The 71,787-nt window shown below is 48.8% G+C and overlaps 3 protein-coding genes across 3 annotated transcripts; 1 reads left to right on the forward strand and 2 right to left on the reverse strand.

Annotated features, from left to right (window-relative positions):
• Positions 1-20,768: 20,768 nt before the first annotated feature.
• LOC109733254 (F-box/kelch-repeat protein At1g57790) lies at positions 20,769-22,684 on the forward strand. The gene is made up of 2 exons (XM_020292449.4): positions 20,769-21,171; positions 21,262-22,684. The coding sequence occupies exons 1-2, from the start codon at positions 20,892-20,894 to the stop codon at positions 22,542-22,544; spliced, it is 1,563 nt and encodes a 520-aa protein (XP_020148038.1). The 5' UTR covers positions 20,769-20,891; the 3' UTR covers positions 22,545-22,684.
• Positions 22,588-24,283, reverse strand: LOC109733255 (uncharacterized). Its single transcript, XM_020292450.4, has one exon. The coding sequence runs from the start codon at positions 23,878-23,880 to the stop codon at positions 22,747-22,749; it is 1,134 nt and encodes a 377-aa protein (XP_020148039.2). The 5' UTR covers positions 23,881-24,283; the 3' UTR covers positions 22,588-22,746.
• A 1,313-nt stretch (positions 24,284-25,596) lies between these two features.
• On the reverse strand, positions 25,597-31,379 carry LOC109733256 (casein kinase 1-like protein HD16). The gene is made up of 16 exons (XM_020292451.4): positions 30,966-31,379; positions 30,495-30,617; positions 30,288-30,361; positions 30,134-30,203; positions 29,987-30,042; positions 29,437-29,508; positions 29,256-29,350; positions 28,977-29,043; positions 28,760-28,889; positions 28,401-28,619; positions 28,184-28,311; positions 27,234-27,408; positions 27,067-27,157; positions 26,496-26,653; positions 26,085-26,273; positions 25,597-25,966 (listed from the first exon to the last, which is right to left on the reverse strand). The coding sequence occupies exons 1-16, from the start codon at positions 31,050-31,052 to the stop codon at positions 25,907-25,909; spliced, it is 1,794 nt and encodes a 597-aa protein (XP_020148040.1). The 5' UTR covers positions 31,053-31,379; the 3' UTR covers positions 25,597-25,906.
• Between the last annotated feature and the right edge of the window lie 40,408 nt (positions 31,380-71,787).

Here is a 71,787-nt window from a genome sequence, read left to right on the forward strand (position 1 = left end):
CAAATATGTGCCACGAACTGCTGTTAAATTTCAGGCTCTGGTGGACTTCATCAACGATTGGACAGAGTCACAAGTGCCCGAGCAGAAGCCGGATAATACGTACTGGACTATTCATTTTGACGGGTCCAGGCAGTTGGAAGGCTCGGGGGCTGGCATTGTGTTGGCTTCCCCTAGGGGTGACAAGTTCCAGTATGTGTTACAATTGATGTTTCCTTGCACTAACAATGCGGCTGAATACGAGGCTTTACTCCACGGTCTTCGGGTGGCCAAGGAGATGAGCTTAAGCCGGGTAAGGTGCTTTGGGGACTCAGATTTGGTGGCTCAACAAGTATCAGGCACCTGGGATTCTAAGGATCCTCTCATGGCGGCTTATCGCCGCGAGGTTGATGCCATTGCTGGGCACTTTCAGGGATATCAAGTGGAGCACATTGATCGCAGGAAGAATGAGGCGGCTGATGCTTTAAGCCGGCTAGGCTCTCAGCGCAAGCCGGTGCCGCCGAACACTTTCCTGGATGTCCTGTATAACCCTTCGGTTAAGTTGCCTACAGAGGAGGACTTGGCTATCCCTGACCCGGAGGCACGGCTAGTGGCGGCTCTTCACGTCATACCAGACTGGACAATGCCATATCTGGCTTATATAACCCGGGGAGAGTTGCCTGAAGATGAAACTTTGGCCAGGCAGATAACCCGGCAGGCCAAGTCAATGATTGTTATCAATGGCGAGTTGCATCATCGCAGTGTTTCAGGGGCATTTCAGCGTTGTATCTCCCATGAGGAAGGTCAAGAGATCTTGCGCGAGATCCATGAAGGGGATTGTGGCCATCATGCCGGTTCAAAATCTCTTGTGGCCAAGGCTTTCCGTCATGGTTTTTATTGGCTGACGGCTCACGCTGATGCAGAGGACTTGGTCAGTAAATGTGATGGCTGCCAAAGGTTCTCACGACGGGCTCATGTGCCGGCTCAGGAGTTGAGGATGATCCCAATCACTTGGCCCTTTGCGGTCTGGGGGCTTGATATGGTTGGGCCCTTTAAACGGTCCAAGGATAAGAAGACCCACCTTTTGGTGGCGGTTGACAAATTCACAAAGTGGGTGGAGGCCGAGCCAGTTAGCAAGTGCGATGCAGCCACGGCGGTTCAATTCATGAAAAAGGTGATTTTTCGTTTCGGCTTTCCACACAGCATCATAACTGACAATGGCACCAATCTATCCAAGGGCGCTATGGAAGAGTTTTGTCAACGAGAGCATATCCGACTTGATGTTTCCTCAGTGGCTCATCCCCAATCCAATGGTCAAGCTGAGAGAGCTAACCAGGAGATTCTGAAGGGCATTAAACCCCGGCTTTTGGTCCCTTTGCAACGGACGCCGGGTTGTTGGGTGGAGGAGTTGCCCTCCGTCTTATGGAGCATCAACACTACTCCTAACAGGTCTACAGGCTTCACACCTTTCTTCATGGTTTATGGAGCAGAAGCAGTTCTCCCCAGCGACATCCGTCACGATTCACCTCGTGTGGCGGCTTATGTTGAGACGGATAATGAACAGGCGCGCCAAGATGCTCTGGACTTGTTGGACGAACAGCGTGATGTGGCAGCAGCCCGTTCAGCGATTTACCAACAGGACCTGCGCCGTTATCATAGCCGCCGGGTCAAGTCTCGGGTGTTCCAAGAAGGCGACCTTGTGCTTCGGCTCATCCAGGATCAAACAGATGCACACAAGTTATCCCCACCTTGGGAAGGGCCCTTTGTGGTCAGTAAGAACTTGCACAACGGGTCGTATTACCTCATTGACATTCGGGAGCATAAAGATTCACGTAAGTCTGAGGAAGAGACCCGTCGGCCGTGGAACATAGCCCAGCTTCGGCCTTACTACACTTGAGCTACCGGCTCTTGTGGTGTACACACTTATCTAAGTCATGTATATTATGATAAGCAATAAAGCAGGACCTCTGTCCTTTTTTCTCCTCCAATTATGTGTGTCATTTTTTTGATGCTAAATTGAAAGGAGGATCCGGCTTATGATCGTATTCGAGTCTAGCTGTCAGCAGTAAGGTCACTTGGGGGCTTCCTGTTCAAACATGGGTCGTATTCGAACCAAAGAGAACATAGCTGTCGATACCCATTTGATTGGCAAAGTGCCGAGCTCATTGGGAGGTAGCCTTTGGTCATATTTGAATCATAGTGTATCCCCTCTGAGAACCGACGTGGATCGCATTCGAATCAGCGTCGTTAAACAATTTTCAGAATCACTTGGGGGCTTCCTGTTCAAACATGGTTCGTATTCGAACCAAAGAGAACACAGCTGTCGATACCCTCTTGATTGGCATCGCCACACCCACTGGGGGCTATATGATCGCATCCGGATCTTAGCTTAACCCCTTTGGACTGAGTTTTTGGTCGTATTCGAACCGGAGGCCCCTGAGTTTTTATATTTTATCATAAGTCTACTCTGATCATGTCAAAGTATGTGCTGCCGGCTCTCACTTGTCGGCTTAATTTTGGTTTATCTTGTTAGTTGAACATCAGGGATGTTATCAAGACAGGTAAATTCGAGTTAAGGTACCAACCAAGATATCCGGGTTATTTAAACCGGAAAGATGTTACAGGCTGTTAAATGTGTTATCACGGCTATGTTCAGAGTATAGTTAACAACCAGTCTTTTTTGGGTTCGTTTGCCGGGTTATACATTTTAAACACCTGATTCTCAGGACGGTAAGCCGCCTCGAGACTTGTGATTTATCTTTCTATGTAGACCTTGGAAGATACTTTTTACAGTGGAGAGGGACAAAGGGATAATTATAACCCGGAGGAACACCAAAAGAATAACTTCAAGAGGTTTCAGCATTCATTATGTGCACGATGGCACGGCAGAGATAAATTGTTGCACCTATTCTATTACAAAATGTTTTATGAAGTTTCAAGGGTGGAGCATTGCTCGGTGAACCGCCAGCTACTTTATGACGCCTGCTGAGTTGAAGTCCCCGGCTCGTCTTCTGCTCCGCCTGATCCCAAGACTTCGAAGGTGGACGACTTCCAGTCGATGCCGCTGAGAGCTTCGAACTGGGCTTCTTCGTCGATTAACCCGGCCGGGTCAATCTCCGGGGCGAAGGTGTGCTGGCGAGCCGGAGGGATCAGGTTGAGGGCTTCATAGCGTGGGGTTGGAATCCTTCGATTCTCCGCGTCAAACCCCGGCTGATACTTGGTCAAGTCGGTGTCGTTCCCGATGAGGGTAGCCACCGGGCGTACAGCCTTCACACATGCTGCGAAGTCCTTTTGGTCGAAGGCTGAGCCGTCTTCTTTCAGGCTGGGGTAACCCAGGGCGATATCTGCCGGGTCTAGCTCTGGCAAGAATGCCTTAGCCCGGCTCAGCGCGGCGATGGCTCCGGCTCTCGCGGATGCCCGTCGTAGCTCCTGGATCCGCTGTGGCAGAACTGCGAGCCGGCGCAGGACTTCGGCCAGGTGTGTTGGCACCTCATTCGACAAGGCCACCACCGCTAGAGCCCGCTGTGACCCGGTGTAGAGCTGCTCTACCAGGGTGTACACAGCCTTTAGTTTGGTGACCACGCTCTGGTTCATGTTGGCGCTTCTGGAGCCTGTTTAATAAAGATTAGGTAAGTCGGCGATAAGGATGAATCATAACATATACAGACTTGATGAAAGCCAGCGAGGCGACTTACCGAAGATGGCAGCCACCATTTGGGAAACCTGGCGCTTTAGGCCGGAGAGTTCAGCGGTCTTCTCGGTGAGGGCCTTCTCCGCTTGTTCGGCCCGGGTCACCAGTGCGTTTTTCTCCTCCACCCAGGACTTCCGCTCAGCATCGAATTCCGTCTTCAGCTTTTCTTGAGCAGCGATGCTGGAGACAAACTTGGCGTTTGCCTTCCGGGTCTCCATTTCTTGTGTCTTCAGTCGGCTTTTGAGATCCGCCAGGTCCGACTCTAATTTTTTGCCCACAGCCTGCATATATTTCCGGGTTGTTAACAGGCATTCTATAAGTCCCAAGCGCTTTCCAAGCAAAGACACTTGGCACTTGGGGGCTAATGCATATTGAACGTATCTATCTACGTACTGCCGGTTCAGTTAAGTAAACCGGAATCTAAGTCTACAGCATATTCAAGTATAAAGTGCAGACTTGGGGGCTGGCATGACAAGGATCATTATGCAGAAAATAAGAGGACAGCAGAAGGTTACCTCGGATTTTTGTTGGATCTGGTTGACCATGGCGATTTCGGCGTCCCGGCTCTTGTGAACTTGGCTGATGTAGCCAGAGACGAGCTCTCCAATGCTCAAGTTGGTGTAGTTGGAGAGATCCAGATTCACCCGGTGGGGCTGCAGCAGCTCCCCCTTCGCAGAGCATTTGGCCAGCGCGGTCGGTCTCCCCGGCTCAACATACTCCGTCCGGGTAATTACCACGTCCGGGTCATCAGTGGAAGGGGCGGAGCCGGAGGCCTCCGGGTTAACCGACGCTTCGGTTGTGGTCTTGGCAGTTGAGGCAGGTGCTTCAGGTGCCGTGTCCATAAGACTGGTAGCTTCGGGGGCGGCGGCAGCTGCCGGCTCTTGAGCCGTCGTTTCCGGCTCAGGCAAGTCGGGCACTCCGGCTGACCTGGTCTTTTTTGCTCTTTTGGTGAGCTTTGCCTGGGCACTGAAAAGACAGAAGGGTTAGGCATACAAAGAGTAAAGTACAGCCGGATAATGTAAGGAGATTGTTATTACCCGGGTGCAGTTTTGAAGGCCGGCAGACTTGACTGCATGGAGTCACCCGAAGAGGGGGAGGTCTCCTGGTAATTAGAGTCAGAAGAGTTGAGTGGCTGACGGATGACACCCGCCAACGGATGGAAAGGGTACAGGTGAGAAAAAACCTCAGTACGACGCTTCCTTGTTGCGTCAGGTAACCCGGCGGAGAGATCGGTGTCCTTGCGGGCCCGGGTGTGACGCCGGCTTTCGTGAACCTGCTGCTTCAAAAGAAATTGAGGGTCTTGATGAGCTAACGGATGAGAAAAGCTTACTTTCCGGGTTACTCTTCGGACTTTCAGCTGTGGCAAAGGCTCCAAGTCGGAGGAAAGTGATGTTACCTCTTCAATCACCGGGTTACTAGCGCGGTGTCATCCTGTGAATAAGCAAAATGTTGATAAGGTGGACAGCAGCAAGCTAAAAATATGGCAAGAGTTTAAAGGTTTAAAGGTTACCTCTGACTCGGAACTGTCGCTTAATTGCAGCAGCTCCGAAGCGGTGGGTCTGCTTCCCTTTCTGCGTGGGGCGGATTTCTTGGCGGCTTTCTTCGCCTTCCTGGCCTTCTTGGCCGCCTTATGGTCATATTTGACCCGCCAGAATTTGTCATCAGCCTTAGAAGTACAGTAATGAATTCTTAAGGCGGTCCAGATCAAGGTGACATGCAAAAGAGGTTGAAAGATTAAGGTCAGCGGCTTACCGCTGGGGCTGGATTGGTCTTGCAGAACGGGGCCAGCCCGGTTCTTCCACAATCTGCCAGGCTCTCGTTTAACAGAGCCTTGGTCTCCCCTTCAGCAACGTCTTCTGGAAGATCGTTGCGACTGTGCCTCTGCGGGTCATCCTTTCGCCCGGTGTACTCGCACATTAAGCCGGGGCGGCAGCTCAATGGGATCACCCGCCATGAGATCCAGACCCGGACTAGATCAATCCCGTTCAGACCGTTGCCTAGCAGAGCCTTGATCTTGTTGATAGTTGGAAGCAGAGGCTGGCGTTCCGCGGCAGTGAGTTTGTCGGATAACGGGTGCGTGGATTCCAGGCGTGTTGGGCGAAAGCCGGGCAGTGGATTCTCGTCACCCGGGGACGTGTCTTGGCAGTAGAACCAAGTCATATTCCAGGCTTTAGGATGGCTCGGCGGCTCTGCATAAGGGAACAGGCAGTCCCTACGTCGCTGGATAGATATGCCGCCTAATTCTAGACTTGGCCCGTTGGCACACTCATTTTGGCGGTTCAGATAGAACAGCTCTCTGAAGAGTAGCAGGCTCGGCTCTTCTCCAAGATACACTTCACAGAAGACTTGGAAGTTGCAGATGTTGGATATGGAATTGGGTCCTATATCCTGAGGCCGAAGGTCAAAAAAGTTGAGCACGTCCCGGAAGAATTTTGAGCCGGGCGGTGCGAAGCCCCGGCTCATATGATCCGCAAAGATTACTACCTCCCCGTCTCTCGGCTGTGGTCTTTCTTCTGACGGATCAGGGGCACGGTAGGACATCACTTCTTTCTCGGGCAGATACCCGGACTTAACAAAGTTGGCTAGGGTCTCTTCAGTGACATTGGATCTCGTCCAGTTGCAAGTGATGGGGGCCTTGGGAGGCATGGTGAAGGTTGGTGGTCTATAATAAAGAGAAAGGTATCCGGGTCAATTATAAGCCGGAGATCTATTATTCAAGTTAAAGTGGCGGCTTATGAAGGGGACTAATGATATATACTCATGAACGGTGAGTTATCTGAGCCGTAGGAACATTCAGAATAAGTGGGTCATCTACGGTTTACTACAGTTAAGCCGGAGGAATCTACAGAGCATGGTTCTCTTTAAACCAGAAAGTTCTACAGCGCGTGTTTTCTTTAAGTCGGAAATATAAGCCGTCAAGATTCAAGGGTTGCAATTTTTGCTAAGTGTGGTAAAACAGATTTCACACATTGCAGTAACTTTTTCGGATCAAAGTGGTCGGGCGAGATGAAATTTTTCTAGACCTAAAAACAGAAGCAGGGGAAGTTCTTGAGATGGAACCCCGTCCTTATGCAGTGAAAAGAGGTGTTCTTGCAGAAGAAATGAGTTTCAAATATCTACCGTGGTGGTTCTACACGAGCCTAAGGATCAACTAACTACGGTGACTACAAGAGCTACTGAAGTTTGTGGCTACGGTGACGAACAGGAAGAACACAGACGAGCTTTGTCCTAGATTCATGCTAGTAAGGCAGAGGGGACTCACCGGAGCTGGAGAAGAGCGGAGGTCGCCGACGTTATCTGGTCCGAGTCAGGTTGATGCAGCGGCTGGGTTGATGAAGGACGAGGGAGCGACGGCGGCGGTAGTGACGGAGCTCGGGCAGAAGAGCGACGGCGCGAGGAGGAGGAAGGAAAGCGTAAGATGTGAAGTGTTGGGCCGGCCTATTTATAAGGCAGGGTCATAAGTGGGCACGAGATTCAAGGAGACCACGGCATGGTTATCTCCCCCTCACGGCGCCTCGATTTTCGGAAAGACAGTAAAAGCGAAGATCCGTTGCGGATCTGGCGGAGTAAAAAACGGACTTAATGGAGGATGACGTCACGGCGGATTATCCGGAGTCCAGAGGATGATGTCACTCCGGGTTATGGCCTCCACATGAAAGGTGAGCCGGAGATTTTCTCGGTCGGCAGAGTTGAAGAGTGACATGAGCCGGCTCAAGTCAATCTGGGGCCTAATGTTGAGGATATAGACCTTAGAGTCACCCGCCAGGAGGGGCCGGGTTACTCGTAGGGTCGACGCCAGAAGCCCGGAGCCAAGTTTCAGATGATGGGCCAGAGATGGGCTGAGACCCGGATATAGCTTAAAGCCTGTAGTTACAATCATTGTTATAGTAGACTTGTAGTGTAAGGCAAGTATTGTTTAGAGTCCGAGCCGGACGCTCTTATGAGCCGGCCGGGACTCTAAGGGCTGCTGGGCGTCAGCCTCCCTATATAAAGGGAGGACCCGGCAGCGGTTTAAAGACGACAACAAGCTAATCGAGAGCCGGGCAAAGCTGTTAGCTCCCTGGCGATCGTAACCCTAGACAATAACATCTCAAACTGGACGTAGGCTTTTACCTTCACCGTAAGGGGCCGAACCAGTATAAACCCTCGTGTTCCTTGTCCCACATAACCCCTTCAAGCTTCCTAGCTGCGATGGCTCCACGACTAAGTCCTAGCTCGAGGACATCTGCCGTGACAATTCCACGACACCCTTGCTGGATCAAGAAGGAGGAGACGTCGCTGCACCGTACGTGTGTTGAACGCGGAGGTGCCGTCCGTTCGGCACTCGGTCATCGGTGATTTGCATCACGGCGAGTACGACTCCGTCATCCACGTTCATTGGAACGCTTCCGCTCGCGATCTACAAGGGTATGTAGATGCACTCCCTTCCCCTCGTTGCTAGTAGACTCCATAGATGCATCTTGGTGAGCGTAGGAAAATTTTAAAATTATGCTACGATTCCCAACAGTGGCATCATGAGCCAGGCCTATGCGTAGTTACTATGCACGAGTAGAACACAAAGCAGTTGTGGGCGTTGAGTTTGCCAATTCTTTTTGCCTCTACTAGTCGTTTCTTGTTTCGGCGGCATTGTAGGATGAAGCGGCCCGGACCGACCTTACACGTACGCTTACGTGAGACAGGTTCCCCCGACTGACATGCACTAGTTGCATAAGGTGGCTAGCGGGTGTCTGTCTCTCCTACTTTAGTCGGAACAGATTCGATGAAAAGGGTCCTTATGAAGGGTAAATAGAAATTGGCAAATCACGTTGTGGTCATACGTAGGTAAGAAACGTTCTTGCTAGAAACCTACAAACCACGTAAAAACTTGCAACAACAATTAGAGGACGTCTAACTTGTTTTTGCAGCAAGTGTTATGTGATGTGATATGGCCAGAAGATGTGATGAATGATATATGTGATGTATGAGATTGATCATATTCTTGTAATAGGAATCACGACTTGCATGTCGATGATTATGACAACCGGCAGGAGCCATAGGAGTTGTCTTTATTATTTTGTATGACCTGCGTGTCATTGAATAACGCCATGTAAATTACTTTACTTTATTGCTAAACGCGTTAGCCATAGAAGTAGAAGTAATCGTTGGCGTGACGACTTCATGAAGACACAATGATGGAGATCATGATGATGGAGATCATGGTGTCATGCCGGTGACAAAGATGATCATGGTGCCCCGAAGATGGAGATCAAAGGAGCATAATGATATTGGCCATATCATGTCACTATTTGATTGCATGTGATGTTTATCATGTTTATGCATCTTATTTGCTTAGAATGACGGTAGCAAGTAGGATGATCCCTTATAATAATTTCAAGAAAGTGTTCACCCTAACTGTGCACCGTTGCGAAGGTTCGTCGTTTCGAAGCACCACGTGATGATCGGGTGTGATAGATTCTTACGTTCGAATACAACGGGTGTTGACGAGCCTAGCATGTACAGACATGGCCTCGGAACACACGCAATACACTTGGGTTGACTTGACGAGCCTAGCATGTACAGACATGGCCTCGGAACACGAAGGACCGAAAGGTCGAGCATGAGTCGTATAGAAGATACGATCAACATGGAGATGTTCACCGATCTTGACTAGTCCGTCTCACGTGATGATCGGACACGGCCTAGTTAAACTCGGATCATGTTTCACTTAGATGACAAGAGGGATGTCTATCTGAGTGGGAGTTCATTAAATAATTTGATTAGATGAACTCAATTATCATGAACTTAGTCTAAAATCTTTACACTATGTATTGTAGATCAAATGGCCCACGTTGTCCTCAATTTCAACGCGTTCCTAGAGAAAACGAAGCTGAAAGATGATGGCAGCAACTATACGGACTGGATCCGGAACCTGAGGATCATCCTCATATCAGCCAAGAAAGATTATGTCTTAGAAGCACCGCTAGGTGAAGCACCAATCCCTGAGAACCAAGACGTTATGAACGCTTGGCAGCAGCGTGCTGATGATTACTCCCTCGTTCAGTGCGGCATGCTTTACAGCTTAGAACCGGGTCTCCAAAAGCGTTTTGAGAAACATGGAGCATATGAGATGTTCGAGGAGCTGAAACTGGTTTTTCAAGCTCATGCCCGGGTCGAGAGATATGATGTCTCCAACAAGTTCTTCAGCTGTAAAATGGAGGAGAACAGTTCTGTTAGTGAGCACATACTCAGAATGTCTGGGTTGCACAACCGCTTGTCTCAGCTGGGAGTTAATCTTCCGGATGACGCGGTCATTGACATAATCCTCCAGTCGCTTCCACCAAGCTACAAGAGCTTTGTGATGAACTACAATATGCAGGGGATGGAAAAGACCATTCCCGAGGTATATTCAATGCTGAAATCAGCTGAGGTAGAGATCAGAAAAGAACATCAAGTGTTGATGGTGAATAAAACCACTAAGTTCAAGAAGGGCAAGGGTAAGAAGAACTTCAAGAAGGACGGCAAGGGAGTTGCCGCGCCCGGTAAGCCAGTTACTGGGAAGAAGTCAAAGAATGGACCCAAGCCCGAGACTGAGTGCTTTTATTGCAAGGGAAGTGGTCATTGGAAGCGGAACTGCCCCAAATATTTAGCGGACAAGAAGAAGGCCGGCAACACCCAAGGTATATGTGATATACAAGTAATTGATGTGTACCTTACCAGTACTCGTAGTAGCTCCTGGGTATTTGATACCGGTGCGGTTGCTCATATTTGTAACTCAAAGCAGGAACTACGGAATAAACGGAGACTGGCAAAGGACGAGGTGACGATGCGCGTCGGGAATGGTTCCAAGGTCGATGTGATCGCCGTTGGCACGCTACCTCTGCATCTACCCACGGGATTAGTTTTAAACCTCAATAATTGTTATTTAGTGCCAGCTCTGAGCATGAACATTGTATCCGGATCTCGTTTAATTCGAGATGGCTACTCATTTAAATCTGAGAATAATGGTTGTTCTATTTATTTGAGAGATATGTTTTATGGTCATGCCCCGCTGGTCAATGGTTTATTTTTGATGAATCTCGAACGTGATGTTACACATGTTCATAGTGTGAATACCAAAAGATGTAAAGTTGATAACGATAGTCCCACATACTTGTGGCACTGCCGCCTTGGTCACATTGGTGTCAAGCGCATGAAGAAGCTCCATGCAGATGGACTTTTGGAGTCTCTTGATTACGAATCATTTGACACGTGCGAACCATGCCTCATGGGTAAGATGACCAAGACTCCGTTCTCCGGAACAATGGAGCGAGCAACCAACTTATTGGAAATCATACATACCGATGTGTGCGGTCCAATGAGTGTTGAGGCTCGCGGAGGATATCGTTATGTTCTCACTCTCACTGATGATTTAAGTAGATATGGGTATGTCTACCTAATGAAACACAAGTCTGAAACCTTTGAAAAGTTCAAGGAATTTCAGAGTGAGGTTGAGAATCAACGTGACAGGAAAATAAAATTCTTACGATCAGATCGTGGTGGAGAATATTTAAGTCACGAATTTGGTACACACTTAAGGAAATGTGGAATAGTTTCACAACTCACGCCGCCTGGAACACCTCAGAGAAATGGTGTGTCCGAACGTCGTAATCGCACTCTATTGGACATGGTGCGATCTATGATGTCTCTTACCGATTTACCGCTCTCATTTTGGGGTTATGCTTTAGAGACTGCCGCATTCGCTTTAAATAGGGCTCCGTCGAAATCCGTTGAGACGACACCGTATGAATTATGGTTTGGGAAGAAACCTAAGCTGTCGTTTCTAAAATTTTGGGGATGCGATGCTTATGTCAAGAAACTTCAACCTGAAAAGCTCGAACCCAAATCGGAAAAATGCGTCTTCATAGGTTACCCTAAGGAAACTATTGGGTATACCTTCTACCTCAGATCCGAAGGCAAGATCTTCGTTGCCAAAAACGGGTCCTTTCTGGAGAAGGAGTTTCTCTCGAAAGAATTGAGTGGGAGGAAAGTGGAACTTGATGAGGTGATAGTCACCCCTTCCGAACCGGAAAGTAGCGCAGCGCGGGAAAATGTTCCTGTGGTGCCTACACCGACTGGGGAGGAAGTTAATGATGATGATCATGAAGCTTCGGATCAAGTTACTGAACTTCGTAGGTCCACAAGGACACGTTCCGCACCAGAGTGGTACGGCAACCCTGTCCTGGAAATCATGTTGTTAGACAACGGTGAACCTTCGAACTATGAAGAAGCGATGGCGGGCCCGGATTCCGACAAATGGCTAGAAGCCATGAAATCCGAGATAGAATCCATGTATGAAAACAAAGTATGGACTTTGACTGACTTGCCCGATGAGCGGCGAGCCATAGAAAACAAATGGATCTTTAAGAAGAAGACGGACGCAGATGGTAATGTGACCATCTACAAAGCTCGACTTGTCGCTAAGGGTTATCGACAAGTTCAAGGGGTTGACTACGATGAGACTTTCTCACCCGTAGCGAAGCTGAAGTCCGTCCGAATCATGTTAGCAATTGCCACATACTATGATTATGAGATATGGCAGATGGACGTCAAAACGGCATTCCTTAACGGCTTCCTTAAGGAAGAGTTGTATATGATGCAGCCGGAAGGTTTTGTCGATCCTAAGAATGCTAACAAAGTATGCAAGCTCCAACGCTCAATCTATGGGCTGGTGCAAGCATCTCGGAGTTGGAACATTCGCTTTTATGAGATGATCAAAGCGTTTGGGTTTACACAGACTTATGGAGAAGCCTGTGTTTACAAGAAAGTGAGTGGGAGCTCTGTAGCATTTCTCATATTATATGTGGATGACATACTATTGATGGGAAATGATATAGAATTCTTGGAAAGTATAAAGGCCTATTTGAATAAGTGTTTTTCAATGAAGGACCTTGGAGAAGCTGCTTATATATTAGGCATCAAGATCTATAGAGATAGATCGAGACGCCTCATTGGTCTTTCACAGAGTACATACCTTGATAAGATATTGAAGAAGTTCAATATGGATCAGTCCAAGAAGGGGTTCTTGCCTGTATTGCAAGGTGTGCAATTGAGCACGGCTCAATGCCCGACCACGGCAGAAGATATAGAAGAGATGAGTGTCATCCCCTATGCCTCGGCCATAGGGTCTATTATGTATGCCATGCTGTGTACCAGACCTGATGTAAACCTTGCCGTAAGTTTGGTAGGAAGGTACCAAAGTAATCCCGGCAAGGAACACTGGACAGCGGTCAAGAATATCCTGAAGTACCTGAAGAGGACTAAGGATATGTTTCTCGTTTATGGAGGTGACGAAGAGCTCGTCGTAAAGGGTTACGTCGACGCTAGCTTCGACACAGATCTGGATGACTCGAAGTCACAAACCGGATACGTGTATATTTTGAATGGAGGAGCAGTAAGCTGGTGCAGTTGCAAGCAAAGCGTCGTGGCGGGATCTACATGTGAAGCGGAATACATGGCAGCCTCGGAGGCAGCACAGGAAGCAGTCTGGATGAAGGAGTTCATTACCGACCTAGGGGTGATTCCCAATGCGTCGGGCCCGATGACTCTCTTCTGTGACAACACTGGAGCCATTGCCCTTGCGAAGGAGCCCAAGTTTCACAGGAAGACCAGGCATATCAAGCGTCGCTTCAACTCCATCCGTGAAAGTGTTCAAAATGGAGACATAGATATTTGTAAAGTACACACGGACCTGAATGTAGCAGATCCGTTGACTAAACCTCTCCCTAGGGCAAAACATGATCAACACCAGGACGCAATGGGTGTTCGATTCATCACAATGTAACTAGATTATTGACTCTAGTGCAAGTGGGAGACTGTTGGAAATATGCCCTAGAGGCAATAATAAATGGTTATTATTATATTCTTTGTTCATGGTAATTGTCTATTATTCATGCTATAATTGTATTATCCGGAAATCGTAATACATGTGTGAATACATAGACCACAACGTGTCCCTAGTAAGCCTCTAGTTGACTAGCTCGTTGATCAACAGATAGTCATGGTTTCCTGACTATGGACATTGGATGTCATTGATAACGGGATCACATCATTAGGAGAATGATGTGATGGACAAGACCCAATCCTAAGCATAGCATAAAAGATCGTGTAGTTTCGTTTGCTAGAGCTTTTCCAATGTCAAGTATCTTTTCCTTAGACCATGAGATCGTGCAACTCCCGGATACCGTAGGAGTGCTTTGGGTGTGCCAAACGTCACAACGTAACTGGGTGACTATAAAGGTGCACTACGGGTATCTCCGAAAGTGTCTGTTGGGTTGGCACGGATCGAGACTGGGATTTGTCACTCCGTGTGACGGAGAGGTATCTCTGGGCCCACTCGGTAATGCATCATCATGAGCTCAATGTGACTAGGGCGTTAGTCACGGGATCATGCATTGCGGTACGAGTAAAGAGACTTGCCGGTAACGAGATTGAACAAGGTATTGGGATACCGACGATCGAATCTCGGGCAAGTAACATACCGAATGACAAAGGGAATTGCATACGGATTGATTGAATCCTCGACACCGTGGTTCATCTAATGAGATCATCGTGGAACATGTGGGAGCCAACATGGGTATCCAAATCCTGCTGTTGGTTATTGACCAGAGAGGCGTCTCGGTCATGTCTGCATGTCTCCCGAACCCATAGGGTCTACACACTTAAGGTTCGGTGACGCTAGGGTTGTAGAGATATATGTATGCGGAAACCCGAAAGTTGTTCGGAGTCCCGGATAAGATCCCGGACGTCACGAGAGGTTCCGGAATGGTCCGAAGGTGAAGAATTATATATAGGAAGTTCAGTTTCGGCCACCGGGAAAGTTTTGGGGGTTACCGGTATTGTACCGGGACCACCGGAAGGGTCCCGGGGGTCCACCGGGTGGGGCCACCTGTCCCAGAGGGCCCCGTGGGCTGAAAGTGGAAGGGAACCAGCCCCTAGTGGGCTGGGGCGCCCCCCTTGGGCCTCCCCCCCTGCGCCTAGGGTTGGGAACCCTAAAGGGGGGGAGTTTCCCCTTGCCTTGGGGGGCAAGGCACCCCTTCCCCCCCTTGTGGCCACCGCCCCCCTTGAGATCCCATCTCTTGGGGCCGGCGCCCCCCCCCCAGGGGGCCTATATAAAGGGGGGGAGGGAGGGCAGCAACACAACAGCCTTGGGCGCCTCCCTCCTCCCCTGTTACACCTCTCCGTCTCGCAGAAGCTCGGCGTAGCCCTGCCAGAGACCCGCTACATCCACCACCACGCCGTCGTGCTGCTGGATCTCCATCAACCTCTCCTTCCCCCTTGCTGGATCAAGAAGGAGGAGACGTCGCTGCACCGTACGTGTGTTGAACGCGGAGGTGCCGTCCGTTCGGCACTCGGTCATCGGTGATTTGGATCACGGCGAGTACGACTCCGTCATCCACGTTCATTGGAACGCTTCCGCTCGCGAACTACAAGGGTATGTAGATGCACTCCCTTCCCCTCATTGCTAGTAGACTCCATAGATGCATCTTGGTGAGCGTAGGAAAATTTTAAAATTATGCTACGATTCCCAACATTCACCATATCACATCACAACATGCCCTGCAAAAACAAGTTAGACATCCTCTACTTTGTTGTTGCAAGTTTTACGTGGCTGCTACGGGCTGAGCAAGAACCGTTCTTACCTACACATCAAAACCACAACGATAGTTCGTTAAGTTAGTGTTGTTTTAACCTTCTCAAGGACCGGGCGTAGCCACACTCGGTTCAACTAAAGTTGGAGAAACTGACACCCGTCGGCCACCTGTGTGCAAAGCACGTCGGTAGAACCAGTCTTGCGTAAGCGTACGCGTAATGTCGGTCCGGGCCGCTTCATCCAACAATACCGCCGAACCAAAGTATGACATGCTGGTAAGCAGTATGACTTGTATTGCCCACAACTCACTTGTGTTCTACTCGTGCATATAACATCTACGCATAAACCTGGCTCTGACCACTGTTGGGGAACGTAGTAATTTCAAAAAAATCCTACGCACACGCAAGATCATGGTGATGCATATCAACGAGAGGGGAGAGCGTTGTCCACGTACCCTCGTAGACCGAAAGCGGAAGCGTTATGACAACGCGGTTGATGTAGTCGCACGTCTTCACGATCCGACCGATCCAAGTACCGAACGCACGGCACCTCCGAGTTCAGCACACGTTCAGCTCGATGACGTCCCACGAACTCCGATCCAGCAGAGCTTTGCAGGAGAGTTCCGTCAGCACGACGGCGTGATGACGGTGTTGATGATGGTACCGACGCAGGGCTTCGCCTAAGCACCGCTACGATATTACCGAGGTGGAATATGGTGGAGGGGGCACCGCACACGGCTAAGAGATCAATGATCAATTGTTGTGTCTCCAAGGGGTGCCCCCCTCCCCGTATATAAAGGAGTGGAGGAGGGGAAGGGCCGGCCCTCTCTATGGCGCGCCCTAGGGGAGTCCTACTCCCACTGGGAGTAGGATTCCCCCTTTCCTAGTAGAACTAGGAGCCCTCCCAAGTAGTAGGAGTAGGAGAGAAGGAAAGGGAAAAGAGAAGAGAAGGAAGGAGGGGGCGCCGCCCCTCCCCCTAGTCCAATTCGGACTAAGCCTTGGGGGGGGGGGGGGGGCGCACAGCCTCCCCTCTCTCTTTCCCCTAAAGCCCGATAAGGCCCATATACTCCCCGGCGAATTCCCGTAACTCTCCGGTACTTTGAAAAATACCCAAATCACTCGGAACCTTTCCGATGTCCGAATATAGTCGTCCAATATATTGATCTTTACGTCTCGACCATTTCGAGACTCCTCGTCATGTCCCCAATCTCATCCGGGACTCCGAACTACCTTCGATACATCATATTACATAAACTCATAATACAAATCGTCACCGAACGTTAAGCGTGTGGACCCTACGGGTTCGAGAACTATGTAGACATGACCGAGATACGTTTCCTGTCAATAACCAATAGCGGAACCTGGATGCTCATATTGGCTCCTACATATTCTACGAAGATCTTTATCGGTCAAATCGCATAACAACATACGTTGTTCCCTTTGTCATCGGTATGTTACTTGCCCGAGATTTGATCGTCGGTATCTCAATACCTAGTTCAATCTCATTACCGGCAAGTCTCTTTACTCGTTACGTAATGCATCATCCCGCAACTAACTCATTAGTCACATTGCTTGCAAGGCTTATAGTGATGTGCATTACCGAGAGGGCCCCGAGATACCTCTCCGACAATCGGAGTGACAAATCCTAATCTCGAAATACGCCAACTCAACAAGTACCTTCGGAGACACCTGTAGAGCACCTTTATAATCACCCAATTACATTGTGACGTTTGGTAGCACACAAAGTGTTCCTCCGGTAAACGGGAGTTGCATAATCTCATAGTCATAGGAACATGTATAAGTCATGAAGAAAGCAATAGCAACATACTAAACGATCAAGTGTTAAGCTAACGGAATGGGTCAAGTCAATCACATCATTCTCCTAATGATGTGATCCCATTTATCAAATGACAACTCATGTCTATGGCTAGGAAACTTTACCATCTTTGATTCAACGAGCTAGTCAAGTAGAGGCATACTAGTAACACTCTGTTTTTGTCTATGTATTCACACATGTATTATGTTTCCGGTTAATACAATTCTAGCATGAATAATAAACATTTATCATGAAATAAGGAAATAAATATTAACTTTATTATTGCCTCTAGGGCATATTTCCTTCAGCGAGCAAACTAAATGTTTGTGAGAGTCGCCTTATCGTACACGGTTTACAAGCATGAACTATTTTGGATGTCGTAGGCATCGTAAACGTTGCATCACATAATAGCGTGTGTGATAGTTATCCTGTACGACACTGGTACGATGGTCCGACATTTCGTAATCCTATCCGACACTCATACAATGATTAGGTAATCTTCTTAATTACATTTCGCATACGGTTCGGGAGAAGTGAATGTGTGTGCTAGTCTCCTGATCGCACACGCTTGGCAATCATGAACTGTTTTTGATGGAGTGTGCATCGTAAACGTTGCACCACATAATAGTGTGTGCAATGGTAATGCCAGCACACACGAGTTGCAAAGATGGAGCCTTTGGGATATTCATTATATCACAAACAGTTGTGTGAAGAATCGCGTTTGGGATAGATGCCCACATCGCATACGCTTAGTTATGCAAAACGTATGCATTCCTACTACCTATCCCCGACGGTTTCTGGGTTGTGTGGAAGGATTCCCCCTATCGCCCACACTCACTTGGCGATGGTTTAAAATGTCATCGCGGAAAGGGGTTAAAAACCATTTGTATAGCAGCTCGCTGTACCAGTGATGACAGGTGGTGTGCATCACACGGCTCATGCTCAAGAGCTCCTTGAGCTAACCAACCTGCCCACTCCGGGTGACAACTATAATCCAGGTTGTGAAGCCTATGAGAAGGAAGTTGAAAGCATCTTCCAAAGGCATGAGCCCAATATGACCTAGATGCTCACTATGATAAAACCAATGCGAATTGAAGCTGATTGCCCCACTGCTTTCTTTGTCAAGGACCTTGAGTATCTGCCTCGCACTGTTTATCACATTCTTTGGCACACTCTATGGCTTATCAAAGGGCATTCATCTTCAATCCAGCTTGAAGGAGCCATGAAGACACTGGTCTACTATGTTGTCAATGGCATACAGTTCAATACACATGACTTCTTCATCAGGCAACTTGTAGCTTCTGGCATGGATCTGTTTGGACTCAAGATCTATGCGCCATGGATCATGCGCCCCATTAAGACTCGTTCATCTATGCAATATGAACCCTTTGGTTGTACACATCATGTATTTCTGCCTGAAGTCGATGCTCCTCATGAAGTCATCTACCCTTCAGCAGACAAAGATCCAAGACTTGTGGAACCTAGCCACTCTGCATACATGGAAGCCATTCACCTTCCCAATGTGGCTTCCACTAGTACTGGACTTGTTGTCAGTTTCGGCAACCACGACAAGCAGATACTGAAGCCACTACCAGTGTTGTTCCACCAAGGCCTTAGAAGCGCCCAAGGGTACTGACAGACAGAAAACTTCTAGTTTCTCTTCATCATAAGCAAGATAAGCATCATGACTAGCCGAAGCGTCAAATGCAGAGTCTACTTGGTGACGTCAATCGCATCAGAAATCTTTCTACCAAAAATGCGTTTGTCGCTCATGAAGCCAATAGGCATGCTTGGAAGAGCCTCACTCTAGTATGCTCTGAAGAAGACCTTGCTGCCGATGGCTTCAAGGAAACTTTCAAGTTTGGCTCCAAGCCCCCATCCAATGAGAAGTGGCGTGCTACGCCATCCATTGAATGCTCGGGCTACTCTTCTTTTGCGCCTACTGTACACGTGCAACTGCTTGATGAAGAAGATGATGCCACTTCTCTAGCAACAACTTCACCGCATCGCGACACTGCATCAGGCCCTTCTGCACCAGCGAACTCCGACATCGACCCGGCTGCACCAACATCTTCAACACCGTCTTTCGGGAACGCTTAGACACCCTATGTGTCTTAACACCTTTTTGGTCATTCGATGACAAAAGGGGAGAAGCATATGGGTTGATAGTCTTCAAGCGGGGACTTTTGGGTCGGGTATGCTATATTTTGTTAAGTTTGCAACTCTCGTTCTTGAACATTTGGTATTTAGGTTGTAAACTGAAGTCCTGATGGACGTCTGCTACATTTGCTGTTGTTTCTTGTTGCGCACTACAAAATTTTGACCTTATGCGCATGAAGTCATATAGCAGACACCCATATATAATTGTGCATTTCATTATCTTCAAAGTATTATCTGTATGCACATTGACTTCATGAAAAGAGGGAGATCTCCACAAAGTACAACTTGCCATGTGCATTTGTATTCAAATGCAAATTACATATATGCACATTTTCAGGGAGAGCCCCTACCACTTCATGAAGCCAATCACTTTGTACCTTATCTTCATATGTTTTATTCCCGTTGAAAACTTCGACCATTTGTCATCAATCACCAAAAAGAGAGAGAATGTAAATGCATCTAGTGACATCCCTAGTTGGTTTTGGAGTATTGACAACAAATCTGGTTGAAGGACTAATGTGTTTGTGAGATTCACAGCAGAGCACAGGTAGAAGTCCCTATTGATTCGGTTTACCCATCGAAGATGACCCCTAAAAATGTATGAAGACATTAAAGACATTGGTGGTTCGTGAAGACATTCGTGTTGAAAATAATACACTTGAAGGCATTCATCTGAAGTCAATGAAGGGCGAAGACATAGTTTCTTTTGTAGTTTCATTTTCTTCTTTTCCGAGTTGTACGAACCACCGAACTGTTAAGTGGGGTCAAAGTAAAAGTAATTTAAATTAATAAAAGTAATTTTAATCAAAGAAGTAAATTTAGTTGTTGCAGACTTGCAGTGACGCAAGCTTGGCGGTGGCCGCTACGAGCTCAATCTCCGGATTACCATAAGCAGAGACTAGGTTCTTTTTATTTCTTTTGAGAAATGCATGTAACTTTATTCATACTCATAACAATTACAGGTACACTGATTTGAATCTAAGATTTAAGAAAATACAAAGAAAATCTCTTGTAAACACCTTTTTCGCGGTATCAATTTCTGGTAGAAGAAATACTTCAAAGACTTGGGTAAAGAGGCTGCAATTAGACTGAAACAACGATATTGCCACTCTTTCATCCGCACGAACATTACCAATAATGATTTCTGAAAGCGCCTTGAGTCGCCCATCTAGAAAGATAGGAAGCATTGATCGATGAATGTACTTGGGCCGGGGATGATCCCGTAGAAGTGCAGGCCGTCGAATCACTATATCTTCACCATGGCGTCGATGAAAAAAAAAAATCACAATCAAACCAACAAAAAAGCTTGACACAACAACATAAACACGTCAGACCAAATAATCGAATCCGCGAGGACGAAACACTCTCTGACGTCATGGCACTGCCAAAAAACGAGAGGGAGTTTGTTTTTTTCTTTTTTTTATGGCAATTTTAGTTATAAAAAAATCAGATCCGGAGCGCTTCGTGTCACTTATCAGGTGGGTAAAAATTAAAATTGAGGGAAGTTGTGAGAGGCTGAGTCGGTCCAGGTTTTGTTTGGACCGACGGATCAAGTCCTGGCCTTAAATCTGGTGGTGAGATAAAAATCCGTTCTTGGTCCCGTGCCCGATTGGAGTCTCTGCTCTGCTCTGGAGTTCATCAATGGCGGATACATACCCATACCGAGCAGGGGAGGGGAAGCAGATCGGGACCGGGATGCTGGATCGGGCCAAGAGGTCGACGCCGCCGGCAGCCGCCGAGAGGAGCGCCAAGAAGCCCTGCTGCCACCGCGACCCAAGCGGCGGCGGCGTGCCGGAGATCTCCTCCCTCCTCTCCTCGCTCTCCGTCGCCAAGCGCCACTCCCCGGCCGCCCACGACCACGCCCCCCTCAACAAGCGGCCCCGTTACGACCACCACCATGACCTCGACGCCCGGATGCGAGGTACCCACCACGAAACTCCGATCCGATCCCGATCAGTCGCCGCGCTCGGCCTCCCGTCACCACCCCATGGCTCTGCATCTGCTGCTGCAGGACTGGAGATCAGCTGCGAGACGACGGACATGGAGCAGGAGCAGGGGCCGGACTGGGCGGGCTTCCTGCCGGAGCTGCTGGCCCTCGTCTGCGGCCGGCTCCCTCTCGCCGACGTGCCCCGGTTCGGCGCCGTCTGCAGGCACTGGCGGTCGTGCGCGTTCCCGGTGTACCCGGCTGACGCCGCGCCCGTGCTGCTCAGCGCCACGCTCACCGCCGCCGGCGCCGTCCGCTGCTACAGCCCCCACCTGCACAAGACGTTCGTCCTCGCCGCGCCTCCCCTGCCCGAGGGCGGCAGGGTCTTCTCGGCGGGCGCCGGCGGGTGGGTCATGGTCAAGACGCCGGGCAGGACCGTCGTGTTCGCCAACCTCCTGGACGGGTCCGTGCACGAGACGCCCGAGCGGGAGGGCGACGATCGGGGGTTCATGAGCTGCGCGCCGCGCCGCCACGACGGCGTTGACAATGGCCGCAACAACAACACCGGCAACCCTCCCAACGACTGCTGCTTCGACGTGTTCGCCGTCTTCTCCGGTATGGTTACCGTCAGGGTCGAGAGCTGGGGAGGCGGCGGCGGCGGCTGGAAGAGCGTGGAGGAGCAGAGCGAGTTCAGAATGTCCTGCTGCTGCAGCCCGGTGATGCACAAGGGGATGCTCTACTGCCTTGGACAGGAGGGCGCTCTAGGGGTCTACGATCCCGGCGAGGCGACATGGAGCGTGCTCCCCAAGCCCGCCGGCTTCGGCCCGGAGCTCGCCTACAAGAATTGCCACCTCGTCGGCTCGCGCTCGGAGCTGCTCGCCGTCCTGACGGGCAGCAACGGAGCTCGGCCCATCTACGTGCTGAGGCTCGACGAGGCCAAGATGGCATGGAAGAGGGTCAAGTCATTGGACGGCCAGTCCCTTTTCACCGGAACAACATCGTCGGTGGCGGTGGCAAAGCCGGTCGTCGAATCCATGGCGGACAAGGTGTACCTTCCCAGGCTCTATGGCCGGCCGCAGGTGATCCAGGCGGAGCTCGCCGCCTCCGACGGCCGCCTCTTCTTCGTCGCCAAGGCGGCAGAGCAGGAGCAACAGGGACCGGTTATGGCGTTGGGCGGTGGGGATCACGGCGGCCCCTGGTGCTACGACATGGAGTCGGACTCCGGCGGGCAATTCCTGGGCTCCAAGGCCCTGCTGCAGTCCTTTTGGGTTCATCTCGGCCACGCCGCGCCGCCCTCGCCCTCGCCCTCGCCGGATGAGGATGAGGATGAGGATGAGGATGAGGATGAGGATGGAATGGTTATAGACTGACCGGCATCAATCCATGAAACTGATCTTGCCATGTACAGTAGAATACACTTGTAATAAGATTGTATTATGCTTATCCTTCAAATCAAAAGGAAAAAGATCGTAGTATCATACTTACATGTATGATAGTATTCTTCTAAGAACTAATCTTTGCTCTCTCTCTCTGCCTTGTTTTGTTGCAATATGAATGGAGAATGGAACTAATCTACGATGATGATGATGATGATGTTGATGAATTGTTGTTGTTGTCGTTGTCGTCGAAGCGGAGGTGGAGCGGCACGCCGGGGGTGGGCTCGACGACCTTTGCGTCGGGGAGCGCGTCGGCGAGCATGGCCCTGAAGGCCTGGATGGTGCCCCGGGTGGAGACGAGGGCGGCGAGGATCCCCTTGGCGTCGAACTCGCCGTTGCTCATGGGCACGACGTAGGTGGGGCGGAGCAGCCTGGCGAGCTCCACGGCGTCCTCCTGCCCGGAGACGAGGGTGAAGTCGGCCGGGAGGAGCTGCTTGACGACGGGCGTGATGAGCACGTCGGCGCGCAGCGCCCTGTCCCGCAGGAACCCGGCGTCGTACACGCAGTGCGGCTCGTAGTAGACGCTGGTGTTTTTGCCCCCGGCGGCGGCGGTGACGATGTAGCCGTTCTCGGGGCGCTGCCACGGCGGGCCGAGCACGGGGCCGGCGGTGGCGAGCACGGTGGCGGCGGCGGCGGCGGCGGCGGTGGACTGGCCGGGCTCGAGGTAGGTGACGTGGGTGAAGGGGAGGGCGGAGAGGATGGGGCGCGCGTTGGGCGTGGCGACGACGGGGAGGCCGGGGCGGACGGCGGCGAGCTCGGTGAGGGTGCGGAGGTGACAGTGGTCGTCGAGGCTCTGGGTGATGAGCAGCAGGTCGACGCCGGCGCCGGCGAGGAGGCCGTCCGGCTCTAGCCGGGACTTGGGGAGGGTCTTCTTGGCGGCGTCGAAGAGCCATGGGATGCCGAAGTCGAGGTTGCCGACGAGGATGGGGTCGACGAGGACGCGGAAGCCGCCGGGCAGCTCCCACAGCCAGCCGTTGAACTCGAGGTAGGTGAGCTTCACCGCCGCCGGAGACGTCGTCGTTGTCGCGGGTGTGGTGGTGGTGGAGGAGTCGCTGCTGCTTCTGATTCTGGTGGTGGCGTGGTGGACTGGCGGTGGCCGGCGGTGAGATAACCACCGTCGTTGAGAGATGATGGATGGAGGGAGGAGCTTGGGGAGGAGGCCGGGCATGGCCATGGCTGCTCTCTGGATCGTCCCCAACAAGAAGATTGGTTGGTGTAGCAAAGGCCACTTGTACGCCTCCGCCTCCGCCTCCCTCCAACAAAAATGCATCAACAAAACGAAACAAAATCGCTTCTTTTCTTTCCTTCCTTATTACTTTTTCTTGTCATGTTTTGACCTCCAACAGCTTTTCTTTTGTACCCCATCCCATCCGTTCCAAAAATCTTGTCTTAAATTTGTCTAGATACGGATATATCTAATACGAAAACGTGACTTGATACATTTGTATTTATTTAGACAAAACCCAAAATTCTTGTCTTAGATTTCTGTAGATATGGATGTATCTATCTAATACTAAAACGTGACTTGATACATCTGTATTTTTTAGACAAATCTAAGACAAGACCCAAAATTCTTGTCTTAGATTTGTCTAGATACGGATGTATCTAATACTAAAATGTGATTTGATACATCTGTATTTTTTAGACAAATTTAAGATAAGAATTTTGGAAGGGAGGGACTACAAGGGGTGACGTGGATTTTTGAGACATGGTGCCACGCGATGCCGAAATCTCGGCCGCCCGCTTGTGCTTTGAGATTAGTAATTAATATAGGACATTTTTCAATACGATCACAGCTACTCAATAATACATTGGAATACGCAGCAGTGAGTGGGCCATGGCACTTTAAATTCGTATGCACTTTGTCTGGGAGTTGGGTTTTGGCACTCTGTCAGATGTGTTGAATTAATCCCTGCTGGGTACTTGATGGCCTGCATAGCATTTACAAGTCTTTATGCAGTCAGTACGAGTTAATGGGGGTGGCTTGTGCAGGGCATGTATTTTAGATATGCTTCATGCAGGTGGGTGTATGAAGGACATTGTTGAATCTTATCATCAGATTGGCTGGGTATAGAGCAAATTTATTTACACGGGATTACTTGATGTGTGAGCTATGATTCAGCCACATCGTAAAAAAACTCCCATGAGAGGAGCTGGAGAATCGATGTAGGACATTGATGAAGACATGAATAACACTATGACATGAACATAAAATGCTGGTGTTGAAGGAGCTGATGGATATAAAAAGTTGGCACGACAGAGAAGATCCGAGAGAAAGAGAGGGTGAGGATATGGATTGCTCTTAGACAGTCATTGAGTGACACATAAATACCAAAGCTGAGAGAGAGAGAGAGAGAGATGAACTGCTGTAGCTACAATTCCACATCTCCATTTTTTTTTGAAAAGAAAGTCTAAATCTCCATGTATGAGTTCTAGCTAGCCATGCCCTGAACGAAGAGCAAAAACAAGAGAAGCAAGATGAGTACGAGAGGAGCTGCAGAATGAACAAGGGATGGGGAGAAAATACATGCAGTGGTGCAGGTTATGGTTAATGTACGCTGCAAATAACTGAAAGAACTCCTCTAATCAATAATGTGGGATCAGTGTGGTCATCAATGGGGCTTTAACTGCACTTGTGCAGATCCATGGGCCATACTTATCTATTATCCATGGAATACGACCAATATACACTCGTGATTTATCGCTACAAGGGGGTGCATTTAGATTGGCAATTTTGTTACCTTCATATACATATATGTATTCACTGATTGTACAATAATATTTGTTTGTCTGTTGACTGATAATAATCCTCATCTTTTTGTTGATGCATTTAGAAGCGATTTAGTACTCGATAGCTTTTTTTTTTACACATAGTAGTAGTAGTAGATTTTGATGAAAAACATGGTACAAGAGACCAGCAACATAATCATCATCATGACTAGCAGTTAGATAAGGTGGTACTCTACTACAACATTACATTACATGATTAAGGAGGAAATTCATTCATTCATTCATTCACCATCCAAACAAACAAACAAACAAACAAACAAACAACGCGCTACAATCGATGCGGCAGTAATTAAAACTAAAATTAAAATTAAGCAAGCAGATCCTCCTGCTGCTGACCACCAATGCTCGGCTCCATGAAAATATACACATGAATGGGATGGGGTGGGGGTTGGGTTGGTGTCAGCAACAAGAATCAGGTCTGGATAAATAGGACCTACTAGTTATTAGCAAGGATGCATTGCATCCAGCTCGCTCCGCCGGCAGCCATGGCTATGGCTATGCTACCCCTAGGCCACCGTTCGCCCGTAGCAGATCCCGGCGAGGTAGAGGTTCTTGGCCCACTTGTCCTGCAACATTTTCATCCCATTGCCACACAAACTCGGTCAGCAAAAGCAAAAGCTCCCCAATCCATAACAACTTGCTGCTTCACTAGGGAGGGAGGGAGGGTTCAAGCATGCTGCATACCTTGACATGCGCGCTGGGGAACTGCGACGTCCGCAGGGTCTCCTGCGTCTCGTCCCGAGGCCGGCGCCTCGGCATGCTCAGGATCAGGGCCGACTGGTCCATGGTCGCCGCCATCGCCGTGATCCGGTACCCGTTGTCCCACCGCCGGTGGACGCCCTCGCTCGGGTACAGAAAGTCCAGCTCCACCACCTGCCACCACAGCAGTTACAACGTTTTACAAAGTCAAACTCTCAGACCACCAACAAGACAGGCGACGCCAACTCGGGGAACCATGATTTGTTACAAAAAAACCTTTGCGAGCAGTGGCGTGCGGAAGGAAATATCGAGTGAAAAAAAGCCATACACAACTCATGTTTTGCTCCATTTATTTATTTAAATGCTTCAGAAAGAATGATGAAACCACAATCTCACCTGGTCGGTGAACCCAGCGTTGCGTGACATGACTATGGCCCATCGGCTGCCTGATGTCGCCATCGACGTCACGTAGAAGCCTTCCTTCCACTTCTTGTTTATCCATTTAAACGGGAAGGAATCGCTCACCTTGTAGGACTGCTGCGTGTATGGTGTGCCTGCCAATCATCAGATGATATACCACATATTACAGCACCAGCTAAGCAATTACATATATAATAAATAAATAAAAAGCAACAAAAGAATCATGAACAGGGGCTCCCATCAAAAGATGGCAACTACAATCTGGTAAGCAGAGAAAATATGACAGATGCCTATGCAGGACACTTTGATGGAAGGTGCCTGTTCCTGGTATTTCAGATGACTGATCCTGCTGTTGGAATACCAGCGGATTTGGAGCAGTGACTTCGCTCTCCTCTCCAGGTTTACTTCTTAGTGGCTGATTCACACGGATGTGCTACATTGCAAGACAACTAGACTCACCACGAGAGACATGCTTACTATCTATACCGCAACATTTGTGACAGATATGGAAATTAAAGACTATACGTAACACAAAAGATATGCATACCTTTGGACATCACTACAAGAGAGCTTCCAATATTCGCGCCAGCAACAGAACTGATGTAGAAATTTTTCTCCCATTGTTCCATAATCCAGTCCTGTTTTTTTTGGTTAAAATGAGTGCAAATGAGGAGAATTAAGTTACACGAGGGACAGATGGGAAGTTTCTTCTACCTTGTGAAGGAAATGTGGAGACAGCTCATAGACTTGATCCGTGAAGCCAGTTCCAGCATCCATAATGATTGCCCAAAGATCAACACATGATGATATTGAGCTTATCAGCAGACCATCCTCATTTCCTTTCTCCACGTGTGGCGCTAACCTATTGTCAGCCACATTGTAGTGGTACCTATCAAGGGTAAAAGTTAATCAGCCTGTATACAAATAAACTAGTACATAAAAAGATGATGATGGTGCAACAATCGATGCAAACAATTTAGGAGAATACTGTAGATTGTCAGCATATTTTGGTTCCCAGCAAAGATTGTAAAGTTTCCTTCATTTATACTATACTTGAGTTCTCCTAACAGATTATAAACTACAGGCAACCCTGCAAATGGAAATATATGGGATGTGGCGCATGAGCTTCACAGGTCTCGGTGGAAAGGTAACTTTTTACCGTATTGCTATGCGTAAGAGGGCATTACAATACATCATATCAGGGAAGGATCATCACATACACGACAGGCAAATTGCCTGTCTTATCATAGTTGGATCATACAAGAAAAGTCTTATGTGAGGCATTTTTTGCCAACACAAAGCACTGTGCATAACTGACCATGGCTAACAACAACATGTGTATACAGAAGCCAGTATGAGCCTAAGATGTAAGCACAATGTGCTGGAAAGTATGCGGTACGCAGGTTCCGTGAATACATCTAAAGTAAGTCTGTGAGTTGCTTTATGATTGTAACAACTAGGGTAAACCCTCAAAGCTGAACTTGAACCAGTAAATAACTGTCAAAAGAAATCCTAATATGATCCTGTGGGTTTCACTAAAACAAAGCGGCAAGCAAACACTATGATCTCCGCGGATCATGCAACAAAAGTGTACAGAAGGAAATCATGGGCCTTTTTCAGTTCAAGAATAGAGGAGAGAATTAGCTTGAGAATCAGAACCGTACCTCTGTTTCATGGGTGATCTAGAATTATACACTGAAATCCACTGTGTTGCTGGAACACCCAGGCGAATCTTCTTTCTTGCATTGCTATCGTCGTCGTCATTAATCAGCCTAGAACGCTTCTGCCCTACCTGCATGGAATGAAAGAATTTAGTAACACATGCAGTGTTTTCAGGTTCACTTGATAACTTCAAATCATGTGCAATGCCCTAACACAAACCTTTTGGGCTCCATCGGTATTGATTGGTCTGATGGAAGGGTTTGGTCCAATTAGAACATCGAACAAAGAAATCAACTTGGAGTAGTTTGGTTCCTCATCAAACTTCATGTTGACTACAGTCTCAAGAAATAGCTTAAAAGGTTGAGGACAGAGGCCGCAAAGGATATCAGGTGACGTACTCATCTTTCTCTTGCACACCAGAAATGATTTATTATCACCCTGCAAACACACACACACACACACACACACACACACACACACACACACACACACAATATCTATATGAGATTCTCAAACAGAGATGCTACAAAATGATGGTGAACGGACAAAAAAACTAAATAGATTAGACAATACGGTACCTGGTATCCTTGCCATGGCAACCTGCCTCGATGGAGAAATACTAGTGTATAAGCCAGTGATTCCAAGTCATCTCTCCTGCTTGCAGTTCTTCCTAAATGCGCATGGGCACTAGCATACCTGACTGTTCCTCTACATCAGGAAGGCAAGATTTAGAACATCTGCACTCTGCAGATATATAAGATCGTATGGAACTAACAAATTTAAGGCATGGCAGACCTGAAGGCATCCGGACGTTGATCATAATCAACATGCTGTTGAGTAGCAGGATCTTTCCACTTTGTTGCTGCCAAATGAAAAAAAAATCTTACATGATCCAAATTTCCAGACACAAAGTAACATGGAACACTGAAGGTCTAAAGCAGTCAAGATTATCAAGTTTGAGTCATCTAAACTACCAGTACACTAGCAACAGTATTCTACCAGAACACTCGGAACTTTCACCGCTGCAGTGTAAACTAACAAGTAGCAAGAATATGGATGAAGAGGTTTGTTTACCTAATCCAAGATCTACAAGAAAAAGTTTCTTTTCTTGAGGAGTTCCAGGCTGACCGAGAAGAAAATTCTCAGGTTTGACATCTCCATGTACATATCTGAAAGAAACTTATAGAAGCATCATGAGAAAAGAGGGAGAATGGCTAATGGATCAAACATAGCTAACCTTCGGATGCCTGCTTACCCTTTAGAATGCATGCTTTCCAGGATAGAAATGGCCTCTGCAGCAATACAAGCTACCATTTCTGATGGCATGCTGAAAGTTTTCGACACAAGTTAGAAAACCAGGAAATAACAAACTACACTGCAAAATTTAGGAATAGGTGCAGGATGAAAAAAAATCATCGAGCGTGAAAAAAAAAATAGTCAAGACTCGGCCCTTCAACTACACCATTCTCACGTAGATATGTAAATTCTAACCAATTTTTTTCTTCACATGCAACAAAAGAGCTTGCTAGTGTGAGAACAATGTAATGGGTGCAGGAAAAACGATAATTTCTGCTTCAAACATCTTAGATACAGGAATACAGCACAAACAACTGTTATATTTATAAACAGAAAATGTATGGTATATGAAGCAAGTAGACATTCATAACAGTGTGGTTGTATGTTCAGAAAGAGCGCCTTCTAAGAGAAGCAGCTACTAAACAGCTTCCTTGATTAGAACCAGATAAAAATAAAAGGAAGTCGGTCTAAGCCGTTAGGAAGACTAGTAAGAGAAGAAAGAAACTCACGTCTGCCCTGCTGAATTCCAGGAATCCCACAAGCTAGGCCCCAGCATATCCATGATCTGCAGTTTCACAAGAGGGATAAAACAAAACGTTCTGGTCCAAGGGTAACGTCATCCAGCAAAACGGTCGGAAAAGGACAATAATTCATACCATGACATAGTAGTCACCCTGACGGCCTTTATAATGCACCTTGGGCACACCATGAGTACCTCCAAGAGCACTGTTATATATATAACGTCATGACAAAGATGATGACGCGAAGCATGAAGTTGTGACAAGGAACGCTGACAGAATAGGGACTTACGAATAGACATGCCACTCGTATGGAGGGCCGTAGTTGCACCCCTTGCTGGTGTTGTGCTCAAATTTTATTGCAACCTACAAATAAAAAGGGAGTTATCAGCAGAACCAAAACTTTTTTCTTTTTTTTTCTTTTCTTTCTTGCAAGACATATGAATGAATGAGAAAAAAGCACAAACAAACAAACAGAGAGACAGAGAGAGATTAGCACCTCCTGAGCACCGGCGCCCCGGCCGTTGCCACCGGTTAGGCGGCGGCCGACAAAGACGTGGCCAAAGCCACCTTTGCCGAGCTTCCTCTCGACCCTGTACTCGGGAGATCCTCCTATCTGGACCTGATTGATGATAAGGGCAAACGAGAGGCAGTGGTGAGTTAATCGGCATTCATCGCTCGCACATCTAATCTAAGGCGTGTCTGTGTCTGTAAGACCAAGCGCTGAATGTTGCATATCTTTTCATTTTGTAATCAGAAATCAAGATAAGACCTAGTGGCCGGCATGATGAGAGTAAAAAGTCGTTTCTTTGGTGAAGTGAATTAAGCAAACCAAACTGAATCAAAATTGATTGGGATTGGCCAACCAGATCTGCTGAGAAACGGCGTGCGTGTCTTGGTAGAGGGGATGGATTGCATTCGTGTTGAGCTCCATCAATGGAAGGGAAGGGAGAGGGAGGGAGGGAGGTACCGTCTCGGGGAACGGGGCGGTGTTGCCCTCCTCGTCGTCGTTGCCGGCGGCGGCGTTGTTGGCGCTGACCCCGCCGCTGTCCGCCATCCCCCCCTCCTTGCCTGCTCGCTTTCTTGCTTGCTGTAGCCTGTAGGGAGGGAGGGAGGGAGGGACTGTGCCTCGGCGGCGGCGATGGCGATGGCTGCCCTGGTGGTGGCGATCCGGCGACCGGCGCTTTTGGTGTTTCTGTCAATCTATCTGGCTCTGGCTCTAGCTCTGGCTAGGGTTTCCTTCCTCTTGCTTGGCTTGCTTCCCCGCCGCGGCGATATTTTCCCCTTCTCTTCTCTTCATCTTCTTCTTCCCCCGCACTTTTCCTTTTTCTCTCCCCAAAAAACTAGTAAGAGTGACACACTAGTGAGTTGCCAGGTCCAAGCTGATAATAATAATAATAATAGGAAAGAAAAGAAGACTACAAATATATATACACACACATAAAGGAAACGAGTCTTAGGGCTCGAGAAAAGGTTGTCGCTTTTCCACCCGCCTCGGCAACATACTGTTTTACGACCCGTCTCTTGGCTCCCTCTAAGGTGGTGGCGAAGGCCAGGTTTGACCGGTGGCGTGGCGACGTGTTTTGTTTTCGAGGAGACCGGGTTGCGGTTCCTTTCGCTGAGACTCACGCCTTCGCTTTCTCGAGGGCGTCGTTTCGAAGCTGTGGTGCCGCCTTTCTTAAGGGCCACGATATTTCTATGAGGGGTCGTGTATGAGATGGAACATCTCTTCTCCGGCGCTAAACCATACTGCTTTTGGCACTGGTGATATTCGATTGTGATGTGTGGGTAATACCCTCTGGATAAGGGTCTAACTCATGGGCGTCACAATCCCTTGTGAAAGTGCATTTAGCTCTAAATGATTTTTTTGGTGTGATGGCAATATAATTATTTGTGGAACTAATGACAATCGTCCAGATTTATCTCAGTTCATCTTTTTCCTAGCTAGGATGCTTATTATGGAGAGGATTGACCCCCCCCCCTCCCAAAAAAAAGATAAAAGGCGTGGTTTTGTGGTGACTCGAGGGTCCAATTTTGGTTTTATTTGTGTTGTAGAGAAGCCGCATTATCAACAAGGGGCAAGGTGGAAGAATAACGGTGTGGAAACACCCTAATTATATACTTGCCTTCCTACACCTACCACTGGAAAGGGAGCTTCTTTGCCATCATTTCCATACCCTTATTGTGCCGATAGGAAATGGTCAAGGTATATGGACACCCCGTGCGCAACCCGGAGGATCTGGACACCCTGTGCGCTTACCTAGCACGCGTTGTCGGGCTAGTTCCCTACTCTCTGGACATCTCGTGCCCACGGGGACTACATATGCCTCTAGACACCCCGTGCGCACCCCGGAGGATCTGGACACCCTGTGCGCTTACCTAGCACTGGTTGTCGGGCTAGTTCCCTACTCTCTGGACATCTCGTGCCCACGGGGGACTACATATGCCTCTAAACACCCCGTGCCCATGGGGTCTTTAACCCCGTGCGCACGGGATAGTATTTTCATCTATAGACACCCCATGCGCACGACCAACTTGGCCCTTGCGCACGTTGTCAAACGACTGAAAATAACTACTTGAGGTTAAACACTATAAAAAGCCCCCTTCTCCTACCTCCAACCCTAATCATTTTGCCTTATTGATACTTGATGATGACTTCGGTAGTCATCATCATCCTCCACTTGTAACCCCCTTGCATGAGGTACTTCCACATCAATTTAAAAGAAAACAAGAGTGGGGTATTACCTCTACCAGGAGGGGCTGAACCTGGTTAAAAAAACGTGTGCAAAGTCCCCTCTGGTACTTTCATCTACACTCTCCACCCTACCGATGGCACTGGCGGTTTTTTGTACCGTCAACAACAACAATTTTTCCATTGATTATTAGAAAGTTTGGACTACTGGAATATAAAGTTGTGCCTAAACAATTGCTAAAGTGAGATAAACAATCATTTATATTGAATGCAAGGTCAAGTGACCAAAGTAAACCACAAGTAAAATGGTAGGGTTAGGGATGTCCAAAGACTTCGGAGACAAGGATGTATCCCAATGTTTACTTCTTTGGTGGGAAGCTAGTCAACGTTAGAGGATGAGTTGATGGGAATCGTTGTCTGGAAAACAAAAAATATATCTACGAATTCACCCAAGATCCAATCTACTAGATGCTAGTAACGAGTGTAAGAGTGTCTACATACCCTTGTAGACCGAAAGCAGAAATGTTCTAATGAACGTGGTTGGCGTAGTCGTACTTTCTTCGCGATCCAGTCTGATCCACCACCGCACAAACGACACCTCCGATATATGCACACATACGGCTCAGTGACGTCTCCCTGATACATCCATTTTGCATCATGTTTTCATACTATTATTTATAATGATTTTGGTCATTATTCCATTTTATGGTGCAATTCTAATGTCTTTTCTCTCTTAATTTGCAAGATCTACATGGAGAGGAAAATTACCGGCAGCTGGGATTCTGAACCTAAAAGAGCTACAACAGATATAGCAGTTCTACGAGCTCCAAATGACCTGAAACTTCATGGAGATTTTTTATTGAATATATATAAAAAAATAATGGAACAAAGAAATACCAAAGGGGGGCCACCTGCTGCTCATAAGGCAACAGGGCGCGGCCACCCCCTGGGCGCGCCCTGATGCCTTGTGGGGCCCACAGCAGCCCTCTGGTGCCCATCTTCTGCTATATGAACGGTTTTGCCCTAGAAAAATAAGGAGAGGACTTTCGGGACAAAGCGCCGCCGTCTCGAGGCAGAACCTGGACAGGAGCACTTTTGCTCTCCGGTGGAGTAATTACATCGGGAAAACTTCCCTCCGGGAGGGGGATATCGAAGCCATCGACATCACCAACGCCCCTCTCATCGTGGGAGGACTAATATTTTGTAATAGATGTCCAAAAGGAAGAGGGTGAGTGCAGATCCTCAAGGAGTACAAACTAGGTATTTGGAAAAGGTAGTGATACCTGTTAAATCAGATAGATCAACAGCCACAGAAAACACATGCCCAACTGTACCACACTTTACCCCTACTCCACTGGCCAAACCCCTGTTAGAACTGCAGAGAGCCCATGTCAGGTACTGTCTATGATATCAATTCAAAATTTGAACTCCTAAATTTCTGCATGTGCCTTAGCTTCTCTCTTGTATGAAAACTAATTTCAGATGAATCTCCTTGCACAAAGGATCATAGGATCTCACGACAATACTAGGCACTGCATTGCGCTTGTCAGTACCTCTTGCCCTTTGTCAGCATACTTACACTCATTGCTATTTGATTATGTAGGATCACTGTAAATGTTCGCTTCTTTATCCTCCCTTTGCTCGAAATTATAAGATCTATATTTACTCTTAGATAAATGTAGAATTAACACACTGGTTATGAAGTTTTGGATTGCTCATGTAAGTACATGTTGTCATGTACTCCCCCTGTATCGAATTAATTGTTGATGATGTCTCCATTCCTCTTGTCAGTACCTTTTTCCTTTAAACGCTGTACTTAATTAATTGATGTTTGATTATGTATGATCACTCTGCACCTGAGCTTCATTATCCTCTATTTCTTCCAATACTATTTGATCTATATTTACTCTTTGAAAAATGTAGAATAATGACAACGCTTATAAAGGAGTTTCTTTAGGGAATTTATTGAATTATCCTTCCATCGATATGGTGAAGGGCTTTGTCCAGCCCGTGTTAACATGTAATGTAAGTTCATCCTTCTCAAGCCTTCAAACTTTGTTCTAGTATAGATTTGGATAGACATCATTTCCTCCACTGCTGTTTACTTTGGTGTTTACATCTGATTGGATGTTCGCAACAACTACCAGTTTTAAAATTGTAGTTGTAAAAACATGTTCCTTATGCATAACATATCCATTTATTTGCTTATATAATTGTGAAACCTGTTACGTGTCTCCTTGTTTCTCTTTCGGAATTGTATCTCTTATGCCAGGCAGAACTTTAGGGAAGATAGTGAGCCAAACCATCTTGAAGAGAGCGAGATGACCCCAAGGTCATGTCTTGATGAAGACAGTGAGTTGAAGCTACTCACCAGCAGCTGTGGGACAACCTCTATGTAGTCGTTGCCACAATCAGTTCGACTTCTTTAGTCTCAACTTAAAGCAGAAAGGCTTGCTTCAGCTCAGCTCCGACTTGATGTCAATGATGCAATGAAGATCTCAGAGGACTGCCTTGCGGGCTTTGATGTTATAAAGCTAGGGATATAGCATCTATCATTGACACAACTGAGGTCTCATCAACTTGTTCGACTGCTTGTGGTGACCGTCCCGGCCAGGCCTAATGCCTTCTGAAGTGCTCTCGGTTTTGTATATTCTTTTGTCGACGCGTTTATATGCACTGGTGGCGACCTTTGATGCCCAGTGTATGTAATTCGCGGTCACGTTGCGCTTTATTATCACCGGTGACGAACTTTGGTTCCCAGTGGATGTAATATACCATAATTTCTTTATTGTATAGTCTAGGTTTATTCTTGGTTGGTATGGTGTAATTTAGGCCGGAAGGTTCAATGGATCTCAATGTTGTCGGTCTTCAGGCCGGCCGTTACTCATATGGGCCAAAACGTGGGCCTATAATCATCTTGGGCCATTAGCAGGTCTAAACGTATAGTAGTTTCCGCCTTAATAGGCCGAGTAAAGTTCTGGCCAGCTGGGCCAGAGAATACCATGGGCTTTTAATAGGCTAAAAACTAGATTGGGCTAGCGTTGAGCCGAAAAAGTCACGGGCCAATACAGGCCGAAACTGCCTAAGGCCCATGTTTGGCCCAAATAGGACGAGTCGTTAACAAGCCAAAATATATCTCGGGCACCTGTTTCACCCAATAAAATTATAGGCTTTAAGCAGGCCGGTATCAACGCGGGCCGTAGGCCCAATAGTGTCGCGAGCCATTATCAGATGGGCTGTAAGCAGCCGGATTCAACGGGGGCTATAATTAGGCCCAACTCTTACACGGGGCATTAACAGGACGATAGGCCAGTTGGGCTGAAATTTATCCACAAAGACTACGGGTCGTTAAGAGGCCTAAAGTTACTTCGGACAAAAAATAGCCCAGCTTCTGCATGGGCCGTTAAATGGCCTAGAGTTAACCAAGCTGACAATGTCCCAGATGCACCACGGGTCGCTAACATGCCGAAACTATTATCGGGCTGAACTGGTAAACATGCATTTAACAGGCTGAAATACAAACCTGACTTAGAATGGGCCAAATAGTGGCTTGTTAACGGGCCTGATCTGATATGGGTCGTAATTTGGCCCAAAACACGACAAGCTGTGAACGGGCCTAATCTGATATGGGCCTCAATTTGACCAAAAACATGGCAGGCTGTTAACGGGCCAGCCCACTAGTGTGTGAAAAAATATGGCGGGCCTTTAGCTGGGCCGGCCTTTTTACCTTAAATGGGCCACTGTTGGGCTGTGCCATGTGTCGACATATCATATAGGCGTCTTCCGTCCATTGTAGGGATGACATCTGTCCCAATGATGAGCTAACACATGCATTATCCGGCGAATGAGAATTTTACACGTGGAAAATCCCCATTGGTCAGGGCTGTTAACGGGTTATCGGATCCAAACCAGAACTCAATAGCTTATCGGTGACCCGTTACAGTGAATGCCACGTGTCGGCCACCCTTGATTAAAACACTTCTATGACGCGCGATTTATCGTCATGGAAGTGGACACTTCCGTGATGATAATTTTTGTAATGTCATGGAACACTTCTACGACAGCACAGGTCTGACTATCTTGATTCTGTCATAAAATCGCCATGGATATACATGCATGACAGAAAACGTGACTTACTTTGACAAACACGTATCATCACGGAAGTGTATTTTTTGTAGTAGAAGTTGTTATTTTATATTTCCTTATTCATGATAAAGGTTTATTATTCATGCTAGAAATGTATTGATCGGAAACTTAAATACATGTGTGAATACATGAACAAACACCGTGTGCCTAGTAAGCCTCTACTAGACTACCTCGTTGATCAAAGATGGTTAAGGTTTCCTAACCATGGACATGTGTTGTCATTTGATAACGGGATCACATCATTAGGAGAATGATGTGATGGACAAGACCCATCCGTTAGCTTAGCATAATGTCACGCCCAATATGCGACCCTATCCTAAAGGAACTCGAAGGTCCCACCAAGGATAGAAGCGCATATTGGAGACGCTTTGGCAAGGTGGATATCATTACATCGTACCATTACATAATAGTTGGGGATACATACAAGAGGCATACAATGCCACATGAATACAACAACACCATATATAAGAGCAGCATCCGACTACGGATGAGACACAAACAGAAACTCAAACGACATCCACCCTGCTAGCCCAGGCCGCCGACCTAGAACCTATCCCCTGATCGAAGAAGAAGCAGAAGAAGAACTCCAAAACAAGGAAACATCGCTCTTGTGTCATGATCATCGCATTACCTGCACCTGCAACTGTTGTTGTAGTAATCTGTGAGCCACGAGGACTCAGCAATCCCATTATCATGGGTATCAAGAGTAGCAAAGCTTAATGGGTATGGAATGGATAAGTGGGTGAGGTTGCAGCAGCGACTAAGCATGATATGGTGGCTAACTTACGAATACAAGAATAAGATGAGAAGCTACGCAAAAGGTCGCAAACTAGTAATGATCAAAAAGTGATCCTAAACTACTTACGTTCAAACATAACCCAAGCCGTGTTCACTTCTCGGACTCCGCCGAGAAGAGACCACCACGACTACACACGCGGTTGATGCATTTTAATTAAGTCAAGTGTCAAGTTCTCTACAACCGGATATTAACAAATTCCCATCTGCCACATAACCACGGGCACGACTCTCGAAAGTTTATACCCTGCAGGGGTGTCCCAACTTAGCCCATCACAAGCTCTCACTATCAGTGAAGGATATTCCTTCTCCCGGAAAGACCCGATCAGACTCGGAATCCTGGTTACAAGACATTTAGGCAATGGTAAAACAAGACCAGCAAGACCACCGGACTGTGCTGACAAATCCCGATAGGAGCTGCACATATCTCATTCTCAGGGCACACAGGATGAGACATCCTATGAGTAAAACCAACCCTCAAGTTTCCCTGAGGTGGTCCCGCAGTCTACTCGGTTCGGACCAACACTTAGAGAAGCACTGGCCCCCCCGGGGGGGGTTAAATAAAGATGCCCTCGGGTTTATAACTCCCAAGGGAAAGTTAGTAGGTTGTTAGGCAAATGTAAAACCAAGGTTGGGCCTTGCTGGAGGAGTTTTATTCAAAGCGAACTGTCAAGGGGTTCCCATAAACCCGACCGCGTAAGGAACGCAAAATCAAGGAACATAACACCGGTATGACGGAAACTAAGGCGACAAGAGTGGAACAAAACACCAGGCATAAGGCCGAGCCTTCCACCCTTTACCAAGTATATAGATGCATTAATTAAATAAGAGATATTGTGATATCCCAAAATAATCCTGTTCCAACATGGAGCAATCTTCAACTTCACCTGCAACTAACACCGCTATAAGAGGGGCTGAGCAAAAGTGGTAACGGAGCCAAACAACGGTTTGCTAGGAATGGTGAAAAGGTTAGAGGCTAACATGGCAATTTGGGAGGCTTGAAAAACAAGTGATAGGTAGCGCAGCATAGCGATAGAATGAAGCAACTAGCATAGCAATGATAGTAGTGAGATCCAGGGTAACGGTCATCTTACCTGAAATCCCGCTAGGAAGAAGAACGAGTCCATGAAGAAGACAAACGGGCGAAGACGAACCAAGCGTAGACGAACGAATCCTCACGATCGCAACGACACAGGAACTGTCGAGAAGAAGCACTGTTGAGGATATAGACCTTAGAGTCACCCGCGAGGAGGGGCCGGGTTACTCGTACGGTCGTTGCCAGAAGCCCGGAGCTAAGTTTCAAGATGATGGGCCAGAGATGGGCTGAGATCCGGATATGGCTTAAGGCCCGTAGTTACAATCATTACTATAATAGAACTTGTACTGTAAGGCAAGTATTGTTTAGAGTCCGAGCCGGACACTCTTATGAGCCGGCTGGGACTCTAAGGGCTGCTGGGCGTCAGCCTCCCTATATAAAGGGACGACCTGGCAGCGGTTTAAGGGCGAGAACGATATCATCGAGAGCCGGGAATATCTGTTTAGCTCCTGGCGATTGTAACCCTAATCAATATCACCTCAAACTGGACGTAGGCTTTTACCTTCGCCGTAAGGGGCCGAACCAGTATAAACCCTCGTGTTCCTTGTCCCGCACAACCCCTTCAAGCTTCCTAGTTGCGATGGCTCCACGACTAAGTCCTAGCTCAAGGACATCTGCCGTGACAATTCCACGACAGTTGGCGCCCACCGTGGGGCTAGCGCACGGTGGATTTGAGTTCTTGAAGGGCAGCTTCGAAGGGCTCAAGGGATACGCTGTGGGCCGGATGACCAAGAGTCGTCGCGGAAAGCTCTACATCGACGATGCAGACTGGGGCCCTGATGCCGGCTCAATTGAGTACGGGTACCGGGTCCCCTTCGGTGGAATTCATGTCTTCATTGGCAAGATTGGTGAGCCGGGCCCTGAGCCGGATCTCTGCGCCGATCTCATCGAAACGGCTCAGCGCGCACGACCCGCCCGGGCCCGGCCTGCCTTAAAGCACGCTTTTGTGGGATGCATCCATGGAGGGCCCTCTGACCCATCTGGGTCCGGGGATGAGGCGGCCGCCGGCTCTGACGGTGAATCGGCCACTGATGAGTCAAACTCGTTGTACCAACTTCAGGATGGCAGGCTCATGGGTTGTTCCGATGGCGACAGTATTCCGGACCTTTTTGAGCCGCCTAGCCAGGTTGGAGTCTTTATGGCTGGTGCACAGCCTGTTCAGAACCCCGCTGCTGGATCGGGAAACCCGGTGCCCTCTCCGGCTCAGGTGCTGATGGATCTCACGGACAAGATGAAGGCCCTGTTAACCGCCACGGTTGACCCGGCGGATCAAGCCCAGCATGATGCGGAGGTGGCACAGTTGAAATTGGATCTGATAAAAGCTAAAGAGGATCTTGCAGCAGAAGGAATCAGGCTGGCTGCGGAGCGGGTGGCTCTCGATGCCTAGACTCAGCTGATTCAGGCGCAGTCCTTCCAACTCACGATGGATCAGAACGCGGCCAATGAGGTCATGAGAAGGAGGCATCAAAAGGCGCCAGGTGCAGGGTCTAGTAACCCGCCAGGGGTCACAGCACCCGGGTCTGGACCCCTTATTCAGCCGCGAGTGATGGGGCCTCCCCAGGTGCCCCCTGCCCCGCCTCAGTATGTGCCAATACCCCCGGGTCATTATAATAACCCGCTGGAGAACATGGTCGCTGCGGCAGCACGGCTGGCGGCCCTACCAGTTGACGGTGACTCTCCGACGGCTATCGAGACCCGCCGGGTCAGGGAACTCCTTCAAACAGCACTGGCGCAGCAAGAGGCGTACTCCTACAGCCGGGACAGGATCCACTCGACTCCTCGTCCAGGCCAGAGCCCGAGTTACAGCCGGCACATGGTCTCGGCAACCGGCTCAAGTAACGTCCGACGCCATGACCCGCCCCCTGGCCATGGCCCGGCTCATAATGGAGCCTTTTACGCAGCGGACCAAGCACGGCAAGAGGCGGAGCAAGCGCCTCAATTGACGGCTTACCAGACCCCCCCCGGCTTACCCGACGACTTCCGTTGATGTGGGTATCCCTACCAGGACCGGGGGTGTTCCTTGTTTAGTGCCAGCTATCCGTAATGAATGTCTGCCTAAGGACTTCAAGGGCCCTAGGAAGGTGCCTAACTATACAGCTAACTTACAACCCGCGGCCTGGATTGAGAGTTATGAGATGGCTATGGAGCTACTAGAGGTCAGTGAGGCGGCCATGGCCAAGTATTTCACCATGATGTTAGATGGAACTGCCCGCACGTGGTTGAAAGGGCTACCACCGAATTCCATTGGGTCTTGGGCTGAGCTGAAAGCCCGGTTCATCCAAAACTTCAAAGATACCTGTAGGCAGTCTATGTCAATTGTGGATTTGACTAACTTTAGGCAGCAGGAGGGTGAATCCACGACCCATTGGGTTCGCCGGGTCAAGGAGATCATACATTCATCAGATAAGATGGATGCCGGCTCTGCAGTCTTAATGTTGGAACAAAACTGTCGCTTTGTGCCCCTAAAGATGAAACTCGGGCGGCTTAAACGTGACTGCACTGATATGGGTACAATAATGGCGGCTCTTGTCAAGTACGCCGATTCCGATGGTACCAAGGATCCCCCTTCAGATGATGAAAGGACAGGGAAGGGAAAGAAGAACGGCAATGGCAAGGGTCCTCAGTTTAACTCGGGGAACCAAGGAGGAGGCAAGCGCAAGGCCGATGGCAGCCTAGAGTTCGTAGCCAACGCCAACTCCCAAGGTAATAACCAGCGACGCAAGGGGAGGCCCCCTCCCCGAGGCGGCGGGTCAGGACCTTCTCTGGAGCAGCTGTTGAATGAACCTTGTCCGAGGCACGGCTCTAGAGAGAAGCCAGCAACTCATCTGTGGAAGGATTGTGCAATCATGAAGGCCTTTAAAAACTACAATGGCCCGGGCGGCGGCTCAAGTGCCGGCGGCTCAGGCGCCGGCGGCTTTCATGGCCCGGGGGGCGGCTCAAATTCTGGCCCTCAGGGCGGTCAAGGGGGCTTTAATCAACAGTCTGGCCAGGGTCATCAACAGCAGCAGGGGGTTATCAGATCAATCCAAAGCATCTTAGCGGTGGACAGTATCATGTGTTTACCACTAGTTTGTGCAAACGAGATCAGAAGCTTCACAAGAGGGCTGTGAATGCTGTGGAGCCGGCAGTTCCACGCTACTTGCGGTGGTCTGAGCAGCCTATAGTGTGGAGTAGGGAGGATCACCCTCCCCGGGTGGATAACCCGGGCCACTTGGCCTTAGTGGTGGCTCCTCAGGTGGGAGGCTATAAGTTCATAAAAGTACTCATGGATGGGGGCAGCAGCATCAATATCCTCTATTATGAGACTTTTCGCCGTATGGGGTTGGTTGATAAGAACCTCAGCCAGTCAAACACTAACTTCCATGGTGTGGTACCTGGTAAGTCGGCTTATCCAGTCGGCAAGATCGAATTGGAAGTGGCTTTTGGTGATGAGAACAACTACAGGGTGGAGAAGTTGACCTTTGAGGTGGTCAAGATAAGAAGTCCATACCATGCTATATTTGGACGGCCGTGTTCATGGCACGGCCGTGTTATGTGTACTTACAGCTCAAAATGCCGGGTCACAACGGGACTATTACGGTTCACGGCAGCCGGAAAGTGGCTCTCGAGTGCGAGGAAGGCGACGCAGCCTATGCAGAGTCTGTTTGTGCTACAGAGGAGTTGAAGTTTTACAAAGACAATGTTGACCCAACAGATATGACCTCTTTGAAAAAGCCAACCACGGAGAATGAACCGGCAATGAAATTTAAATCAGCTGATGAGACTAAGCTTGTTGATTTTGTTCCAGGTGACTCGTCTCAGCAGTTTAGCATCAGTGCAAATTTGGATCCAAAATAGGAAAGCGCGCTCATCGAGTTCATCCATGAGAATAGGGACATCTTCGCGTGGAAACCTTCTGACATGCCAGGTGTACCTAGAGAACTCGCTGAGCACACTCTCAATGTGGATCCGAAATTTAAGCTGGTCAGACAGTTCCTTCGGCGGTTTAGTGAAGAGAGGCGAAAAGCTATTGGTGAAGAAGTGGCCCGGCTCTTGGCGGCCGGGTTTATCGTTGAAGTCTTTCACCCAGAGTGGTTGGCTAACCCGGTGCTCGTGCTCAAGAAGAACGGCACCTGGCAGATGTGTGTGGATTACACGTACTTGAACAAGGCGTGTCCGGCTGATCCTTTTGCCCTCCCCCGTATTGATCAAATCATTGATCCTACGGCAGGTTGCGCACGCTTAAGTTTCTTGGATGCTTATTCCGGGTATCATCAGATTAAGATGGCAGTTAAGGACCAGGAGAAGACGGCGTTTATCACTCCCTTTGGAGCCTTCTGCTGTGTGTCTATGCCCTTTGGACTCAAGTGTGCACAGGCGACTTACCAGCGCTGTGTATAGAACTGTCTTCATAAACAGATCGGGCGCAATGTTCACGCTTACGTGGATGATATTGTGGTTAAATCCATCAAAGAGGAAACCCTGATAGATGATTTAAGGGAAACCTTTGATAATCTCTGGGTCTATAAGATGATGCTTAACCCGGCCAAGTGTGTTTTTGGTGTTCCTGCAGGCAAACTATTGGGCTTCTTGGTTTCTGACAGAGGCATTGAGGCTAACCCGGAGAAGATCAAGGCCATCACCTCCCTAGCTAAGCCGGCGTGTATAAATGACGTCCAGCGCTTGGCGGGTCGCATTGCTGCTTTAAGCCGGTTTATAAGCCGTTTGGGTGAGAAGGCCATGCCCTTATATCAGTTGATGAAGAAGACTGATAACTTTGTCTGGAATGATGCAGCTAATACCGCTTTTGAGGATTTGAAAAAGCAGCTGGCGGAGCCCCCAGTCCTTGCTGCTCCGGTTGATAAGGAGCCCTTGCTACTGTATGTGGCGGCAAACGCACGAGCCATCAGCGTGGCTATTGTGGTGGAGCGCAAGGAGGCGGGTAAGGAGCATCCGGTTCAGCGGCCGGTTTATTATGTCAGCGAAGTGCTCATTGAGTCCAAGCAGCGGTACCCGCATTGGCAAAAGCTTGTGTATGGTGTGTTCATGGCGAGCCGGAAGCTTAAGCATTATTTTCAGGGTCATCCCATCACTGTGGTCAGTTCTGCCCCTCTTGGTGATATTATTCAAAACAGAGAGGCCACAGGGAGAATTGCTAAGTGGGCTATAGAACTTGGACCTCATGGCCTCAAATATGTGCCACGCACTGCTGTTAAATCTCAGGCTTTGGTGGATTTCATCAATGATTGGACAGAGTCACAAGTGCCCGAGCAAAAGCCGGATAACACTTATTGGACTATTCACTTTGATGGGTCCAGGCAGCTGGAGGGCTCGGGGGCTGGCGTTGTATTGGCTTCCCCTAAGGGTGACAAGTTCCATTATGTGCTACAGTTGATGTTTCCTTGCACTAACAATGCGGCTGAATACGAGGCTTTGCTCCACGGTCTTCGGGTGGCTAAGGAGATGAGCTTAAGCCGGGTAAGGTGCTTTGGTGACTCAGACCTGGTGGCTCAACAAGTATCAGGCACGTGGGATTCTAAGGATCCTCTCATGGCGGCTTATCGCCGCGAGGTTGATGCCATTGCTGGGCACTTTCAGGGATACCAAGTGGAGCACATTGATCGCAGGAAGAACGAGGCGGCTGATGCTCTGAGCCGGCTAGGCTCTCAGCGAAAGCCCGTGCCCCCTAACACTTTCCTGGATGTCCTGTATAACCCTTCGGTTAAGTTGCCTACAGAGGAAGACTTGGCTATCCCTGACCCGGAGGCACGACTGGTGGCGGCTCTTCATGTCATACCAGATTGGACAATGCCATATCTGGCTTATATAACCCCGGGAGAGTTGCCTGAGGATGAAACTTTGGCCAGGCAAATAACCCGGCGGGCTAAGTCAATGATCGTCATCGATGGCGAGTTACATCATCGCAGTGTTTCAGGGGCATTTCAACGTTGTATCTCCCCTGAGGAAGGCCAAGAGATCTTGCGTGAGATCCATGAAGGGGATTTTGGCCATCATGCCGGCTCGAAGTCCCTTGTGGCCAAGGCTTTCCGTCATGGTTTTTATTGGCTGACGGCTCATGCTGATGCAGAGGACTTGGTCAGTAAATGTGATGGTTGCCAAAGGTTCTCACGACGGGCTCATGTGCCGGCTCAGGAGTTGAGGATGATCCCAATCACTTGGCCCTTTGCGGTCTGGGGGCTTGACATGGTTGGGCCTTTTAAACGGTCCAAGGATAAGAAGACCCACCTCTTGGTGGCAGTTGACAAATTCACAAAGTGGGTGGAAGCTGAGCCAGTTAGCAAGTGCGATGCAGCCACGGCGGTTCAATTTATGAAAAAGGTGATTTTCCGTTTTGGCTTTCCGCACAGCATTATAACTGACAATGGCACCAATCTTTCCAAAGGCGCCATGGAGGAGTTTTGTCAACGAGAGCATATCCGACTTGATGTTTCTTCAGTGGCTCATCCTCAATCCAATGGTCAAGCTGAGAGAGCTAATCAGGAGATTCTGAAGGGCATCAAGCCCCAGCTTTTGGTCCCTTTGCAACGGACGCCGGGTTGTTGGGTGGAGGAGTTGCCCTCTGTCTTATGGAGCATCAATACTACTCCTAACAGATCTACAGGCTTCACGCCTTTCTTCATGGTTTATGGAGCGGAAGCAGTCCTCCCCAGTGACATCCGTCACGACTCACCTCGCGTGGCGGCTTATGTTGAGACGGATAATGAACAGGCGCGCCAAGATGCTCTTGACTTGTTGGATGAACAGCGTGATGTGGCAGCAGCCCGGTCAGCGATTTACCAACAAGACTTGCGCCGTTATCATAGCCGCCGGGTCAAATCCCGGGTCTTCCAGGAAGGCGACCTTGTGCTCCGGCTCATCCAGGATCAAACAGATGCACACAAGTTATCCCCACCTTGGGAAGGGCCCTTTGTGGTCAGCAAGAACTTGCACAACGAGTCATATTATCTCATTGACATTCGGGAGCACAAAGATTCACGTAAGTCAGAGGAAGAGACCCGTCGGCCGTGGAACATAGCTCAGCTTCGGCCTTACTACACTTGAGCTACCGGCTCTCGTGGTGTACATATTTGTCTCAGCCATGTATATATTATGATAAGCAATAAAGCAGGACCTCTGTCCTTTTTCCTCCTCCAAATATGCGCGTGTTGTTTTTATTACAAGATTACATGATGATTTAAAGGAGGATCTGGCTTATGATTGTATTCGGATCTAGCCGTACAACAGTAAAGTCACTTGGGGGCTTCCTGTTCAAACATGGGTCGTATTCGAACCAAAGAGAACATAGCTGTCGATACCCATTTGATTGGCAAAGTGCCGAGCTCATTGGGAGGTTACCTTTGGTCATATTTGAATCATAGTTTAACCCCTCTGAGAACCGACGTGGATCGTATTCGAATCAGCGTCGTTAAACAATTTTAAGAATCACTTGGGGGCTTCCTGTTCAAACATGGGTCGTATTCGAACCAAAGAGAACATAGCTGTCGGTACCCTCTTGATTGACATCGCCACATCCACTAGGGGCTATATGATCGTAACCGAATCTTGGCTTAACCCCTTTGGGCTGGGTCTCTGGTCGTATTCGAACTGGAAGCCCCTAAGTTCTTCTGCTTTATCACAAGTTTACTCTGATTATGATAAGGTGTGCATGGCCGGGTCTCACTTGCCGGCTTAACTTTGGTTTACAGTGTTAGTTGAACATCATGGGTGTCATCAAGGCAAGTAAATTGGAGTTAAGGTACCAACCGTGCTACCCGGGTTATTTAAACCGGGGGTATTCTTACAGGCCGTTAAGTGTGTTATTACGGCTATGTTCAGAGCATAATTAAGGACCAGTCTTTTTTGATTCCTATTACGGGTTATTTATCTTAAACACCTGATTTTCAGGGTGGTAAGCCGCCTCGAGACTTGTGATTTGCCTTTCTATGCAGATACTTAAAGGCATCTTTTGAGGTTAAGAAAAACAAAGGAATGATTATGACCCGGAGAAACATCAAAGAGATAAATTCAAAGGGCTTTCGCATTCAAAACATGCACGATGGCACGGCAGAGATAAACTGTTGCACCTACTCTATTACACTAATTCTTCAGGTCTAAAAGGTGGAACAATGTTTGATAACCCGCCAGCTAAATTATGATGCCTGCTGGGTTGAAGTCCCCGGCTCATTCCTGTCTTCTCCTCCGGCTGATCCCAAGACCTCGAAGGTTGATGATTTCCAGTCGATGCCTCTGAGAGCTTTGAACTGGGCTTCTTCGTCAATTAACACGGCCGGGTCAATCTCCGGGGCGAAGGTGTGCTCACGAGCTGGAGGAATCAGATTGAGAGCTTCATAGCGAGGGGTTGGAATCCTCTGATTCTCCGCATCATAACCCGGCTGGTACTTGGTTAAGTCGGTGTCGTTCCCGATGAGGGTGGCCACCGGGCGTACAGCCTTCACACACGCCGCGAAGTCCTTCTGGTCGAAGGCTGAGCCGTCTTCCTTTAGGCTTGGGTAACCCAGGGCGATGTCTGCCGGGTCTAGCTCCGGCAGGAATGCTTTGGCCCGGCTCAGCGCGGCGATTGCTCCGGCTCTCGCGGAGGCCCGTCGTAGCTCCTGGATCCGCTGCGGCAGAACAGCGAGCCGGCGCAGGACTTCGGCCGGATGAGTTGGCACCTCGTTGGATAGGGCCACCACAGCTAAGGCACGCCGTGACCCGGTGTAGAGCTGTTCCACCAGGGTGTACACGGCCTTTAACTTGGTGACCACGCTCTGGTTGAGGTTGGCACTCCTAGGACCTGTTTAACAGAATCAGATAAGCCGGTGACAAGGATGAATCATGACATATACAAACTTGATGAAAGCCGGTGAGGCAACTTACCAAAGATAGCGGCCACCATTTGGGAAACCTGGCGCTTTAGGCCGGAGAGCTCGGCGGTCTTCTCAGCGAGAGCCTTTTCCGCCTGTTCCGCCCGGGTCACCAGTGCAGCCTTCTCTTCGACCCAGGCCTTTCTCTCAGCATCAAATTCGATCTTCAATTTTTCTTGGGTGGCGATGCTGGATACAAACTTGGCGTTTGCCTTCCGGGTCTCCATCTCCTGCATCTTCAGCCGGCTCTTGAGATCCGCAAGGTCCGCCTCTAGTTTCTTGCCAACAGCCTGCATATATTTCCGGGTTATTAACAGTCATTATATAAGTCCGAAGCGTTTTCCAAGCAAGACACTTGGCACTTGGGGGCTAATGCATATTGAACGTATCTATCTACATATTGCCGGCTCAGTTGAGTAAGCCGGAACCTAAGTCTACAACATATTCAAGCATAAGTCGTTAACTTGGGGGCTAGCATGGCAAAGGTAACTATGCAGTAAGTAAGAAGACAGCAGAAGGATACCTCAGATTTTTGTTGGATCTGGTTGACCATGGCGACCTCGGCGTCCCGGCTCTTGTGTACTTGGCTGATGTAGCCAGAGACGAGCTCTCCAATACTCAAGTCGGTGTAGCCGGAGAGGTCCAGGTTCACCCGGTGGGGCTGCAGCAACTCCCCCTTCGCGGAGCATTTGGCCAACACGGTCGGTCTCCCCGGCTCAACGAACTCCGTCCGGGTGATTACCACGTCCGGGTCGTCTGCTGGTGGAGCTGAGCCGGAGGCCTCCGGGTTAACCGCAGCTTCGGTCGTTGTCTTAGTAGTCGGGGCAGAGGCCTCAGGTGCCGTGTCCATTGGAGTGGTGGCTTCGGGGGCGGAGGCAGCTGGCGGCTCTTGAGCCGTCACTTCCGGTTCAGGTAAGTCCGGCACTCCGGCTGACCTGGTTTTCTTCGCTCTTTTGGTGAGCTTTGCCTGGGCACTGAAAAGACAGAAGTATTAGGCACACAAAGAGTAAGTACAGATAAAGATAATATAAGAAGATTGTTGTTACCCGGGCGCAGTCTTGAAGGCCGGCAGATTTGACTGCATGGAGTCACCCGAAGATGGGGAGGTCTCCTGATAATTGGAGTCAGAAGAGTTGAGTGGCTGACGGATAACACCCGCCAACGGATGAAAAAGGTACAAGTTAGAAAAAACCTCAGTACGACGCTTCCTTGTTGCGTCGGGTAACCCGGTGGAGAGATCGGTGTCCTTGTTGGTCCGGGTGTGACGCCGGCTTTCGTGAACCTGTCGCTTCAAAAGAAATTGAGGGTCTTGATAAGCTAAAGGATGTGAAAAGCTTACTTTCCGGGTTACCCTTCGGACTTTCGACTGTGGCAAGGGCTCCGAGTCGGAGGAAAGTGACATTACCTCTTCAACCACCGGGTTACTGGCGCCGGTGTCATCCTGTCAATGAGCAGGTGTTGATAAGGCGGACAGCAACAAATGACAAATATAGCAAGAATTTCAAGGTTTACGGGTTACCTCTGACTCGGAGCTGTCGCTTAATTGCATTAGCTCCGAAGCAGTGGGTCTGCTTCCCTTTTTGCGAGGGGCGGCTTTCTTGGCGGCTTTCTTCGCCTTCCTGGCCTTCTTGGCCGCCTCATGGTCATATTTGACCCGCCAGAACTTATCATCAGCCTGAGAAATATAGTAATGAATTCTTAAAACAGTTCAGATCAAGGTTACATGCAGAAGAAGTTGAAAGGTTAAAGTCAGCGGCTTACCGCTGGGGCTGGATTGGTCTTACAGAAGGGGGCTAGCCCGATTCTTCCACAGTCTGCCAGACTCTCGTTTAATAGAGCCTTGGTCTCTTCCTCAGCAACGTCTTCTGGAAGATCATTGCGACTGTGCCTCTGAGGGTCATCTTTTCGCCCGGTGTACTCACACATTAAGCCGGGGCGGCGGCTCAATGAGATCACCCGCCATGAGATCCAGACCCGGACCAGGTCGATTCCGTTCAGACCGTTGCCTAGCAGGGCCTTGATCTTATTGATAGTTGGAAGCAGAGGCTGGCGTTCCACTGCAGTCAGTTTGTCCGACAGTGGATGAGTCGGTTCTAGACGTGTTGGGCGAAAGCCGGGCAGCGGGTTCTCGTCAGCCGGGGACGTATCTTGGCAGTAGAACCAAGTCATATTCCAGTCCTTGGGGTGGCTCGGCGGCTCTGCGTAAGGGAAAAGACAGTCCCTACGCCGCTGGATGGAGATGCCACCTAACTCTAGACTTGGCCCGTTGGCGCACTCATTTTGGCGGTTTAAGTAAAACAGCTCTCTGAAGAGCAGCAGACTCGGCTCTTCTCCAAGATACACTTCGCAAAAGAGTTGGAAGTTGCAGATGTTGGATACGGAGTTGGGTCCTATATCCTGAGGCCGTAGGTCAAAGAAGTTGAGCACGTCCCTGAAAAACTTTGAGCCGGGCGGTGCGAAGCCCCGGCTCATATGATCTGCGAAGATCACTACCTCCCCGTCCCTTGGTTGTGGTCTCTCTTCCGACGGGTCAGGGGCACGGTAGGACATGATTTCCTTCTTAGGCAAATATCCGGACTTAACAAAACTGGCCAGGGTCTCGTTGGTGACGTTGGACCTCATCCAGTTGCAAGTGATGGGAGCCTTGGGAGGCATGGTGAAAGTTGGTGGTCTATGATAAAAGGGAAAAATGTCTGGGTTAATTATAAGCCGGAGATCTACAGCTCAAACTAAGATGGCGGCTTATGAAGGGGACTAATGATATATACTCAGGTACAGTGGGTTATTTAAGCCGCAGGGGCATTCAGGATAAGATTGATTATTTACGGCTTTACCACAGTTAAGCCGGAGGATTCTACAAAGCATGGTTCTCTTTAAACCGGAGGATTCTACAACGCGTGGGTTCTTTAACCCGGAATCGTAAGCCGTCAAGATTCAATGGTTGCAGTTTTTACTAAGTGTGGTAAAACAGGTTTCACATATGGCAGTAACTTTTTTGGATCAAAATGGTCGGGTGAAATGAAAACTTTCTAGACCTAGAAACAGACGAGCGGATATTCTTGAGCTCGAACGAAGCATCTATACAGTGGAAGGAGATCTACTGGTACTTGAAATGAGGCTTAAACAACTACCGCACTAGTTCTATGCAAGGTTAAAGATCAACCAAGTATAGTGACTATGAGAACTACTGAGGTTTGTGGCAATGGCGATGAACGCGAAGAACACAGACGAACCCTACGGTAGATCTATCTGATAGGGCAAAGGAGACTCACCGGAGTTGGAGAAGAGCGGAAGTCGCCGCCGTTTATCTGGTCCGAGTCAGGGTGATGCAGCGGCCGGGTTGATGAAGACCAGGGGCGCGACGGCGGCGGCAGTGGCAGAGCTCTGGCAGAGGAACGACGGCGCGAGGAGGAAGAAGAGAGCGTGAGAAGAACCCCTTGGGCCGGCCTATTTATAAGGCAAGGTCATAAGTGGGCGCGAGATTCAAGGAGACCACGGCGTGATTATCTCCCCCCCACGACGCCTCGATTTTCGGAATGACAGTAAAGCAAAGATCCGTTGCGGATCTGGCGGAGTAAAAAACAGACTTAATGGAGGATGACGTCATGGCGGATTATCCGGAGTCCAGAGGATGACGTCACTCCGGGTTATGGCCTTCACATGAATGGTAAGCCGGAGATTTTTTCTGTCAGAAGAGTTGAAGATTGACATGAGCCGGCTCAAATCAATCTGGGGCCTAATGTTGAGGATATAGACCTTAGAGTCACCCGCCAGGAGGGGCCGAGTTACTCGTACGGTCGTTGCCAGAAGCCCGGAGCTAAGTTTCAAGATGATGGGCCAGAGATGGGCTGAGACCCGGATATGGCTTAAGGCCCATAGTTACAATCATTACTATAATAGAACTTGTAGTGTAAGGCAAGTATTGTTTAGAGTCCGATCCGGACACTCTTATGAGCCAGCCAGGACTCTAAGGGCTGCTGGGCGTCAGCCTCCCTATATAAAGGGACGACCCGTGTTGAGGATATAGACTTTAGAGTCACCCGCCAGGAGGGGCCGGGTTACTCGTAGGGTCGACGCCAGAAGCCCGGAGCCAAGTTTCAGATGATGGGCCAGAGATGGGCTGAGACCCGGATATGGCTTAAAGCCTGTAGTTACAATCATTGTTATAGTAGACTTGTAGTGTAAGGCAAGTATTGTTTAGAGTCCGAGCCGGACGCTCTTATGAGCCGGACGGGACTCTAAGGGCTGCTGGGCGTCAGCCTCCCTATATAAAGGGAGGACCCGACAGCGGTTTAAAGACGACAACAATCTAATCGAGAGCCGGGCATAGCTGTTAGCTCCCTGGCGATCGTAACCCTAGACAATAACATCTCAAACTGGACGTAGGCTTTTACCTTCACCGTAAGGGGCCGAACCAGTATAAACCCTCGTGTTCCTTGTCCCACATAACCCCTTCAAGCTTCCTAGCTGCGATGGCTCCACGACTAAGTCCTAGCTCGAGGACATCTGCCGTGACAATTCCACGACAGTTGGCGCCCACCTTGGGGCAGCCGCACGGTGGATTTGAGTTCTTGAAGGGCAGCTTCGAAGGGCTCAAGGGATACGCTGTGGGCCGGATGACCAAGAGTCGTCGCGGCAAGCTCTATATCGACGACGAAGGCTGGGGCCCCGATGCCGGCTCAATTGAGTACGGATACCGGGTCCCCTTTGGCGGAATTCATGTCTTCATTGGCAAGATCGGTGAGCCGGGCCCCGAGCCGGGCCTCTGCGCCGATCTCGTCGAAACGGCTCAGCGCGCACGACCCGCCCGGGCCCGACCTGCCTTAAGGCGCGCTTTTGTGGGATGCATCCATGGAGGGCCCTCTGATCCATCCGGGTCCGGTGATGAGGCGGCCGCCGGCTCTGACGGCGAGTCGGCCACTGATGAATCAAACTCGTTGTACCAGCTGCAAGAGGGTAGGCTCATGGGTTGTTCCGATGGCGACAGTATTCCGGACCTTTTTGAGCCGCTGAGTCAGGTTGGAGTCTTTATGGCCGGTGCGCAGCCTGTTCAGAACCCCGCTGCCGGATCGGGAAACCCGGTGCCTTCCCCGGCTCAGGTACTGATGGACCTCACGGACAAGTTGACGGCCCTGCTAACCACCGCGGTCGACCCGGCGGACCAAGCCCAGCATGATGCAGAGGTGGCGCAGTTAAAATTAGATCTGATAAAGGCTAAAGAGGATCTTGCAGCGGAAGGGATCAGGCTGGCTGCGGAACGGGCGGCCCTTGATACCCAGACTCAGCTAATTCAGGCGCAGTCCTTCCAGCTCACGATGGATCGGAACGCGGCCAACGAAGTCATGAGGAGGCATCAGAAGGCCCAGTCTCGACTCCCGCCGGTCTACGATCCACGCAATCTCTTCAACACGCCGGGTGCAGAGTCTAGCAACCCGCCAGGGATCATTGCGCCCGGGTCCGGACCCCTTATTCAGCCACGAGTGATGGGGCTCCCCAGGTGCCCCCTGCCCCGCCTCAGTATGTGCCAATACCACCGGGGCATTATGATAACCCGCTGGAGAACATGGTGGCTGCGGCAGCACGACTGGCGGCTCTCCCCGTTGACGGCGACTCTCCGGCGGCCGTCGAAACCCGCCGGGTCAGGGAACTCCTGCAGACGGCGCTGGCACAGCAAGAAGCGTACTCCTACAGCCGGGATAGGATCCACTCGACCCCTCGTCCGGGTCAGAGCCCGAGTTACAGCCGACACATGGTCTCAGCAACCGGCTCAAGTAATGTCTGGCGCCATGACCCGCCCCCTGGCCATGGCCCGGCGCACAACGGAGCCTTTTACACAGCAGACCAGGACAAGGCACGCCAAGAGGCGGAGCAGGTGCCTCAATTGACGGCTTACCAGACCCCCCCGGCCTATCCGACGACCTCTGTTGATGTGGGTATCCCTACCAGGACTGGGGGTGTCCCTTGTTTGGTGCCAGCTATTCGTAATGAACGTCTACCCAAGGACTTCAAAGGCCCTAGGAAGGTGCCTAACTACACAGCAGACCTACAGCCCGCAGCCTGGGTCGAGAGTTACGAGATGGCCATGGAGCTCCTGGAGGTCAGTGAGGCGGCCATGGCTAAGTACTTCACCATGATGCTGGATGGGACTGCCCGTACTTGGTTGAAAGGGCTACCACCAAATTCCATTGGGTCTTGGGTGGAGCTGAAAGCCCGTTTCATCCAAAATTTCAAAGATACCTGCAGGCAGTCTATGTCAATTGTGGATTTGACTAACTGTAAGCAGCAGGAGGGTGAGTCCACGACCCATTGGGTTCGCCGGGTCAAGGAAATCATACATTCGTCAGACAAGATGGATGCCGGCTCTGCAGTCTTAATGTTGGAACAGAACTGTCGCTTTGTGCCCCTTAAGATGAAGCTTGGGCGGCTCAAGCGCGACTGCACCGATATGGGTACCCTGATGGCGGCTCTTGTCAAGTACGCCGATTCCGATGGTACCAAGGATCCCCCTTCAGACGATGAAAGGGCAGGCAAGGGAAAGAAGAACGGCAACGGCAAGGGTCCCCAGTTTAACCCGGGGAACCAAGGAGGAGGCAAGCGTAAGGCTGATGGCAGCCTAGAGTTTGTAGCCAACACCAACTCTCAAGGTAATAACCAGCGACGCAAGGGGAGGCCCCCTCGCCGAGGCGGCGGGTCAGGACCTTCTCTGGAGCAGCTGTTGAATGAACCTTGTCCGAGGCACGGCTCTAGAGAGAAGCCAGCAACTCATCTGTGGAAGGATTGTGCTATCATGAAGGCCTTCAAAAATTACAATGGTCCGGGTGGCGGCTCAGGTGCCGGCGGCTCAGGCGCCAGCGGCTTTCATGGCCCTGGGGGCGGCTCAAATTCCGGTCCTCAGAACGGTCAAGGGGGCTTTAATCAGCAGTCTGGCCAGGGTCACCAACCGCAGCAGGGGGGTTACCAGACCAATCCAAAGCAGCTAAGCGGTGGACAATATCATGTATTTACCACTAGTCTGTGCAAACGAGATCAGAAGATTCACAAGAGGGCTGTGAATGCTGTTGAGCCGGCAGTCCCACGCTACTTACGATGGTCTGAGCAGCCTATAATATGGAGTAGGGAGGATCATCCTCCTCGGGTGGATAACCCGGGCCACCTGGCCTTGGTGGTAGCTCCTCAGGTGGGAGGATATAAGTTCACAAAAGTACTCATGGATGGAGGCAGTAGCATTAACATCCTTTATTATGAGACTTTTCGCCGTATGGGGTTAGTTGATAAGAACCTCAGCCAGTCAAACACTATCTTCCATGGGGTAGTGCCTGGTAAGTCGGCTTACCCAGTTGGCAAGATCGAATTGGAAGTGGCTTTCGGTGATGACAATAATTACAGAGTGGAGAAGTTGACCTTCGAGGTGGTTAAAATAAGAAGTCCATACCATGCTATATTTGGCCGGCCGGCTTACGCCAAGTTCATGGCACGGCCGTGTTATGTGTACTTACAACTCAAGATGCCGGGTCCCAATGGAACCATTACGGTTCACGGCAGCCGGAAGGTGGCTCTGGAGTGTGAGGAAGGCGATGCAGCTTATGCAGAGTCTGTTTGTGCTACAGAAGAGTTAAAGTTTTATAAAGACAATGTCGACCCGACAGACATGACCTCTCTGAAGAAGCCAACTACGGAGGCTGAGCCGGCAATGAAATTCAAATCGGCTGATGAAACTAAGCTTGTTGATTTTGTTCCAGGAAATTCATCTCAGCAGTTTAGCATCAGTGCCAATCTGGATCCAAAATAGGAAGGCGCGCTCATCGAGTTCATCCGTGAGAATAGGGACATCTTTGCGTGGAAACCTTCTGACATGCCAGGTGTACCTAGAGAACTCGCTGAGCACACTCTCAATGTTGATCCAAAATTTAAGCCGGTCAGACAGTTCCTTCGGCGGTTTAATGAAGAGAGGCGAAAGGCTATTGGTGAAGAAGTGGCCCGACTCTTGGCGGCCGGGTTCATTGTTGAGGTTTTTCACCCAGAATGGTTGGCTAACCCGGTGCTCGTACTCAAGAAGAACGGCACCTGGCGAATGTGTGTGGACTATACGGATTTGAACAAGGCGTGCCCGGCTGATCCTTTTGCTCTCCCCCGTATTGATCAAATCATTGACGCTACGGCAGGCTGTGCACGTTTAAGTTTCTTGGACGCTTATTCCGGATATCATCAGATTAAGATGGCAGTTAAGGACCAGGAGAAGACGGCGTTCATTACTCCCTTTGGAGCCTTCTGTTATGTGTCTATGCCTTTTGGACTCAAGTGTGCACAGGCGACTTACCAGCGTTGTGTACAGAATTGTCTTCATAAACAGATCGGGCGCAATGTTCATGCATATGTGGATGATATTGTGGTTAAGTCCATCAAAGAGGAAACCCTAATAGATGATTTAAGAGAAACCTTTGATAATCTCCGGGTCTATAAGATGATGCTAAACCCGGCCAAGTGTGTCTTTGGTGTTCCTGCAGGAAAGCTCTTGGGTTTCTTGGTTTCTGACAGAGGCATTGAGGCTAACCCGGAGAAGATCAAGGCCATCACCTCCCTGGCTAAACTGGCGTGTATAAACGACGTTCAGCGCTTGGCGGGTCGCATCGCCGCTTTAAGCCGGTTCATAAGCCGCTTGGGTGAGAAGGCTATGCCTTTATATCAGTTGATGAAGAAAACTGATAACTTTGTCTGGAATGATGCAGCTAATACCGCCTTTGAGGATTTGAAAAAGCAACTGGCAGAGCCCCCCGTCCTTGCTGCTCCGGTTGATAAGGAGCCCCTGCTATTGTATGTGGCGGCAAACACACGAGCCGTCAGTGTGGCTATGGTGGTGGAGCGTAAGGAGACGGGTAAGGAGCATCCGGTTCAGCGGCCGGTTTATTATGTCAGTGAGGTGCTTATTGATTCCAAGCAGCGGTACCCGCATTGGCAGAAGCTCGTATATGGTGTGTTCATGGCAAGCCGGAAACTCAAACATTATTTTCAGGGTCATCCCATCACTGTGGTCAGTTCTGCCCCTCTCGGGGATATTATCTAGAACAGAGAGGCTACAGGGAGAATTGATAAGTGGGCTATAGAGCTTGGACCGCATGACCTCAAATATGTGCCACGCACTGCTGTTAAATCTCAGGCTCTGGTGGACTTCATCAACGATTGGACAGAGTCACAAGTGCCCGAGCAGAAGCCGGATAATACGTACTGGACTATTCATTTTGACGGGTCCAGGCAGTTGGAAGGCTCGGGGGCTGGCGTTGTGTTGGCTTCCCCTAGGGGTGACAAGTTCCAGTATGTGTTACAATTGATGTTTCCTTGCACTAACAATGCGGCTGAATACGAGGCTTTACTCCATGGTCTTCGGGTGGCCAAGGAGATGAGCTTAAGCCGGGTAAGGTGCTTTGGGGACTCAGATTTGGTGGCTCAACAAGTATCAGGCACCTGGGATTCTAAGGATCCTCTCATGGCGGCTTATCGCCGTGAGGTTGATGCCATTGCTGGGCACTTTCAGGGATATCAAGTGGAGCACATTGATCGCAGGAAGAACGAGGCGGCTGATGCTTTAAGCCGGCTAGGCTCTCAGCGCAAGCCGGTGCCGCCGAACACTTTCCTGGATGTCCTGTATAACCCTTCGGTTAAGTTGCCTACAGAGGAGGACTTGGCTATCCCTGACCCGGAGGCACGGCTAGTGGCGGCTCTTCACGTCATACCAGACTGGACAATGCCATATCTGGCTTATATAACCCGGGGAGAGTTGCCTGAAGATGAAACTTTGGCCAGGCAGATAACCCGGCGGGCCAAGTCAATGATTGTTATCAACGGCGAGTTGCATCATCGCAGTGTTTCAGGGGCATTTCAGCGTTGTATCTCCCCTGAGGAAGGTCAAGAGATCTTGCGCGAGATCCATGAAGGGGATTGTGGCCATCATGCCGGTTCAAAATCTCTTGTGGCCAAGGCTTTCCGTCATGGTTTTTATTGGCTGACGGCTCACGCTGATGCAGAGGACTTGGTCAGTAAATGTGATGGCTGCCAAAGGTTCTCACGACGGGCTCATGTGCCGGCTCAGGAGTTGAGGATGATCCCAATCACTTGGCCCTTTGCGGTCTGGGGGCTTGATATGGTTGGGCCCTTTAAACGGTCCAAGGATAAGAAGACCCACCTTTTGGTGGCGGTTGACAAATTCACAAAGTGGGTGGAGGCTGAGCCAGTTAGCAAGTGCGATGCAGCCACGGCGGTTCAATTTATGAAAAAGGTGATTTTCCGTTTCGGCTTTCCACACAGCATCATAACTGACAATGGCACCAATCTATCCAAGGGCGCTATGGAAGAGTTTTGTCAACGAGAGCATATCCGACTTGATGTTTCCTCAGTGGCTCATCCCCAATCCAATGGTCAAGCTGAGAGAGCTAACCAGGAGATTCTGAAGGGCATTAAACCCCGGCTTTTGGTCCCTTTGCAACGGACGCCGGGTTGTTGGGTGGAGGAGTTGCCCTCCGTATTATGGAGCATCAACACTACTCCTAACAGGTCTACAGGCTTCACACCTTTCTTCATGGTTTATGGAGCAGAAGCAGTTCTCCCCAGCGACATCCGTCATGATTCACCTCGTGTGGCGGCTTATGTTGAGACGGATAATGAACAGGCGCGCCAAGATGCTCTGGACTTGTTGGACGAACAGCGTGATGTGGCAGCAGCCCGTTCAGCGATTTACCAACAGGACCTGCGCCGTTATCATAGCCGCCGGGTCAAGTCCCGGGTGTTCCAGGAAGGCGACCTTGTGCTCCGGCTCATCCAGGATCAAACAGATGCACACAAGTTATCCCCACCTTGGGAAGGGCCCTTTGTGGTCAGTAAGAACTTGCACAACGGGTCGTATTACCTCATTGACATTCGGGAGCATAAAGATTCACGTAAGTCTGAGGAAGAGACCCGTCGGCCGTGGAACATAGCCCAGCTTCGGCCTTACTACACTTGAGCTACCGGCTCTTGTGGTGTACACACTTATCTAAGTCATGTATATTATGATAAGCAATAAAGCAGGACCTCTGTCCTTTTTTCTCCTCCAATTATGTGTGTCATTTTTTACATGCTATATTGAAAGGAGGATCCGGCTTATGATCGCATTCGAATCAGCATCGTTAAACAATTTTCAGAATCACTTGGGGGCTTCCTGTTCAAACATGGGTCGTATTCGAACCAAAGAGAACATAGCTGTCGATACCCATTTGATTGGCAAAGTGCCGAGCTCATTGGGAGGTAGCCTTTGGTCATATTTGAATCATAGTGTATCCCCTCTGAGAACCGACGTGGATCGCATTCGAATCAGCGTCGTTAAACAATTTTCAGAATCACTTGGGGGCTTCCTGTTCAAACATGGGTCGTATTCGAACCAAAGAGAACACAGCTGTCGATACCATCTTGATTGGCATCGCCACACCCACTGGGGGCTATATGATCGCATCCGGATCTTAGCTTAACCCCTTTGGACTGAGTTTCTAGTCGTATTCGAACCGGAGGCCCCTAAGTTTTTATATTTTATCATAAGTCTACTCTGATCATGTCAAAGTATGTGCTGCCGGCTCTCACTTGCCGGCTTAATTTTGGTTTATCTTGTTAGTTGAACATCAGGGATGTTATCAAGACAGGTAAATTCGAGTTAAGGTACCAACCAAGATATCCGGGTTATTTAAACCGGAAATATGTTACAGGCTGTTAAATGTGTTATCACGGCTATGTTCAGAGTATAGTTAACAACCAGTCTTTTTTGGGTTCGTTTGCCGGGTTATACATTTTAAACACCTGATTCTCAGGACGGTAAGCCGCCTCGAGACTTGTGATTTATCTTTCTATGTAGACATTGGAAGATACTTTTTACAGTGGAGAGGGACAAAGGGATAATTATAACCCGGAGGAACACCAAAAGAATAACTTCAAGAGGTTTCAGCATTCATTATGTGCACGATGGCACGGCAGAGATAAATTGTTGCACCTATTCTATTACAATTTTTTTATGAAGTTTCAAGGGTGGAGCATTGCTCGGTGAACCGCCAACTACTTTATGACGCCTGCTGAGTTGAAGTCCCCGGCTCGTCTTCTGCTCCGCCTGATCCCAAGACTTCGAAGGTGGACGACTTCCAGTCGATGCCGCTGAGAGCTTCGAACTGGGCTTCTTCGTCGATTAACCCGGCCGGGTCAATCTCCAGGGCGAAGGTGTGCTGGCGAGCCGGAGGGATCAGGTTGAGGGCTTCATAGCGTGGGGTTGGAATCCTTCGATTCTCCGCGTCAAACCCCGGCTGATACTTGGTCAAGTCGGTGTCGTTCCCGATGAGGGTAGCCACCGGGCGTACAACCTTCACACATGCTGCGAAGTCCTTTTGGTCGAAGGCTAAGCCGTCTTCTTTCAGGCTGGGGTAACCCAGGGCGATATCTGCCGGGTCTAGCTCTGGCAAGAATGCCTTAGCCCGGCTCAGCGCGGCGATTGCTCCGGCTCTCGCGGATGCCCGTCGTAGCTCCTGGATCCGCTGTGGCAGAACTGCGAGCCGGCGCAGGACTTCGGCCAGGTGTGTTGGCACCTCATTCGACAAAGCCACCACCGCTAGAGCCCGCTGTGACCCGGTGTAGAGCTGCTCTACCAGGGTGTACACAGCCTTTAGTTTGGTGACCACGCTCTGGTTCAGGTTGGCGCTTCTAGAGCCTGTTTAATAAAGATTAGGTAAGTCGGCGATAAGGATGAATCATAACATATACAGACTTGATGAGAGCCGGCGAGGCGACTTACCGAAGATGGCAGCCACCATTTGAGAAACCTGGCGCTTTAGGCCGGAGAGTTCAGCGGTCTTCTCGGTGAGGGCCTTCTCCGCCTGTTCGGCCCGGATCACCAGTGCGTTTTTCTCCTCCGCCCAGGACTTTCGCTCAGCATCGAATTCAGTCTTCAGCTTTTCTTGAGCGGCGATGCTGGAGACAAACTTGGCGTTTGCCTTCCGGGTCTCCATTTCTTGTGTCTTCAGTCGGCTTTTGAGATCCGCCAGGTCCGACTCTAATTTTTTGCCCACAGCCTGCATATATTTCCGGGTTGTTAACAGGCATTCTATAAGTCCCAAGCGCTTTCCAAGCAAAGACACTTGGCACTTGGGGGCTAATGCATATTGAACGTATCTATCTACGTACTGCCGGTTCAGTTAAGTAAACCGGAATCTAAGTCTACAGCATATTCAAGTATAAAGTGCAGACTTGGGGGCTGGCATGATAAGGATCATTATGCAGAAAATAAGAGGACAGCAGAAGGTTACCTCAGATTTTTGTTGGATCTGGTTGACCATGGCGATTTCGGCGTCCCGGCTCTTGTGAACTTGGCTGATGTAGCCAGAGACGAGCTCTCCAATGCTCAAGTTGGTGTAGTTGGAGAGATCCAGATTCACCCGGTGGGGCTGCAGCAGCTCCCCCTTCGCAGAGCATTTGGCCAGCGCGGTCGGTCTCCTCGGCACAACATACTCCGTCCGGGTAATTACCACGTCCGGGTCATCAGTGGAAGGGGCGGAGCCGGAGGCCTCCGGGTTAACCGACGCTTCGGTTGTGGTCTTGGCAGTTGAGGCAGGCGCTTCAGGTGCCGTGTCCATAAGACTGGTAGCTTCGGGGGCGGCGGCTGCTGGCGGCTCTTGAGCCGTCGTCTCCGGCTCAGGCAAGTCGGGCACTCCGGCTGACCTGGTCTTTTCTGCTCTTTTGGTGAGCTTTGCCTGGGCACTGAAAAGACAGAAGGGTTAGGCATACAAAGAGTAAAGTACAGCCGGATAATGTAAGGAGATTGTTATTACCCGGGTGCAGTTTTGAAGGCCGGCAGACTTGACTGCATGGAGTCACCCGAAGAGGGGGAGGTCTCCTGGTAATTAGAGTCAGAAGAGTTGAGTGGCTGACGGATGACACCCGCCAACGGATGGAAAGGGTACAGGTGAGAAAAAACCTCAGTACGACGCTTCCTTGTTGCGTCGGGTAACCCGGCGGAGAGATCGGTGTCCTTGCGGGCCCGGGTGTGACGCCGGCTTTCGTGAACCTGCTGCTTCAAAAGAAATTGAGGGTCTTGATGAGCTAACGGATGAGAAAAGCTTACTTTCCGGGTTACTCTTCGGACTTTCAGCTGTGGCAAAGGCTCCGAGTCGGAGGAACGTGATGTTACCTCTTCAATCACCGGGTTACTGGCGCCGGTGTCATCCTGTCAATAAGCAAAATGTTGATAAGGTGGACAGCAGCAAGCAAAAAATATGGCAAGAGTTTAAAGGTTTAAAGGTTACCTCTGACTCGGAACTGTCGCTTAATTGCAGCAGCTCCGAAGCGGTGGGTCTGCTTCCCTTTCTGCGTGGGGCGGATTTCTTGGCGGCTTTCTTCGCCTTCCTGGCCTTCTTGGCCGCCTCATGGTCATATTTGACCCGCCAGAATTTGTCATCAGCCTGAGAAGTACAGTAATGAATTCTTAAGGCGGTCCAGATCAAGGTGACATGCAAAAGAGGTTGAAAGATTAAGGTCAGCGGCTTACCGCTGGGGCTAGATTGGTCTTGCAGAACGGGGCCAGCCCGGTTCTTCCACAATCTGCCAGGCTCTCGTTTAACAGAGCCTTGGTCTCCTCTTCAGCAACGTCTTCTGGAAGATCGTTGCGACTGTGCCTCTGCGGGTCATCCTTTCGCCCGGTGTACTCGCACATTAAGCCGGAGCGGCGACTCAATGGGATCACCCGCCATGAGATCCAGACCCGGACTAGATCAATCCCGTTCAGACCGTTGCCTAGCAGAGCCTTGATCTTGTTGATCGTTGGAAGCAGAGGCTGGCGTTCCGTGACAGTGAGCTTGTCGGATAACGGGTGCGTGGATTCCAGGCGTGTTGGGCGAAAGCCGGGCAGTGGATTCTCGTCAGCCGGGGACGTGTCTTGGCAGTAGAACCAAGTCATATTCCAGTCTTTAGGATGGCTCGGCGGCTCTGCATAAGGGAACATGCAGTCCCTACGTCGCTGGATAGATATGCCGCCTCATTCTAGACTTGGCCCGTTGGCACACTCATTTTGGCGGTTCAGATAGAACAGCTCTCTGAAGAGTAGCAGGCTCGGCTCTTCTCCAAGATACACTTCACAGAAGACTTGGAAGTTGCAGATGTTGGATATGGAATTGGGTCCTATATCCTGAGGCCGAAGGTCAAAAAAGTTGAGCACGTCCCGGAAGAATTTTGAGCCGGGCGGTGCGAAGCCCCGGCTCATGTGATCCGCAAAGATTACTACCTCCCCGTCTCTCGGCTGTGGTCTTTCTTCTGACGGATCAGGGGCACGGTAGGACATCACTTCTTTCTCGGGCAGATACCCGGACTTAACAAAGTTGGCTAGGGTCTCTTCAGTGACATTGGATCTCGTCCAGTTGCAAGTGATGGGGGCCTTGGGAGGCATGGTGAAGGTTGGTGGTCTATAATAAAGAGAAAAGTATCCAGGTCAATTATAAGCCGGAGATCTATTATTCAAGTTAAAGTGGCGGCTTATGAAGGGGACTAATGATATATACTCATGAACGGTGAGTTATCTGAGCCGTAGGAACATTCAAAATAAGTGGGTCATCTACGGTTTACTACAGTTAAGCCGGAGGAATCTACAGAGCATGGTTCTCTTTAAACCGGAAAGTTCTACGACGCGTGTTTTCTTTAAGTTGGAAATATAAGCCGTCAAGATTCAAGGGCTGCAATTTTTGCTAAGTGTGGTAAAACAGATTTCACACATTGCAGTAACTTTTTCGGATCAAAGTGGTCGGGCGAGATGAAATTTTTCTAGACCTAAAAACAGAAGCAGAGGAAGTTCTTGAGATGGAACCCAGTCCTTATGCAGTGAAAAGAGGTGTTCTTGCAGAAGAAATGAGTTTCAAATATCTACCGCGGTGGTTCTACACGAGCCTAAGGATCAACTAACTACGGTGACTACAAGAGCTACTGAAGTTTGTGGCTACGGTGACGAACAGGAAGAACACAGACGAACTTTGTCCTAGATTCATGCTAGTAAGGCAGAGAGGACTCACCGGAGCTGGAGAAGAGCGGAGGTCGCCGACGTTATTCTGGTCCGAGTCAGGTTGATGCACCGGCCGGGTTGATGAAGGACGAGGGAGCGACGGCGGCGGCAGTGACGGAGCTCGGGCAGAAGAGCGACGACGCGAGGAGGAAGAAGGAAAGCGTAAGGTGTGAAGTGTTGGGCCGGCCTATTTATAAGGCAGGGTCATAAGTGGGCGCGAGATTCAAGGAGACCACGGCATGGTTATCTCCCCCTCACGGCGCCTCGATTTTCGGAAAGACAGTAAAAGCGAAGATCCGTTGCGGATCTGGCGGAGTAAAAAACGGACTTAATGGAGGATGACGTCACGGCGGATTATCCGGAGTCCAGAGGATGATGTCACTCCGGGTTATGGCCTCCACATGAAAGTTGAGCCGGAGATTTTCTCGGTCGGCAGGGTTGAAGAGTGACATGAGCCGGCTCAAGTCAATCTGGGGCCTAATGTTGAGGATATAGACCTTAGAGTCACCCGCCAGGAGGGGCCGGGTTACTCGTAGGGTCGACGCCAGAAGCCCGGAGCCAAGTTTCAGATGATGGGCTAGAGATGGGCTGAGACCCGGATATGGCTTAAAGCCTGTAGTTACAATCATTGTTATAGTAGACTTGTAGTGTAAGGCAAGTATTGTTTAGAGTCCGAGCCGGACGCTCTTATGAGCCGGCCGGGACTCTAAGGGCTGCTGGGCGTCAGCCTCCCTATATAAAGGGAGGACCCGGCAGCGGTTTAAAGACGACAACAATCTAATCGAGAGCCGGGCATAGCTGTTAGCTCCCTGGCGATCGTAACCCTAGACAATAACATCTCAAACTGGACGTAGGCTTTTACCTTCACCGTAAGGGGCCGAACCAGTATAAACCCTCGTGTTCCTTGTCCCACATAACCCCTTCAAGCTTCCTAGCTGCGATGGCTCCACGACTAAGTCCTAGCTCGAGGACATCTGCCGTGACAATTCCACGACAACCCGGCAGCGTTTTAAGGGCGAGAACGATATCATCGAGAGCCGGGAATATATGTTTAGCTCCTGGGGATTGTAACCCTAATCAATATCACCTCAAACTAGACGTAGGCTTTTACCTTCACCGTAAGGGGTTGAACCAGTATAAACCCTCGTGTTCCTTGTCCCGCACAACCCCTTCAAGCTTCCTAGTTGCGATGGCTCCACGACTAAGTCCTAGCTCAAGGACATCTGCGGTGACAATTCCACGACAAGCACAACCAGAAAGAAGCAAACAACACGGTAAACACACAACACATAAACATGGCATGATGCACAACCAAGCATGATGCATGACAAGGCTACATGATACTACTCATGGCAAGAGATGATGCATACAAGAACAACACATCAAAGCAAGTTTAAATGAGGCCGGAAACAACATATAACAAATCCGGTAAGTCCCCATATGCAAATTTCGAAATTGGTCCAGATCTGAATAAACCTTATGTTCAAGTAGTTAAACAGCAAGTTAAGATGCACCAAGATGATCTACACGAAATTCTAGTCAAGTTACATATAAAGTTCATTTAGTTCGGAGCTACGACCTAGAAGATATGAGCAAAACAAGTCAAACATGACATTGGTGCAAAATGCATACAAACATCAAGCAAACACACTCAAAGCATGGATGCAATATGATAATATGAAACTACAAGCAATTCTAAGCAAGTTTCATATAGAGCATTCTCAAAATGGAGCAACGGTGCAACACATACTCCAAACAAGTTGTAACAACAATCTGCCCAAAACAGCAACTAGGCACTTTGCAAACATCAAAACAACATGCTACAGGAATCATATGAGCACAAACTTGACATAAACTTCATGCACAAATAACATACTTCAAATATCATTAAGGTTCAGGTTCATAGGCATCAATATTAAACCAATATGATCAATGCAAAATGCAACTTTATAACACAGGAGCATATGCATGAGCAGAGTTAATATGATGGCAAGTTAGAGGCATGAAACAAAGATGCTACAGCAACTATACATGGAAACCAAGGGCATGGCATCAAAGTAAACATAACAAAGAGCAAATAACATCAAGACATCATATACATATGGTCCATGGATTTGTGGGAACCAACATGACCAGATCGAATGTTGAAACAGTTTCAGCGTGTAAAACAGCAACATTATGATAGCATATTTGCAAGCATGAAACAGAGGCATAAGATATCCAAAATTAGCAACCATGACATGTGAACAAAGAACTCGTAGAATACTTCGAAACATGTAATTGGATCATCTCCAGAATATGCATGTATCAACTAATATCAAGCTCACAACAAGGCATCATGAAGTTAACAGAAAACTGGAACAACATATAGGCATGTTCATGGCAATAAAAACATATGCTATAGGACATATATAGGGCATCAAAAGTCATGGCAAGATTGAGCATAACATGGGCATCAAAACATGTCAACTAAGCATCTCCAGATTATGCATGGATTAATTGGTAGCATCAAGCAAACATGGCATCATGATATGACTGATTCAGAAATGACAGAACATCAACAGCAAGTAGCCCACTTCACAAGCTTGATTCACTCACTACAGGGCATATCAAAATACATGGATTGTACCCATGTAAATATGACATGATTATGCTCTTAAAACATGTAGACATGATGCTCAAAAGAAAATCACACAAAAAGATATAAAAATGACAAATAGGCAAGTTATAACAGTTTTCAGCAGTTAACTGCAACCTGCACTTCTGCAACAGAGATTAAGATATCAAGATGCATCCTAACATGAATGCAAAGCATACCAATATGTAGATCATGAATAGAAGAACATGTGCATATCAATATCATCATCATAGGATCAATAGGTACAAAGTTACACCACTCACAAGATGCATACATGATGTTAACAATCAGCAGATTCCAGCAGTTTATATCACGTAGCAGTTTTGCAACGAAGATTAAGGCATCAATATTAAAAGTAACATGAATGAAAATGCAACTATCATGTAGAGAATCAAGAGATTAACATTTTGACATATTATGCATGCAAAACAGAGTCATGAGCGTGGAGATATGACATGTCAAAGAGGTGCACATGAGACTACAGATTTCGGGACAGACGAAAAAAACAACCTCAACGAGTGGATCGGGCACTAGGCCGGGTCACGGGTCCAGGTGGCCCGTGCGAGCGAGGAGCACCGGGGCGGTCGGATCCGGGTCTCCGACCGGATCTGACGACGGCGATGAGGATCCACGGCGGAGGCGGCGCAACTCGCCGGTGACGGCGCGAAGAAGCAGCCGGCAAGGAGGCGCGGGAGCGAAGGTGCGGCGGTGGCGGCGAGCTTGGACGATGGCGGGGTCGCGCGGGGCGACGAGGTGGCAGAGGGCGGCGGCGGCGAGGCTGGAGCGGGGCGCGGGATGCGAAGGGTGGCGGCCGGCTAAGGGCTCCGGCGTGGGGCGAGAGGCGGCGCCTGCGGGATCCGGCGCACGAACGGGCGGTGCTAGGGTTTCGGCGGCGCGGGGCGAGGAAGGACGGCGCGGTGGCGCGGGGCTGGGCGGCAAAGTCCGGCGAGGCTCCGACCAACGAGCGCGGGCGGCAGCGCGCTCGGGCCCAGATGGTCTCGGGCGGGCTGGCGATGGGCTTGGCGGGCCCTGGCGGCGGCGCGCGGTGGGAGACGGCGGCGGGGTGACGTGGCGGCTCGTGGTTGGCTCGGAGGAGGTAGCGGACGTGTCCGGCGCCGCCCGGACGTGTCCGGCGCAGCGTGGAGGGAGGTGGAGCTAGGGTTTGCACCGCGAAAAATGGAGGGGAAGGTGTTTATATAGGTAGAGGGAGCTAGGAGAGTCCAAATGAGGTGCGGTTTTCGCCCACATGATCATGATCCAACAGCGGAGAGCATGGAGGGGAGTTTGGATGGGCTATTGGGCTGTTGTGAAGGGGTGCTGGGCTGCAAAGAGAGAGGGGTTTCGGTTAACTCGGTTAACCGTTGGGGCATCAAACGACTTCCAAATGGAATGAAATTTGACAGGAGGTCTACCGGTGATATACCAATACCACTCGTCAACTCTCGGCCCATTCCAAGAACATTTTTCTCCCGCTCACGAAACAAGATCTGGGAGGCACAACGGGTGCATGCGAGTGTGGTTGGGCTCAGAACAGACAACAGAGAGAACCGGGGGAACCCGAACGGATGCAAGTTTTGAAAAACATGTAGATGAAATGCAGATGATGACATGGCAAAGTGCAACACGCAAGCAAATGACATGGCAATGACGGTGAATAACTGGAAGACACCTGGCGCATCGGTCTCGGGGCATTCCACATAATGATCGTTCAGTTTTATTGTTATTGATTTCTTCATGTCAAATACATATTCCTTCGACTATGAGATTATGCAACTCCTGGATACCGAAGGAATACCTTGTGTGCTATCAAACGTCACAATGTAACTGGGTGATCATAAAGATGCTCTACAGGTATCTCCAAAGGTGTTCGTTGAGTTGGCATAGATCGAGATTAGGATTTGTCACTTTGAGTATCAGAGAGGTATCTCTGGGCCCTCTCGGTAATACACATCATAAGCTTGCAAGCAAACGACTAAGAAGTTGGTCACAAGGTGATGTATTACGGAACGAGTAAAGAGACATGCCAGTAACGAGATTGAATTAGGTATGAAGATACCGACGATCGAATCTCGGGCAAGTAACATATCGATGGACAAAGGTAATTATGTATGTTGTCATAATGGTTTGACCGATAAAGATCTACGTAGAATATGTAGGAGCCAATATGGGCATCCAGGTTCTGCTATTGGTTATTGACCGGAGAGGTGTCTCAGTCATGTCTACATAGTTCTCGAACCCGTAGGGTCCGCACGCTTAACGTTCGTTGACGATATAGTATTGTATGAGTTATGTGATTTGGTGACCAAATGTTGTTTGGAGTCCCGGATGAGATCACAGACATGACGAGGAGTCTCGAAATGGTCAAGAGGTAAAGATTGATATATACGACGATGGTATTCGGACGCGGGAAGTGTTTCAGAGATTACCGGGTACTTATCGGGTCACCGGAAAGGAGTTTCGGGCACCCCCGACAAAGATATGAGCATTATGGGCCAAGAGAGGGAACACACCAGCCACAAGGGAAAGAGGGGAAGGGAAAGGAAAGTGTGGAGTTGGACTCCCCCTTCCTTCCCTCTCCCCACCTCTTTCCTTCCCCCTCGGTTATATATGGCAGGGGGGCGCGGCTTGGGAGGGACACCAAGTAGGATTCCTCCTACTTGGGCACCTCCTATGGCTGCTCCTCCCTCCCTCACTCCCACCTATATACAATGGTCTCTTGGAGATCCATATGATGTAAGTCTTTTTGCGGTGTGTTGGTTGGGATCCGATGAACTTTGAGTTTATGATTAGATCTATGTTTTTATCCATGAAAGTTATTTGAGTCTTCTTTGATCTCTTATATGCATGATTGATTATAACCTCTTATTTCTTCTCCGATATTTGGGTTTTGTTTGGCCAACTTGATCTATTTGTCTTGCAATGGGAAGAGGTGCTTTGTGATGTGTTCGACCTTACGGTGCTTGATCCCCGTGGCAGAAGGGGAAACGACACGTATGTATCATTGCTATTAAGGATAACAAGATGGGGTCTATTTCTACATAAATAGATCTTGTCTACATCATGTCATCGTTCTTATTGCATTACTCCGTTTTTCCATGAACTTAATACACTAGATGCATGCTGGATAGCGGTCGATGTGTGGAGTTATAGTAGTAGATGCAGGCAGGAGTCGGTCTACTAATCTTGGACGTGATGCCTATATAATGATCATTGCCTGGATATCGTCATGATTATTTGAAGTTCTATCAATTTCCCAACAGTAATTGTTTTCCCACCGTTTGGTATTTTTCTCGAGAGAAGCCACTAGTGAAACCTACGGCCCCTTGGTTTCTTCTTATCATATTTGCCTTTGCGATCTATTTTCCTTTGCTTTTATTTTTAGTTCTATTAAACCAAAAATACAAAAATACCTTGCTGCACTTTATTTTATTTGTGATCTATTTATCCAATCTATTACAACTTTATCACGTTTCCTCGCCAATTTCTGGCGCCGTTACCTGAAAGGGATTGACAACCCTTTAACACGTCGGGTTGCGAGTATTTGTTATTTGTGTGCAGGGGCTGTTTACGTTGTGTTGTGTGCTTCTCCTACTGGTTCAATAACCTTGGTCTCATCACCGAGGGAAATACCTACCGTTGCTGTGCTGCATCATCCCTTCCTCTTTGGGGAGATACCGACTTAGTTCTAGCAGACATCAAAAGGAATTTCTGGCGCCGTTGCCGGGGAGACATCATCAACATCTACCAGGTTCCTAATCACAAATCTCATCTCCTTGCAATTTACATTATTTGCCATTTGCCTCTCGTTTTCCTCTCCCCCACTTCACAAAACGTTTTATTCGCCCTCTTTTTCGTTCGCCTTTTTCTCGTCAGATCTCTTGTTTGCTATCCCTACTTGTGTTACCACGTGTCTTCTATTTGCTTGCATCTTTGCTTGCTAATAATCTACTGATATGGATCCTCATCCACTTGCTAATATTTTCAAAAGATCAAATTATGATGAACCAATTGCTAGTGAGTTGAGTGCGCTAGATTATCTTTATGAAGTTTTGATTGAGATTTATGAATCTGAAAATTGTAATGAGGTGTTAAATGAAGAAATTTATAAAGTGATCCATGATAGCTCCTTGAATGAAAAGCATGATTGCAATGATGTAATTATAAATTCTATTAATGTCAATTGTGTTAATGATATGCGAAACCCCAAGCTTGGGGATGCTAATTTTGATATGTCTACTACTTATTGCAATGATCATGATTGGGGTGATTCTTCTTATGATCTTGAAAATTTATTTACGCCTCATGATGAATATGTTTGCGATAATATTGAAAGTGGGTTTGGAAGAGTGTCAACTCTAGGTAATAATGATCCCACTACTTTGGAGCATGATCAATCTTATGAAATTTTTGATAAAAGTGGGCTTGGAGAGATCATGACTTTATTTGATGATCCCACTATTTTGGAAGAGTGTCAACTTTGCATGCATGTGGATCATGTAGAGAATATGTTATGTGATGGCTATATTGTTGAATTTGAATATGATCCCACATGTAATTATTACGAGATAGGAAAATATGGTTGTAGAAATTTTCATGTTACTAAATTACCTCTCGTTATGTTGAGATCGTCAATATTTTATTGCTCTTCTTTGCATATGTGAGATGTTTCTTGTCTTGATAATTTGTTTGCTTATAAAATTCCTATGCATAGGAAGTATGTTAGACTTAAGTGTGTTTGTCATATGTTTCATGATGCTCTCTTTGTGTTTCAATTCTTATCTTTCATGTGAGCATCATTGAAATTATTATGCCTAGCTAGGGGCATAAAACGATAGCGCTCGTTGGGAGGCAACCCAACTTGTATCTTTTTGATTTTTGGTTTTCTTGCTGTTTTCAATAAAATACCCAATTTATGCCTATGATTAGATATGTTTTTGTGGTTTAAATTAGTGTTTGTGCCAAGTAAGGCCTTTGGTATGATTTGGGTGAGAGTTGATTTGATCTTGTTGAAAAATAGAAACTTTTGTACTCACGAAATTATTTTTAATTTTTTTAGAAGAGTGCTTTTGAGTTGATTCTTTTTACAGAAGATTAATAAACAAATTGATCACGTCGTCCTAATTTTTCAGAATTTTTGGAGTTACACAAGTATTCGAAGTAGTCAGATTGCTACATATTGTTCTGTTTTTGATAGATTCTGTTTTCGTTGTGTTGTGCGCTTGTTTTGATGATTCTATGGTTTTATTTGAAGAGTTTTTGCCATGGAAAAGTTGGAATGCAGTAGATATAATGCAAAAATAAAATATGAATGGGTTTGCAACAGTACTTATAGTAGTGGTTTGCTTTCTTATACTAATGGATCTCGCGAAGGTTTTGTTGAGTTTTGTGTGATTGAAGTTTTCAAGTTTTGGGTGATCTTACGATGGATGAAGGAATAAGGATTAGCAAAAGGCTAAGCTTGGGGATGCCCGAGGCATCCCAGGATAATATTCAAGAAGTATCAAGCAACTAATCTTGGGGATGCCCCCGAGTGGCAT

This window comes from Aegilops tauschii, chromosome 5, assembly GCF_002575655.3.
Source record: "Aegilops tauschii subsp. strangulata cultivar AL8/78 chromosome 5, Aet v6.0, whole genome shotgun sequence".
Classification (NCBI taxonomy): Eukaryota; Viridiplantae; Streptophyta; class Magnoliopsida; order Poales; family Poaceae; genus Aegilops; species Aegilops tauschii.

Coding starts and splice junctions, on each gene's coding strand:
- LOC109733254 (XM_020292449.4), top strand. CDS start 20,892: ATGGCGGATACATACCCATACCGAGCAGGGGAGGGGAAGCAGATCGGG. Junction 21,172..21,261: donor CCTCGACGCCCGGATGCGAG/GTACCCACCACG, acceptor CTGCTGCTGCAG/GACTGGAGATCAGCTGCGAG.
- LOC109733255 (XM_020292450.4), bottom strand. CDS start 23,880: ATGCATTTTTGTTGGAGGGAGGCGGAGGCGGAGGCGTACAAGTGGCCT.
- LOC109733256 (XM_020292451.4), bottom strand. CDS start 31,052: ATGGCGGACAGCGGCGGGGTCAGCGCCAACAACGCCGCCGCCGGCAAC. Junction 30,618..30,965: donor CCGCCCCGTTCCCCGAGACG/GTACCTCCCTCC, acceptor ATCATCAATCAG/GTCCAGATAGGAGGATCTCC. Junction 28,890..28,976: donor CAACGTCCGGATGCCTTCAG/GTCTGCCATGCC, acceptor TTCCTGATGTAG/AGGAACAGTCAGGTATGCTA.